A 72,089-nucleotide genomic window follows, 5' to 3' on the forward strand; every position below is an offset into this window, starting at 1 on the left:
AGGTAAATCACGTGGTTCCACGCGTCCAAGCTTGTTACCATTGTTCTAGTTCTTCCACTCTCAATACACTACGCCGTCCTAAGTTTTTTTTCCTGGTTCCATGGCTTTACAACGCCGTAAACCACATGCACACGCCATGAAAAGGCTATAATACGGCCTTTTGACGCCTATTAAATGCCTTACACGTAAATCACGGGGTTCAACGCGTTCAAGCTTGTTACCATTGGTCTAGTTCTTCCACTCTCAATGCACTAGGACGTCCTAAGTTGTTTTCCCTGGCTCCATGTCTTTACAACGCCGTAAAACACATGCACACGTCAAGAAAAGGCTATAATAGGTCCTTTTCACGCCTATTAAATGCCTTACACGTAAATTGCGTGGTTCTGCGTGCCTGCGCAGGTTACCATTGGTCTAGTCCTTTCACTCTCAATACACTACGACGTCCTAAGTTATTTTCCCTGGCTTCATGGCTTTGGAACGCCGTCAATTACATGCACACACATCTATAACCAGCAATATGGCATTTTGCCGCCTAATAAAAGCCTTACACGTAAGTTAGACGGTTCCACGCGTCCATACCGGTTACCATTGGTCTAGTCCTTCCATTCTTAATAGACTAAAACGTCCTGAGTTGTTATTCCTGGTTCCATGGCTTCAGAACGCCGTAATCCACATGCACACGCCATGAAAAGGCTATAATACGGCCATTTGCCGCCTATTAATGGCCTTGCACGTAAATCGCGTAGTTCCGCGTGACTGCGCAGGTTACTATTTGTCTAGTTCTTCCACTCTCAATGCACTAGGACGTCCTAAGCTGTTTTCCCTGGCTCCATGTCTTTACAACGCCGTAAAACACATGCACACGCCATGAAAAGGCTATAATACTGCCTTTTGACGCCTATCAAAGGCCTTACACTTAAATTACGTGGTTCCACGCGTCCAAGCTTGCTCTCATTGGTCTATTCCTTCCATTCTCAATGGACTAGACCGTCCTAAGTTGTTTTCCCTGGTTCCATGGATTCAGAACGCCGTAATCCACATGCACACGCCATGAAAAGGCTATAATACGGCCTTTTGACGCCTATTAAATGCCTTACACGTAAATCACGGGGTTCCACGCGTCAAAGCTTGTTACCATTGGTCTAGTTCTTCCACTCTCAATACACTACGCCGTCCTAAGTTGTTTTCCCTGTTTCCATGGCTTTACAACGCCGTAAACCACATGCACACGCCATGAAAAGGCTATAATACGGCCTTTTGACGCCTATTAAATGCCTTACACGTAAATTGCGTGGTTCCGCGTGGCTGCGCAGGTTACCATTGGTCTACTCCTTCAACTCTCAATACACTACGCCGTCCTAAGTTGTTTTTCCTGGTTCCATGGCTTTACAACGGCGTAAACCACATGCACACGCCATGAAAAGGCTATAATACGGCCTTTTGACGCCTATTAAATGCCTTACACGTAAATCACAGGGTTCCACGCGTCCAAGCTTGTTACCATTGGTCTAGTTCTTCCACTGTCAATACACTACGCCGTCCTAAGTTGTTTTCCCTGGCTCCATGGCTTTACAACGCCGTAATCCACATGCACACGCCATAAAAAAGCTATAATACAGCCTCTGGACGCCTAATAAAGGTAAATCACGTGGTTCCACGCGTCCAAGCTTGTTACCATTGGTCTAGTTCTTCCACTCTCAATACACTACGCCGTCCTAAGTTGTTTTTCCTGGTTCCATGGCTTTACAACGCCGTAAACCACATGCACACGCCATGAAAAGGCTATAATACGGCCTTTTGACGCCTATTAAATGCCTTACACGTAAATCACGGGGTTCAACGCGTCCAAGCTTGTTACCATTGGTCTAGTTCTTCCACTCTCAATGCACTAGGACGTCCTAAGTTGTTTTCCCTGGCTCCATGTCTTTACAACGCCGTAAAACACATGCACACGCCAAGAAAAGGCTATAATAGGTCCTTTTGACGCCTATTAAATGCCTTACACGCAAATTGCGTGGTTCTGCGTGCCTGCGCAGGTTACCATTGGTCTAGTCCTTCCATTCTCAATAGACTAAAACGTCCTAAGTTATTTTCCCCAGCGACAAGGCTGTACAACGCCGTCAACTACGTGCACATGCGTCTAAAAGCTGCAATACGGCCTATTGCCGCCCATTAAATGCCTTACACGTAATCGTGTGGTTTCGCGTGCCTGCGCAGGTTACCATTGGTCTAGTCCTTCCACCCTCAATACACTAGAACGTCCTAAGTTGTTATTCCTGGTTCCATGGATCCAGAACGCCGTAATCCACATGCACACGCCATGAAAAGGCTATAATACGGCCTTTTGACGCCTATTAAATGCCTTACACGTAAATCACGGGGTTCCACGCGTCAAAGCTTGTTACCATTGGTCTAGTTCTTCCACTCTCAATACACTACGCCGTCCTAAGTTGTTTTCCCTGTTTCCATGGCTTTACAACGCCGTAAACCACATGCACACGCCATGAAAAGGCTATAATACGGCCTTTTGACGCCTATTAAATGCCTTACACGTAAATCACGGGGTTCAACGCGTCCAAGCTTGTTACCATTGGTCTAGTTCTTCCACTCTCAATGCACTAGGACGTCCTAAGTTGTTTTCCCTGGCTCCATGTCTTTACAACGCCGTAAAACACATGCACACGCCAAGAAAAGGCTATAATAGGTCCTTTTGACGCCTATTAAATGCCTTACACGTAAATTGCGTGGTTCTGCGTGCCTGCGCAGGTTACCATTGGTCTAGTCCTTCCATTCTCAATAGACTAAAACGTCCTAAGTTATTTTCCCCAGCGACAAGGCTGTACAACGCCGTCAACTACGTGCACATGCGTCTAAAAGCTGCAATACGGCCTATTGCCGCCCATTAAATGCCTTACACGTAATCGTGTGGTTTCGCGTGCCTGCGCAGGTTACCATTGGTCTAGTCCTTCCACCCTCAATACACTAGAACGTCCTAAGTTGTTATTCCTGGTTCCATGGCTTCAGAACGCCGTAATCCACATGCACACGCCATGAAAAGGCTATAATACGGCCATTTGCCGCCTATTAATGGCCTTGCACGTAAATCGCGTAGTTCCGCGTGACTGCGCAGGTTACTATTGGTCTAGTTCTTCCACTCTCAATGCACTAGGACGTCCTAAGCTGTTTTCCCTGGCTCCATGTCTTTACAACGCCGTAAAACACATGCACACGCCATGAAAAGGCTATAATACGGCATTTTGACGCCTATCAAAGGCCTTACACTTAAATTACGTGGTTCCACGCTTCCAAGCTTGCTCTCATTGGTCTATTCCTTCAATTCTCAATGGACTAGACCGTCCTAAGTTGTTTTCCCTGTTTCCATGGCTTTACAACGCCGTGAACCACATGCACACGCCATGAAAAGGCCATAATACGGCCTTTTGACGCCTATTAAATACCTTACACGTAAATTGCGTGGTTCCGCGTGGCTGCGCAGGTTACCATTGGTCTACTCCATCCACTCTCAATACACTACGCCGTCCTAAGTTGTTTTTCCTGGTTCCATGGCTTTACAACGGCGTAAACCACATGCACACGCCATGAAAAGGCTATAATACGGCCTTTTGACGCCTAATAAAGGTAAATCACGTGGTTCCACGCGTCCAAGCTTGTTACCATTGGTCTAGTTCTTCCACTCTCAATACACTACGCCGTCCTAAGTTGTTTTTCCTGGTTCAATGGCTTTAGAACGCCGTAAACCACATGGACACGCCATGAAAAGGCTATAATACGGCCTTTTGACGCCTAATAAACTTAAATCACGTGGTTCCACGCGTCCAAGCTTGTTACCATTGGTCTAGTTCTTCCACTCCCAATACACTACGCCGTCCTAAGTTGTTTTTCCTGGTTCCATGGCTTTGCAACGCCGTAAACCACGTGCACACGCCATGAAAAGGCTATAATACGGCCTTTTGACGCCCATTAAATGCCTTACACGTAAATCACGGGGTTCCACGCGTCCAAGCTTGTTACCATTGGTCTAGTTCTTCCACTCTCAATACACTACGCCGTCCTAAGTTGTTTTCCCTGGTTCCATGGCTTTATAACGCCGTAAAGCACATGCACACGCCATGAAAAGGCTATAATACGGCCTTTTGGCGCCTATTAAATGCCATACACGTACATCGCGTGGTTCTGCGTCACTGCACAGGTTACCATTGGTCTAGTCCTTCCACTGTCAATGCACTACGACATCCTAAGTTGTTTTCTCTGGCTCCATAGCTTTGGAACGCCGTCAACTACATGCACACGCCTTTGAAGAGCTATAATACCGCCTTTGCCGCCTAATAAAGTCCTTACACGTAAATCACGTTGGTCTGCGTGCCTGCGCAGGTTACCATTGGTCTAGTCCTTCCACTCTCAATACACGAGAGCGTCCTAAGTTGTTTTTCCTGGTTCCATGGCTTCAGAACGCTGTAATCCACATGCACACGCCATGAAAAGGCTATAATACGGCCTTTTGACGCTTAATAAAGACCTTACACGTAATCGTGTGGTTTCGCGTGCCTGCACAGGTTACCATTGGTCTAGTCTTTCCACTCTCAATACACTAGAACGTCCTAAGTTGTTATTCCTAGTTCCATGGCTTTACAACGCCGTAAACCACATGCACACGCCATGAAAAGGCTATAATACGGCCTTTTGACGCTTATTAAATGCCATACAGGTACATCGCGTGGTTCTGCGTCACTGCACAGGTTACCATTCATCTAGTCCTTCCAATGTCAATGCACTACGACGTATTAAGTTGTTTTCTCTGGCTCCATCGCTTTGGAACGCCGTCAACTACATGCACACGCCATTGAAAAGCAATAATACCGCCTTTGCCGCCTATTAAAGTCCTTACACGTAAATCACGTTGGTCTGCGTGCCTGCGCAGGTTACCATTGGTCTAGTCTTTCCACTCTCAATACACGAGAGCGTCCTAAGTTGTTTTTCCTGGTTCCATGGCTTTACAACGGCGTAAACCACATGCACACGCCATGAAAAGGCTATAATACGGCCTTTTGACGCCTATTAAATGCCTTACACGTAAATTGCGTGGTTCTGCGTGCCTGCGCAGGTTACCATTGGTCTAGTCCTTCCACTCTCAATACACTACGACGTCCTAAGTTATTTTCCCTGGCTCCATGGCTTTGGAACGCCGTCAATTACATGCAAACACGTCTAAAAGCTGCAATACGGCCTATTGCCGCCCATTAAATGCCTTACACGTAATCGTGTGGTTTCGCGTGCCTGCGCAGGTTACCATTGGTCTAGTCCTTCCACCCTCAATACACTAGAACGTCCTAAGTTGTTATTCCTGGTTCCATGGCTTCAGAACGCCGTAATCCACATGCACACGCCATGAAAAGGCTATAATACGGCCATTTGCCGCCTATTAAAGGCCTTACACGTAAATCGCGTGCTTCCGCGTGACTGCGCAGGTTACTATTGGTCTAGTTCTTCCACTCTCAATGCACTAGGACGTCCTAAGTTGTTTTCCCTGGCTCCATGTCTTTACAACGCCGTAACACATATGCACACGCCATGAAAAGGCTATAATACGGCCTTTTAAGGCCTATCAAAGGCCTTACACTTAAATTACGTGGTTCCACGCTTCCAAGCTTGTTCTCATTGGTCTAGTTCTTCCACTCTCAATACACTACGCCGTCCTAAGTTGGTTTCCTGGTTCCATGGCTTTACAACGGCGTAAACCACATGCACACGCCATGAAAAGGCTATAATACGGCCTTTTGACGCCTATTAAATGCCTTACACGTAAATCACAGGGTTCCACGCGTCCAAGCTTGTTACCATTGGTCTAGTTCTTCCACTCTCAATACACTACGCCGTCCTAAGTTGTTTTCCCTGGCTCCATGGCTTTACAACGCCGTAATCCACATGCACACGCCATGAAAAGGCTATAATACAGCCTCTGGACGCCTAATAAAGGTAAATCACGTGGTTCCACGAGTCCAAGCTTGTTACCATTGTTCTAGTTCTTCCACTCTCAGTACACTACGCCGTCCTAAGTTGTTTTTCCTGGTTCCATGGCTTTACAACGGCGTAAACCACATGCACACGCCATGAAAAGGCTATAATACGGCCTTTTGACGCCTATTAAATGCCTTACACGTAAATTGCGTGGTTCTGCGTGCCTGCGCAGGTTACCATTGGTCTAGTCCTTCCACTCTCAATACACTACGACGTCCTAAGTTATTTTCCCTGGCTCCATGGCTTTGGAACGCCGTCAATTACATGCAAACACGTCTAAAAGCTGCAATACGGCCTATTGCCGCCCATTAAATGCCTTACACGTAATCGTGTGGTTTCGCGTGCCTGCGCAGGTTACCATTGGTCTAGTCCTTCCACCCTCAATACACTAGAACGTCCTAAGTTGTTATTCCTGGTTCCATGGCTTCAGAACGCCGTAATCCACATGCACACGCCATGAAAAGGCTATAATACGGCCATTTGCCGCCTATTAAAGGCCTTACACGTAAATCGCGTGCTTCCGCGTGACTGCGCAGGTTACTATTGGTCTAGTTCTTCCACTCTCAATGCACTAGGACGTCCTAAGTTGTTTTCCCTGGCTCCATGTCTTTACAACGCCGTAACACACATGCACACGCCATGAAAAGGCTATAATACGGCCTTTTAAGGCCTATCAAAGGCCTTACACTTAAATTACGTGGTTCCACGCTTCCAAGCTTGTTCTCATTGGTCTAGTTCTTCCACTCTCAATACACTACGCCGTCCTAAGTTGGTTTCCTGGTTCCATGGCTTTACAACGGCGTAAACCACATGCACACGCCATGAAAAGGCTATAATACGGCCTTTTGACGCCTATTAAATGCCTTACACGTAAATAACAGGGTTCCACGCGTCCAAGCTTGTTACCATTGGTCTAGTTCTTCCACTCTCAATACACTACGCCGTCCTAAGATGTTTTCTCTGGCTCCATGGCTTTACAACGCCGTAATCCACATGCACACGCCATGAAAAGGCTATAATACAGCGTCTGGACGCCTAATAAAGGTAAATCACGTGGTTCCACGCGTCCAAGCTTGTTACCATTGTTCTAGTTCTTCCACTCTCAATACACTACGCCGTCCTAAGTTGTTTTTCCTGGTTCCATGGCTTTACAACGGCGTAAACCACATGCACACGCCATGAAAAGGCTATAATACGGCCTTTTGACGCCTATTAAATGCCTTACACGTAAATTGCGTGGTTCTGCGTGCCTGCGCAGGTTACCATTGGTCTAGTCCTTCCACTCTCAATACACTACGACGTCCTAAGTTATTTTCCCTGGCTCCATGGCTTTGGAACGCCGTCAATTACTTGCAAACACGTCTAAAAGCTGCAATACGGCCTATTGCCGCCCATTAAATGCCTTACACGTAATCGTGTGGTTTCGCGTGCCTGCGCAGGTTACCATTGGTCTAGTCCTTCCACCCTCAATACACTAGAACGTCCTAAGTTGTTATTCCTGGTTCCATGGCTTCAGAACGCCGTAATCCACATGCACACGCCATGAAAAGGCTATAATACGGCCATTTGCCGCCTATTAAAGGCCTTACACGTAAATTGCGTGGTTCCGCGTGACTGCGCAGGTTACTATTGGTCTAGTTCTTCCACTCTCAATGCACTAGGACGTCCTAAGTTGTTTTCCCTGGCTGCATGCCTTTACAACGCCGTAAAACACATGCACATGCCATGAAAAGGCTATAATACGGCCTCTGGACGCCTAATGAAGGCCTTACACGTAAATCACAAGGTTCCACGCGTCCAAGCTTGTTACCATTGGTCTAGTTCTTCCACTCTCGATACACTACGCCGTACTAAGTTGTTTTTTCTGGTTCCATGGCTTTACAACGCCGTAAACCACATGTACACGCCATGAAAAGGCTATAATACGGCCTTTTGACGCCTATTAAATGCCTTACACGTAATCGTGTGGTTTCGCGTGCCTGCGCAGGTTACCATTGGTCTAGTCCTTCCACTCTCAATACACTAGAACGTCCTAAGTTGTTTTTTCTGGTTCCATGGCTTTACAACGCCGTAAACCACATGCACACGCCATGAAAAGGCTATAATACGGCCTTTTGACGCCTATTAAAAGCCTTACACGTAAATCACGGGGTTCCTCGCGTCCAAACTTGTTACCATTGGTCTAGTTCTTCCACTCTCAATACACTACGCCGTCCTAAGTTGTTTTCCCTGGCTCCATGGCTTTACAACGCCGTAATCCACATGCACACGCCATGAAAAGGCTATAATACGGCCTCTGGACGCCTAATAAAGGCCTTACACGTAAATCACAAGGTTCCACGCGTCCAAGCTTGTTACCATTGGTCTAGTTCTTCCACTCTCGATACACTACGCCGTCCTAAGTTGTTTTTTCTGGTTCCATGGCTTTACAACGCCGTAAACCACATGTACACGCCATGAAAAGGCTATAATACGGCCTTTTGACGCCTATTAAATGCCTTACACGTAATCGTGTGGTTTCGCGTGCCTGCGCAGGTTACCATTGGTCTAGTCCTTCCACTCTCAATACACTAGAACGTCCTAAGTTGTTTTCCCTGGCTGCATGCCTTTACAACGCCGTAAAACACATGCACACGCCATGAAAAGGCTATAATACGGCCTTTTGACGCCTATTAAATGCCATACACGTACATCGCGTGGTTCTGCGTCACTGCACAGGTTACCATTGGTCTAGTCCTTCCACTGTCAATGCACTACGACATCCTAAGTTGTTTTCTCTGGCTCCATAGCTTTGGAACGCCGTCAACTACATGCACACGCCTTTGAAGAGCTATAATACCGCCTTTGCCGCCTAATAAAGTCCTTACACGTAAATCACGTTGGTCTGCGTGCCTGCGCAGGTTACCATTGGTCTAGTCCTTCCACTCTCAATACACGAGAGCGTCCTAAGTTGTTTTTCCTGGTTCCATGGCTTCAGAACGCTGTAATCCACATGCACACGCCATGAAAAGGCTATAATACGGCCTCTGGACGCCTAATAAAGGCCTTACACGTAAATCACAAGGTTCCACGCGTCCAAGCTTGTTACCATTGGTCTAGTTCTTCCACTCTCGATACACTACGCCGTCCTAAGTTGTTTTTTCTGGTTCCATGGCTTTACAACGCCGTAAACCACATGTACACGCCATGAAAAGGCTATAATACGGCCTTTTGACGCCTATTAAATGCCTTACACGTAATCGTGTGGTTTCGCGTGCCTGCGCAGGTTACCATTGGTCTAGTCCTTCCACTCTCAATGCACTACGCCGTCCTAAGTTGGTTTCCTGGTTCCATGGCTTTACAACGGCGTAAACCACATGCACACGCCATGAAAAGGCTATAATACGGCCTTTTGACGCCTATTAAATGCCTTACACGTAAATCACAGGGTTCCACGCGTCCAAGCTTGTTACCATTGGTCTAGTTCTTCCACTCTCAATACACTACGCCGTCCTAAGTTGTTTTCCCTGGCTCCATGGCTTTACAACGCCGTAATCCACATGCACACGCCATGAAAAGGCTATAATACAGCCTCTGGACGCCTAATAAAGGTAAATCACGTGGTTCCACGCGTCCAAGCTTGTTACCATTGTTCTAGTTCTTCCACTCTCAATACACTACGCCGTCCTAAGTTGTTTTTCCTGGTTCCATGGCTTTACAACGCCGTAAACCACATGCACACGCCATGAAAAGGCTATAATACGGCCTTTTGACGCCTATTAAATGCCTTACACGTAAATCACGGGGTTCAACGCGTCCAAGCTTGTTACCATTGGTCTAGTTCTTCCACTCTCAATGCACTAGGACGTCCTAAGTTGTTTTCCCTAGCTCCATGTCTTTACAACGCCGTAAAACACATGCACACGGCAAGAAAAGGCTATAATAGGTTCTTTTGACGCCTATTAAATGCCTTACACGTAAATTGCGTGGTTCTGCGTGCCTGCGCAGGTTACCATTGGTCTAGTCCTTCCACTCTCAATACACTACGACGTCCTAAGATATTTTTCCTGGCTCCATGGCTTTGGAACGCCGTCAGTTACATGCACACACGTCTATAACCAGCAATTTGGCATTTTGCCGCCTAATAAAAGCCTTACACGTAAGTTAGACGGTTCCACGCGTCCATACCGGTTACCATTGGTCTAGTCCTTCCATTCTCAATAGACTAAAACGTCCTAAGTTGTTATTCCTGGTTCCATGGCTTCAGAACGCCGTAATCCACATGCACACGCCATGAAAAGGCTATAATACGGCCATTTGCCGCCTATTAATGGCCTTGCACGTAAATCGCGTAGTTCCGCGTGACTGCGCAGGTTACTATTGGTCTAGTTCTTCCACTCTCAATGCACTAGGACGTCCTAAGCTGTTTTCCCTGGTTCCATGGCTTTACAACGGCGTAAACCACATGCACACGCCATGAAAAGGCTATAATACGGCCTTTTGGCGCCTATTAAATGCCATACACGTACATCGCGCGGTTCTGCGTCACTGCACAGGTTACCATTGGTCCTTCCATTGTCAATGCACTACGACGTCCTAAGTTGTTTTCTCTGGCTCCATAGCTTTACAACGCCGTAAACCACATGCACACGCCATGAAAAGGCTATAATACGGCCTTTTAACGCCTAATAAAAGTAAATCACGTGGTTCCACGCGTCCAAGCTTGTTACCATTGGTCTAGTTCTTCCACTCTCAATACACTACGCCGTCTTAAGTTGTTTTTCCTGGATCCATGGCTTTAGAACGCCGTAAACCACATGGACACGCCATGAAAAGGCTATAATACGGCCTTTTGACGCCTAATAAAGGTAAATCACGTGGTTCCACGCGTCCAAGCTTGTTACCATTGGTCTAGTTCTTCCACTCCCAATACACTACGCCGTCCTAAGTTGTTTTTCCTGGGTCCATGGCTTTACAACGCCGTAAACCACGTGCACACGCCATGAAAAGGCTATAATACGGCCTTTTGACGCCCATTAAATGCCTTACACGTAAATCACGGGGTTCCACGCGTCCAAGCTTGTTACCATTGGTCTAGTTCTTCCACTCTCAATACACTACGCCGTCCTAAGTTGTTTTCCCTGGCTCCATGGCTTTACAACGCCGTAAAACACATGCACACGGCAAGAAAAGGCTATAATAGGTTCTTTTGACGCCTTTTAAATGCCTTACACGTAAATTGCGTGGTTCTGCGTGCCTGCGCAGGTTACCATTGGTCTAGTCCTTCCACTCTCAATACACTACGACGTCCTAAGATATTTTCCCTGGCTCCATGGCTTTGGAACGCCGTCAGTTACATGCACACACGTCTATAACCAGCAATATGGCATTTTGCCGCCTAATAAAAGCCTTACACGTAAGTTGGACGGTTCCACGCGTCCATACCGATTACCATTGGTCTAGTCCTTCCATTCTCAATAGACTAAAACGTCCTAAGTTGTTATTCCTGGTTCCATGGCTGCAGAACGCCGTAATCCACATGCACACGCCATGAAAAGGCTATAATACGGCCATTTGCCGCCTATTAATGGCCTTGCACGTAAATCGCGTAGTTCCGCGTGACTGCGCAGGTTACTATTGGTCTAGTTCTTCCACTCTCAATGCACTAGGACGTCCTAAGCTGTTTTCCCTGGCTCCATGTCTTTACAACGCCGTAAAACACATGCACACGCCATGAAAAGGCTATAATACGGCCTTTTGACGCCTATTAAATGCCTTACACGTAAATTGCGTGGTTCCGCGTGGCTGCGCAGGTTACCATTGGTCTACTCTTTCCACTCTCAATACACTACGCCGTCCTAAGTTAATTTTCCTGGTTCCATGGCTTTACAACGGCGTAAACCACATGCACACGCCATGAAAAGGCTATAATACGGCCTTTTGACGCCTATTAAATGCCATACACGTACATCGCGCGGTTCTGCGTCACTGCACAGGTTACCATTGGTCTAGTCCTTCCACTGTCAATGCACTACGACGTCCTAAGTTGTTTTCTCTGGCTCCATAGCTTTACAACGCCGTAAACCACATGCACACGCCATGAAAAGGCTATAATACGGCCTTTTGACGCCTAATAAAGGTAAATCACGTGGTTCCACGCGTCCAAGCTTGTTACCATTGGTCTAGTTCTTCCACTCTCAATACACTACGCCGTCTTAAGTTGTTTTTCCTGGATCCATGGCTTTAGAACGCCGTAAACCACATGGACACGCCATGAAAAGGCTATAATACGGCCTTTTGACGCCTAATAAAGGTAAATCACGTGGTTCCACGCGTCCAAGCTTGTTACCATTGGTCTAGTTCTTCCACTCCCAATACACTACGCCGTCCTAAGTTGTTTTTCCTGGGTCCATGGCTTTACAACGCCGTAAACCACGTGCACACGCCATGAAAAGGCTATAATACGGCCTTTTGACGCCCATTAAATGCCTTACACGTAAATCACGGGGTTCCACGCGTCCAAGCTTGTTACCATTGGTCTAGTTCTTCCACTCTCAATACACTACGCCGTCCTAAGTTGTTTTCCCTGGCTCCATGGCTTTACAACGCCGTAATCCACATGCACACGCCATGAAAAGGCTATAATACGGCCTCTGGACGCCTAATGAAGGCCTTACACGTAAATCACAAGGTTCCACGCGTCCAAGCTTGTTACCATTGGTCTAGTTCTTCCACTCTCGATACACTACGCCGTCCTAAGTTGTTTTTTCTGGTTCCATGGCTTTACAACGCCGTAAACCACATGTACACGCCATGAAAAGGCTATAATACGGCCTTTTGACGCCTATTAAATGCCTTACACGTAATCGTGTGGTTTCGCGTGCCTGCGCAGGTTACCATTGGTCTAGTCCTTCCACTCTCAATACACTAGAACGTCCTAAGTTGTTTTTCCTGGTTCCATGGCTTTACAACGCCGTAAACCACATGCACACGCTATGAAAAGGCTATAATACGGCCTTTTGACGCCTATTAAATGCCTTACACGTAAATCACGGGGTTCCTCGCGTCCAAACTTGTTACCATTGGTCTAGTTCTTCCACTCTCAATACACTACGCCGTCCTAAGTTGTTTTCCCTGGCTCCATGGCTTTACAACGCCGTAATCCACATGCACACGCCATGAAAAGGCTATAATACGGCCTCTGGACGCCTAATAAAGGCCTTACACGCAAATCACAAGGTTCCACGCGTCCAAGCTTGTTACCATTATTCTAGTTCTTCCACTCTCAATACACTACGCCGTCCTAAGTTGTTTTCCCTGGTTCCATGGCTTTATAACGCCGTAAAGCACATGCACACGCCATGAAAAGGCTATAATACGGCCTTTTGACGCCTATTAAATGCCATACACGTACATCGCGTGGTTCTGCGTCACTGCACAGGTTACCATTGGTCCAGTCCTTCCACTGTCAATGCACTACGACATCCTAAGTTGTTTTCTCTGGCTCCATAGCTTTGGAACGCCGTTAACTACATGCACACGCCTTTGAAGAGCTATAATACCGCCTTTGCCGCCTAATAAAGTCCTTACACGTAAATCACGTTGGTCTGCGTGCCTGCGCAGGTTACCATTGGTCTACTCCTTCCACTCTCAATACACGAGAGCGTCCTAAGTTGTTTTTCCTGGTTCCATGGCTTCAGAACGCTGTAATCCACATGCACACGCCATGAAAAGGCTATAATACGGCCTTTTGACGCCTATTAAATGCCATACACGTACATCGCGTGGTTCTGCGTCAATGCAAAGCTTACCATTGGTCTAGTCCTTCCACTGTCAATGCACTACGACGTCCTAAGTTGTTTTCTCTGGCTCCATAGCTTTGGAACGCCGTCAACTACATGCACACGCCATTGAAAAGCAATAATACCGCCTTTGCCGCCTAACAAAGACCTTACACGTAAATCACGTTGGTCTGCGTCACTGCACGGGTTACCATTGGTCTAGTTCTTCCACTCTCAATGCACTAGGACGTCCTAAGTTGTTTTCCCTGGCTCCATGTCTTTACAACGCCGTGAAACACATGCACACGCCATGAAAAGGCTATAATACGGCCTCTGGACGCCTAATGAAGGCCTTACACGTAAATCACAAGGTTCCACGCGTCCAAGCTTGTTACCATTGGTCTAGTTCTTCCACTCTCGATACACTACTCCGTCCTAAGTTGTTTTTTCTGGTTCCATGGCTTTACAACGCCGTAAACCACATGTACACGCCATGAAAAGGCTATAATACGGCCTTTTGACGCCTATTAAATGCCTTACACGTAATCGTGTGGTTTCGCGTGCCTGCGCAGGTTACCATTGGTCTAGTCCTTCCACTCTCAATACACTAGAACGTCCTAAGTTGTTTTTCCTGGTTCCATGGCTTTACAACGCCGTAAACCACATGCACACGCCATGAAAAGGCTATAATACGGCCTTTTGACGCCTATTAAATGCCTTACACGTAAATCACGGGGTTCGTCGCGTCCAAACTTGTTACCATTGGTCTAGTTCTTCCACTCTCAATACACTACGCCGTCCTAAGTTGTTTTCCCTGGCTCCATGGCTTTACAACGCCGTAATCCACATGCACACGCCATGAAAAGGCTATAATACGGCCTCTGGACGCCTAATAAAGGCCTTACACATAAATCACAAGGTTCCACGCATCCAAGCTTGTTACCATTGGTCTAGTTCTTCCACTCTCGATACACTACGCCGTCCTAAGTTGTTTTTTCTGGTTCCATGGCTTTACAACGCCGTAAACCACATGTACACGCCATGAAAAGGCTATAATACGGCCTTTTGACGCCTATTAAATGCCTTACACGTAATCGTGTGGTTTCGCGTGCCTGCGCAGGTTACCATTGGTCTAGTCCTTCCACTCTCAATGCACTAGAACGTCCTAAGTTGTTTTTCCTGGTTCCATGGCTTTACAACGCCGTAAACCACATGCACACGCCATGAAAAGGCTATGATACGGCCTTTGGACGCGTAATAAAGGCCTTACACGTAAATCACGTGGTTCCACGCGTCCAAGCTTGTTACCATTATTCTAGTTCTTCCACTCTCAATACACTACGCCGTCCTAAGTTGTTTTCCCTGGTTCCATGGCTTTATAACGCCGTAAAGCACATGCACACGCCATGAAAAGGCTATAATACGGCCTTTTGACGCCTATTAAATGCCATACACGTACATCGCGTGGTTCTGCGTCAATGCAAAGCTTAAAATTGGTCTAGTCCTTCCACTGTCAATGCACTACGACGTCCTAAGTTGTTTTCTCTGGCTCCATAGCTTTGGAACGCCGTCAACTACATGCACACGCCATTGAAAAGCAATAATACCGCCTTTGCCGCCTAACAAAGACCTTACACGTAAATCACGTTGGTCTGCGTCACTGCACGGGTTACCATTGGTCTAGTTCTTCCACTCTCAATGCACTAGGACGTCCTAAGTTGTTTTCCCTGGCTCCATGTCTTTACAACGCCGTGAAACACATGCACACGCCATGAAAAGGCTATAATACGTCCTTTGGACGCCTAATAAAGGCCTTACACGTAAATCACGTGGTTCCACGCGTCCAAGCTTGCTCTCATTGGTCTATTCCTTCCATTTTCAATGGACTAGAACGTCCTAAGTTGTTTTCCCTGGTTCGATGGCTTTAGAACGCCGTAAACCACATGCACACGTCATAAAAAGGCTTTAATGCGTCCTTTTGCGGCCTATTAAAGGCTTTACACGTAAATCACGTGGTTCCACGCGTCCAAACTTGTTACCATTGGCGTAGTCCTTCCACTCTCAATACACTACGACGTCCTAAGTTGTTCTTCCTGTCTCCATGCCTTGGGAACGCCGTAAACTACATGCAAAGGACTCTAAAGGCTGTGATACGGCCTTTTGCGGCCTATTAAAGGCCTTACACGTAAATTACGTCGTTCCACGCGACCATGACGATTACGATTGGTCTAGTCCTTCCATTCTCAATGGACTAGAACGCCCTAAGTTGTTTTCCCCAGCGCCAAGGCTGTACAACGCCGTCAACTACGTGCACATGCGTCTGAAGGCTGCAATACGGCCTTTTGCCGCCTATTAAAGGCCTTACACGTAAATCACGTGGTTCCACGCGTCCAAGCTTGTTACCATTGGTCTAGTTCTTCCACTCTCAATACACTACGCCGTCCTAAGTTGTTTTCCCTGGTTCCATGGCTTTAGAACGCCGTAAATCACATGGACACGCCATGAAAAGGCTATAATACGGCCTTTTGACGCTTAATAAAGACCTTACAGGTACATCACGGGGTTCCACGCGTTCAAGCTTGTTACCATTGGTCTAGTTCTTCCACTCTCAACACACTAGAACGTCCTAAGTTGTTTTCCCTGGTTCCATAGCTTTACAACGCCGTAAACCACATGCACACACCATGAAAAGGCTATAATACGGACTTTTGATGCCTATTAAATGCCTTACACGTAATCGTGTGGTTTCGCGTGCCTGCGCAGGTTACCATTGGTCTAGTCTTTCCACTCTCAATACACTAGAACGTCCTAAGTAGTTATTCCTGGTTCCATGGCTTTACAACGCCGTAAACCACATGCACACGCCATGAAAAGGCTATAATACGGCCTTTTGACGCTTATTAAATGCCATACACGTACATCGCGTGGTTCTGCGTCACTGCACAGGTTACCATTGGTCTAGTCCTTCCACTGTCAATGCACTACGACGTCCTAAGTTGTTTTCTCTGGCTCCATCGCTTTGGAACGCCGTCAACTACATGCACACGCCATTCAAAAGTAATAATACCGCCTTTGCCGCCTATTAAAGTCCTTACACGTAAATCACGTTGGTCTGCGTGCCTGTGCAGGTTACCATTGGTCTAGTCTTTTCACTCTCAATACACGAGAGCGTCCTAAGTTGTTTTTCCTGGTTCCATGGCTTTACAACGCCGTAAACCACATGCACACGCCATGAAAAGGCTATAATAGGTCCTTTTGACGCCTATTAAATGCCTTACACGTAAATTGCGTGGTTCTGCGTGCCTGCGCAGGTTACCATTGGTCTAGTCCTTCCACTCTCAATACACTACGACGTCGTAAGTTATTTTCCCTGGCTCCATGGCTTTGGAACGCCGTCAATTACATGCAAACACGTCTAAAAGCTGCAATACGGCCTATTGCCGCCCATTAAATGCCTTACACGTAATCGTGTGGTTTCGCGTGCCTGCGCAGGTTACCATTGGTCTAGTCCTTCCACCCTCAATACACTAGAACGTCCTAAGTTGTTATTCCTGGTTCCATGGCTTCAGAACGCCGTAATCCACATGCACAAGCCATGAAAAGGCTATAATACGGCCATTTGCCGCCTAATAAAGGCCTTACACGTAAATCGCGTGGTTCTGCGTGACTGCGCAGGTTACTATTGGTCTAGTTCTTCCACTCTCAATGCCCTAGGACGTCCTAAGTTGTTTTCCCTGGCTCCATGTCTTTACAACGCCGTAACACACATGCTCACGCCATGAAAAGGCTATAATACGGCCTTTTAAGGCCTATCAAAGGCCTTACACTTAAATTACGTGGTTCCACGCTTCCAAGCTTGTTCTCATTGGTCCAGTTCTTCCACTCTCAATACACTACGCCGTCCTAAGTTGGTTTCCTGGTTCCATGGCTTTACAACGGCGTAAACCACATGCACACGCCATGAAAAGGCTATAATACGGCCTTTTGACGCCTATTAAATGCCTTACACGTAAATCACAGGGTTCCACGCGTCCAAGCTTGTTACCATTGGTCTAGTTCTTCCACTCTCAATACACTACGCCGTCCTAAGTTGTTTTCCCTGGCTCCATGGCTTTACAACGCCGTAATCCACATGCACACGCCATGAAAAGGCTATAATACAGCCTCTGGACGCCTAATAAAGGTAAATCACGTGGTTCCACGCGTCCAAGCTTGCTACCATTGTTCTAGTTCTTCCACTCTCAATACACTACGCCGTCCTAAGTTGTTTTTCCTGGTTCCATGGCTTTACAACGGCGTAAACCACATGCACACGCCATGAAAAGGCTATAATACGGCCTTTTGACGCCTATTAAATGCCTTACACGTAAATTGCGTGGTTCTGCGTGCCTGCGCAGGTTACCATTGGTCTAGTCCTTCCACTCTCAATACACTACGACGTCCTAAGTTATTTTCCCTGGCTCCATGGCTTTGGAACGCCGTCAATTACATGCAAACACGTCTAAAAGCTGCAATACGGCCTATTGCCGCCCATTAAATGCCTTACACGTAATCGTGTGGTTTTGCGTGCCTGCGCAGGTTACCATTGGTCTAGTCCTTCCACCCTCAATACAATAGAACGTCCTAAGTTGTTATTCCTGGTTCCATGGCTTCAGAACGCCGTAATCCACATGCACATGCCATGAAAAGGCTATAATACGGCCATTTGCCGCCTATTAAAGGCCTTACACGTAAATCGCGTGGTTCCGCGTGACTGCGCAGGTTACTATTGGTCTAGTTCTTCCACTCTCAATGCACTAGGACGTCCTAAGTTGTTTTCCCTGGCTCCATGTCTTTACAACGCCGTAAAACACATGCACACGCCATGAAAAGGCTATAATACAGCCTCTGGACGCCTAATAAAGGTAAATCACGTGGTTCCACGCGTCCAAGCTTGTTACCATTGTTCTAGTTCTTCCACTCTCAATACACTACGCCGTCCTAAGTTGTTTTTCCTGGTTCCATGGCTTTAAAACGCCGTAAACCACATGCACACGCCATGAAAAGGCTATAATACGGCCTTTTGACGCCTATTAAATACCTTACACTTAAATTACGTGGTTCCACGCTTCCAAGCTTGTTCTCATTGGTCCAGTTCTTCCACTCTCAATACACTACGCCGTCCTAAGTTGGTTTCCTGGTTCCATGGCTTTACAACGGCGTAAACCACATGCACACGCCATGAAAAGGCTATAATACGGCCTTTTGACGCCTATTAAATGCCTTACACGTAAATCACAGGGTTCCACGCGTCCAAGCTTGTTACCATTGGTCTAGTTCTTCCACTCTCAATACACTACGCCGTCCTAAGTTGTTTTCCCTGGCTCCATGGCTTTACAACGCCGTAATCCACATGCACACGCCATGAAAAGGCTATAATACAGCCTCTGGACGCCTAATAAAGGTAAATCACGTGGTTCCACGCGTCCAAGCTTGCTACCATTGTTCTAGTTCTTCCACTCTCAATACACTACGCCGTCCTAAGTTGTTTTTCCTGGTTCCATGGCTTTACAACGGCGTAAACCACATGCACACGCCATGAAAAGGCTATAATACGGCCTTTTGACGCCTATTAAATGCCTTACACGTAAATTGCGTGGTTCTGCGTGCCTGCGCAGGTTACCATTGGTCTAGTCCTTCCACTCTCAATACACTACGACGTCCTAAGTTATTTTCCCTGGCTCCATGGCTTTGGAACGCCGTCAATTACATGCAAACACGTCTAAAAGCTGCAATACGGCCTATTGCCGCCCATTAAATGCCTTACACGTAATCGTGTGGTTTTGCGTGCCTGCGCAGGTTACCATTGGTCTAGTCCTTCCACCCTCAATACAATAGAACGTCCTAAGTTGTTATTCCTGGTTCCATGGCTTCAGAACGCCGTAATCCACATGCACATGCCATGAAAAGGCTATAATACGGCCATTTGCCGCCTATTAAAGGCCTTACACGTAAATCGCGTGGTTCCGCGTGACTGCGCAGGTTACTATTGGTCTAGTTCTTCCACTCTCAATGCACTAGGACGTCCTAAGTTGTTTTCCCTGGCTCCATGTCTTTACAACGCCGTAAAACACATGCACACGCCATGAAAAGGCTATAATACAGCCTCTGGACGCCTAATAAAGGTAAATCACGTGGTTCCACGCGTCCAAGCTTGTTACCATTGTTCTAGTTCTTCCACTCTCAATACACTACGCCGTCCTAAGTTGTTTTTCCTGGTTCCATGGCTTTACAACGCCGTAAACCACATGCACACGCCATGAAAAGGCTATAATACGGCCTTTTGACGCCTATTAAATACCTTACACTTAAATTACGTGGTTCCACGCTTCCAAGCTTGTTCTCATTGGTCTAGTTCTTCCACTCTCAATACACTACGCCGTCCTAAGTTGGTTTCCTGGTTCCATGGCTTTACAACGGCGTAAACCACATGCACACGCCATGAAAAGGCTATAATACGGCCTTTTGACGCCTATTAAATGCCATACACGTACATCGCGCGGTTCTGCGTCACTGCACAGGTTACCATTGGTCTAGTCCTTCCACTGTCAATGCACTACGACGTCCTAAGTTGTTTTCTCTGGCTCCATAGCTTTACAACGCCGTAAACCACATGCACACGCCATGAAAAGGCTATAATACGGCCTTTTGACGCCTAATAAAGGTAAATCACGTGGTTCCACGCGTCCAAGCTTGTTACCATTGGTCTAGTTCTTCCACTCTCAATACACTACGCCGTCTTAAGTTGTTTTTCCTGGATCCATGGCTTTAGAACGCCGTAAACCACATGGACACGCCATGAAAAGGCTATAATACGGCCTTTTGACGCCTAATAAAGGTAAATCACGTGGTTCCACGCGTCCAAGCTTGTTACCATTGGTCTAGTTCTTCCACTCCCAATACACTACGCCGTCCTAAGTTGTTTTTCCTGGGTCCATGGCTTTACAACGCCGTAAACCACGTGCACACGCCATGAAAAGGCTATAATACGGCCTTTTGACGCCCATTAAATGCCTTACACGTAAATCACGGGGTTCCACGCGTCCAAGCTTGTTACCATTGGTCTAGTTCTTCCACTCTCAATACACTACGCCGTCCTAAGTTGTTTTCCCTGGCTCCATGGCTTTACAACGCCGTAATCCACATGCACACGCCATGAAAAGGCTATAATACGGCCTCTGGACGCCTAATGAAGGCCTTACACGTAAATCACAAGGTTCCACGCGTCCAAGCTTGTTACCATTGGTCTAGTTCTTCCACTCTCGATACACTACGCCGTCCTAAGTTGTTTTTTCTGGTTCCATGGCTTTACAACGCCGTAAACCACATGTACACGCCATGAAAAGGCTATAATACGGCCTTTTGACGCCTATTAAATGCCTTACACGTAATCGTGTGGTTTCGCGTGCCTGCGCAGGTTACCATTGGTCTAGTCCTTCCACTCTCAATACACTAGAACGTCCTAAGTTGTTTTTCCTGGTTCCATGGCTTTACAACGCCGTAAACCACATGCACACGCTATGAAAAGGCTATAATACGGCCTTTTGACGCCTATTAAATGCCTTACACGTAAATCACGGGGTTCCTCGCGTCCAAACTTGTTACCATTGGTCTAGTTCTTCCACTCTCAATACACTACGCCGTCCTAAGTTGTTTTCCCTGGCTCCATGGCTTTACAACGCCGTAATCCACATGCACACGCCATGAAAAGGCTATAATACGGCCTCTGGACGCCTAATAAATGCCTTACACGCAAATCACAAGGTTCCACGCGTCCAAGCTTGTTACCATTATTCTAGTTCTTCCACTCTCAATACACTACGCCGTCCTAAGTTGTTTTCCCTGGTTCCATGGCTTTATAACGCCGTAAAGCACATGCACACGCCATGAAAAGGCTATAATACGGCCTTTTGACGCCTATTAAATGCCATACACGTACATCGCGTGGTTCTGCGTCACTGCACAGGTTACCATTGGTCTAGTCCTTCCACTGTCAATGCACTACGACATCCTAAGTTGTTTTCTCTGGCTCCATAGCTTTGGAACGCCGTCAACTACATGCACACGCCTTTGAAGAGCTATAATACCGCCTTTGCCGCCTAATAAAGTCCTTACACGTAAATCACGTTGGTCTGCGTGCCTGCGCAGGTTACCATTGGTCTAGTCCTTCCACTCTCAATACACGAGAGCGTCCTAAGTTGTTTTTCCTGGTTCCATGGCTTCAGAACGCTGTAATCCACATGCACACGCCATGAAAAGGCTATAATACGGCCTTTTGACGCCTATTAAATGCCATACACGTACATCGCGTGGTTCTGCGTCAATGCAAAGCTTACCATTGGTCTAGTCCTTCCACTGTCAATGCACTACGACGTCCTAAGTTGTTTTCTCTGGCTCCATAGCTTTGGAACGCCGTCAACTACATGCACACGCCATTGAAAAGCAATAATACCGCCTTTGCCGCCTAACAAAGACCTTACACGTAAATCACGTTGGTCTGCGTCACTGCACGGGTTACCATTGGTCTAGTTCTTCCACTCTCAATGCACTAGGACGTCCTAAGTTGTTTTCCCTGGCTCCATGTCTTTACAACGCCGTGAAACACATGCACACGCCATGAAAAGGCTATAATACGGCCTCTGGACGCCTAATGAAGGCCTTACACGTAAATCACGTGGTTCCACGCGTCCAAGCTTGTTACCATTGGTCTAGTTCTTCCACTCTCGATACACTACGCCGTCCTAAGTTGTTTTTTCTGGTTCCATGGCTTTACAACGCCGTAAACCACATGTACACGCCATGAAAAGGCTATAATACGGCCTTTTGACGCCTATTAAATGCCTTACACGTAATCGTGTGGTTTCGCGTGCCTGCGCAGGTTACCATTGGTCTAGTCCTTCCACTCTCAATACACTAGAACGTCCTAAGTTGTTTTTCCTGGTTCCATGGCTTTACAACGCCGTAAACCACATGCACACGCCATGAAAAGGCTATAATACGGCCTTTTGACGCCTATTAAATGCCTTACACGTAAATCACGGGGTTCGTCGCGTCCAAACTTGTTACCATTGGTCTAGTTCTTCCACTCTCAATACACTACGCCGTCCTAAGTTGTTTTCCCTGGCTCCATGGCTTTACAACGCCGTAATCCACATGCACACGCCATGAAAAGGCTATAATACGGCCTCTGGACGCCTAATAAAGGCCTTACACATAAATCACAAGGTTCCACGCATCCAAGCTTGTTACCATTGGTCTAGTTCTTCCACTCTCGATACACTACGCCGTCCTAAGTTGTTTTCCCTGGCTCCATGGCTTTACAACGCCGTAATCCACATGCACACGCCATGAAAAGGCTATAATACGGCCTCTGGACGCCTAATAAATGCCTTACACGCAAATCACAAGGTTCCACGCGTCCAAGCTTGTTACCATTATTCTAGTTCTTCCACTCTCAATACACTACGCCGTCCTAAGTTGTTTTCCCTGGTTCCATGGCTTTATAACGCCGTAAAGCACATGCACACGCCATGAAAAGGCTATAATACGGCCTTTTGACGCCTATTAAATGCCATACACGTACATCGCGTGGTTCTGCGTCACTGCACAGGTTACCATTGGTCTAGTCCTTCCACTGTCAATGCACTACGACATCCTAAGTTGTTTTCTCTGGCTCCATAGCTTTGGAACGCCGTCAACTACATGCACACGCCTTTGAAGAGCTATAATACCGCCTTTGCCGCCTAATAAAGTCCTTACACGTAAATCACGTTGGTCTGCGTGCCTGCGCAGGTTACCATTGGTCTAGTCCTTCCACTCTCAATACACGAGAGCGTCCTAAGTTGTTTTTCCTGGTTCCATGGCTTCAGAACGCTGTAATCCACATGCACACGCCATGAAAAGGCTATAATACGGCCTTTTGACGCCTATTAAATGCCATACACGTACATCGCGTGGTTCTGCGTCAATGCAAAGCTTACCATTGGTCTAGTCCTTCCACTGTCAATGCACTACGACGTCCTAAGTTGTTTTCTCTGGCTCCATAGCTTTGGAACGCCGTCAACTACATGCACACGCCATTGAAAAGCAATAATACCGCCTTTGCCGCCTAACAAAGACCTTACACGTAAATCACGTTGGTCTGCGTCACTGCACGGGTTACCATTGGTCTAGTTCTTCCACTCTCAATGCACTAGGACGTCCTAAGTTGTTTTCCCTGGCTCCATGTCTTTACAACGCCGTGAAACACATGCACACGCCATGAAAAGGCTATAATACGGCCTCTGGACGCCTAATGAAGGCCTTACACGTAAATCACGTGGTTCCACGCGTCCAAGCTTGTTACCATTGGTCTAGTTCTTCCACTCTCGATACACTACGCCGTCCTAAGTTGTTTTTTCTGGTTCCATGGCTTTACAACGCCGTAAACCACATGTACACGCCATGAAAAGGCTATAATACGGCCTTTTGACGCCTATTAAATGCCTTACACGTAATCGTGTGGTTTCGCGTGCCTGCGCAGGTTACCATTGGTCTAGTCCTTCCACTCTCAATACACTAGAACGTCCTAAGTTGTTTTTCCTGGTTCCATGGCTTTACAACGCCGTAAACCACATGCACACGCCATGAAAAGGCTATAATACGGCCTTTTGACGCCTATTAAATGCCTTACACGTAAATCACGGGGTTCGTCGCGTCCAAACTTGTTACCATTGGTCTAGTTCTTCCACTCTCAATACACTACGCCGTCCTAAGTTGTTTTCCCTGGCTCCATGGCTTTGAAACGCCGTAATCCACATGCACACGCCATGAAAAGGCTATAATACGGCCTCTGGAAGCCTAATAAAGGCCTTACACATAAATCACAAGGTTCCACGCATCCAAGCTTGTTACCATTGGTCTAGTTCTTCCACTCTCGATACACTACGCCGTCCTAAGTTGTTTTTTCTGGTTCCATGGCTTTACAACGCCGTAAACCACATGTACACGCCATGAAAAGGCTATAATACGGCCTTTTGACGCCTATTAAATGCCTTACACGTAATCGTGTGGTTTCGCGTGCCTGCGCAGGTTACCATTGGTCTAGTCCTTCCACTCTCAATGCACTAGAACGTCCTAAGTTGTTTTTCCTGGTTCCATGGCTTTACAACGCCGTAAACCACATGCACACGCCATGAAAAGGCTATGATACGGCCTTTGGACGCGTAATAAAGGCCTTACACGTAAATCACGTGGTTCCACGCGTCCAAGCTTGTTACCATTATTCTAGTTCTTCCACTCTCAATACACTACGCCGTCCTAAGTTGTTTTCCCTGGTTCCATGGCTTTATAACGCCGTAAAGCACATGCACACGCCATGAAAAGGCTATAATACGGCCTTTTGACGCCTATTAAATGCCATACACGTACATCGCGTGGTTCTGCGTCAATGCAAAGCTTAAAATTGGTCTAGTCCTTCCACTGTCAATGCACTACGACGTCCTAAGTTGTTTTCTCTGGCTCCATAGCTTTGGAACGCCGTCAACTACATGCACACGCCATTGAAAAGCAATAATACCGCCTTTGCCGCCTAACAAAGACCTTACACGTAAATCACGTTGGTCTGCGTCACTGCACGGGTTACCATTGGTCTAGTTCTTCCATTTTCAATGGACTAGAACGTCCTAAGTTGTTTTCCCTGGTTCGATGGCTTTAGAACGCCGTAAACCACATGCACACGTCATAAAAAGGCTTTAATGCGTCCTTTTGCGGCCTATTAAAGGCTTTACACGTAAATCACGTGGTTCCACGCGTCCAAACTTGTTACCATTGGCGTAGTCCTTCCACTCTCAATACACTACGACGTCCTAAGTTGTTCTTCCTGTCTCCATGCCTTGGGAACGCCGTAAACTACATGCAAAGGACTCTAAAGGCTGTGATACGGCCTTTTGCGGCCTATTAAAGGCCTTACACGTAAATTACGTCGTTCCACGCGACCATGACGATTACGATTGGTCTAGTCCTTCCATTCTCAATGGACTAGAACGCCCTAAGTTGTTTTCCCCAGCGCCAAGGCTGTACAACGCCGTCAACTACGTGCACATGCGTCTGAAGGCTGCAATACGGCCTTTTGCCGCCTATTAAAGGCCTTACACGTAAATCACGTGGTTCCACGCGTCCAAGCTTGTTACCATTGGTCTAGTTCTTCCACTCTCAATACACTACGCCGTCCTAAGTTGTTTTCCCTGGTTCCATGGCTTTAGAACGCCGTAAATCACATGGACACGCCATGAAAAGGCTATAATACGGCCTTTTGACGCTTAATAAAGACCTTACAGGTACATCACGGGGTTCCACGCGTTCAAGCTTGTTAACATTGGTCTAGTTCTTCCACTCTCAACACACTAGAACGTCCTAAGTTGTTTTCCCTGGTTCCATAGCTTTACAACGCCGTAAACCACATGCACACACCATGAAAAGGCTATAATACGGACTTTTGATGCCTATTAAATGCCTTACACGTAATCGTGTGGTTTCGCGTGCCTGCGCAGGTTACCATTGGTCTAGTCTTTCCACTCTCAATACACTAGAACGTCCTAAGTTGTTATTCCTGGTTCCATGGCTTTACAACGCCGTAAACCACATGCACACGCCATGAAAAGGCTATAATACGGCCTTTTGACGCTTATTAAATGCCATACACGTACATCGCGTGGTTCTGCGTCACTGCACAGGTTACCATTGGTCTAGTCCTTCCACTGTCAATGCACTACGACGTCCTAAGTTGTTTTCTCTGGCTCCATCGCTTTGGAACGCCGTCAACTACATGCACACGCCATTCAAAAGTAATAATACCGCCTTTGCCGCCTATTAAAGTCCTTACACGTAAATCACGTTGGTCTGCGTGCCTGTGCAGGTTACCATTGGTCTAGTCTTTTCACTCTCAATACACGAGAGCGTCCTAAGTTGTTTTTCCTGGTTCCATGGCTTTACAACGCCGTAAACCACATGCACACGCCATGAAAAGGCTATAATAGGTCCTTTTGACGCCTATTAAATGCCTTACACGTAAATTGCGTGGTTCTGCGTGCCTGCGCAGGTTACCATTGGTCTAGTCCTTCCACTCTCAATACACTACGACGTCCTAAGTTATTTTCCCTGGCTCCATGGCTTTGGAACGCCGTCAATTACATGCAAACACGTCTAAAAGCTGCAATACGGCCTATTGCCGCCCATTAAATGCCTTACACGTAATCGTGTGGTTTCGCGTGCCTGCGCAGGTTACCATTGGTCTAGTCCTTCCACCCTCAATACACTAGAACGTCCTAAGTTGTTATTCCTGGTTCCATGGCTTCAGAACGCCGTAATCCACATGCACAAGCCATGAAAAGGCTATAATACGGCCATTTGCCGCCTAATAAAGGCCTTACACGTAAATCGCGTGGTTCTGCGTGACTGCGCAGGTTACTATTGGTCTAGTTCTTCCACTCTCAATGCCCTAGGACGTCCTAAGTTGTTTTCCCTGGCTCCATGTCTTTACAACGCCGTAACACACATGCTCACGCCATGAAAAGGCTATAATACGGCCTTTTAAGGCCTATCAAAGGCCTTACACTTAAATTACGTGGTTCCACGCTTCCAAGCTTGTTCTCATTGGTCCAGTTCTTCCACTCTCAATACACTACGCCGTCCTAAGTTGGTTTCCTGGTTCCATGGCTTTACAACGGCGTAAACCACATGCACACGCCATGAAAAGGCTATAATACGGCCTTTTGACGCCTATTAAATGCCTTACACGTAAATCACAGGGTTCCACGCGTCCAAGCTTGTTACCATTGGTCTAGTTCTTCCACTCTCAATACACTACGCCGTCCTAAGTTGTTTTCCCTGGCTCCATGGCTTTACAACGCCGTAATCCACATGCACACGCCATGAAAAGGCTATAATACAGCCTCTGGACGCCTAATAAAGGTAAATCACGTGGTTCCACGCGTCCAAGCTTGCTACCATTGTTCTAGTTCTTCCACTCTCAATACACTACGCCGTCCTAAGTTGTTTTTCCTGGTTCCATGGCTTTACAACGGCGTAAACCACATGCACACGCCATGAAAAGGCTATAATACGGCCTTTTGACGCCTATTAAATGCCTTACACGTAAATTGCGTGGTTCTGCGTGCCTGCGCAGGTTACCATTGGTCTAGTCCTTCCACTCTCAATACACTACGACGTCCTAAGTTATTTTCCCTGGCTCCATGGCTTTGGAACGCCGTCAATTACATGCAAACACGTCTAAAAGCTGCAATACGGCCTATTGCCGCCCATTAAATGCCTTACACGTAATCGTGTGGTTTTGCGTGCCTGCGCAGGTTACCATTGGTCTAGTCCTTCCACCCTCAATACAATAGAACGTCCTAAGTTGTTATTCCTGGTTCCATGGCTTCAGAACGCCGTAATCCACATGCACATGCCATGAAAAGGCTATAATACGGCCATTTGCCGCCTATTAAAGGCCTTACACGTAAATCGCGTGGTTCCGCGTGACTGCGCAGGTTACTATTGGTCTAGTTCTTCCACTCTCAATGCACTAGGACGTCCTAAGTTGTTTTCCCTGGCTCCATGTCTTTACAACGCCGTAAAACACATGCACACGCCATGAAAAGGCTATAATACAGCCTCTGGACGCCTAATAAAGGTAAATCACGTGGTTCCACGCGTCCAAGCTTGTTACCATTGTTCTAGTTCTTCCACTCTCAATACACTACGCCGTCCTAAGTTGTTTTTCCTGGTTCCATGGCTTTACAACGCCGTAAACCACATGCACACGCCATGAAAAGGCTATAATACGGCCTTTTGACGCCTATTAAATACCTTACACTTAAATTACGTGGTTCCACGCTTCCAAGCTTGTTCTCATTGGTCTAGTTCTTCCACTCTCAATACACTACGCCGTCCTAAGTTGGTTTCCTGGTTCCATGTCTTTACAACGGCGTAAACCACATGCACACGCCATGAAAAGGCTATAATACGGCCTTTTGACGCCTATTAAATGCCTTACACGTAAATCACAGGGTTCCACGCGTCCAAGCTTGTTACCATTGGTCTAGTTCTTCCACTCTCAATACACTACGCCGTCCTAAGTTGTTTTCCCTGGCTCCATGGCTTTACAACGCCGTAAACCACGTGCACACGCCATGAAAAGGCTATAATACGGCCTTTTGACGCCCATTAAATGCCTTACACGTAAATCACGGGGTTCCACGCGTCCAAGCTTGTTACCATTTGTCTAGTTCTTCCACTCTCAATACACTACGCCGTCCTAAGTTGTTTTCCATGGCTCCATGGCTTTACAACGCCGTAATCCACATGCACACGCCATGAAAAGGCTATAATACGGCCTCTGGACGCCTAATGAAGGCCTTACACGTAAATCACAAGGTTCCACGCGTCCAAGCTTGTTACCATTGGTCTAGTTCTTCCACTCTCGATACACTACGCCGTCCTAAGTTGTTTTTTCTGGTTCCATGGCTTTACAACGCCGTAAACCACATGTACACGCCATGAAAAGGCTATAATACGGCCTTTTGACGCCTTTTAAATGCCTTACACGTAATCGTGTGGTTTCGCGTGCCTGCGCAGGTTACCATTGGTCTAGTCCTTCCACTCTCAATACACTAGAACGTCCTAAGTTATTTTTCCTGGTTCCATGGCTTTACAACGCCGTAAACCACATGCACACGCCATAAAAAGGCTATAATACGGCCTTTTGACGCCTATTAAATGCCTTACACGTAAATCACGGGGTTCCACGCGTCCAAACTTGTTACCATTGGTCTAGTTCTTCCACTCTCAATACACTACGCCGTCCTAAGTTGTTTTCCCTGGCTCCATGGCTTTACAACGCCGTAATCCACATGCACACGCCATGAAAAGGCTATAATACGGCCTCTGGACGCCTAATAAAGGCCTTACACGTAAATCACAAGGTTCCACGCGTCCAAGCTTGTTACCATTGGTCTAGTTCTTCCACTCTCGATACACTACGCCGTCCTAAGTTGTTTTTTCTGGTTCCATGGCTTTACAACGCCGTAAACCACATGTACACGCCATGAAAAGGCTATAATACGGCCTTTTGACGCCTATTAAATGCCTTACACGTAATCGTGTGGTTTCGCGTGCCTGCACAGGTTATTATTGGTCTAGTCCTTCCACTCTCAATACACTACGACGTCCTAAGTTATTTTCCCTGGCTCCATGGCTTTGGAACGCCGTCAATTACATGCAAACACGTCTAAAAGCTTCAATACGGCCTATTGCCGCCCATTAAATGCCTTACACGTAATCGTGTGGTTTCGCGTGCCTGCGCAGGTTACCATTGGTCTAGTCCTTCCACCCTCAATACAATAGAACGTCCTAAGTTGTTATTCCTGGTTCCATGGCTTCAGAACGCCGTAATCCACATGCACACGCCATGAAAAGGCTATAATACGGCCATTTGCCGCCTATTAAAGGCCTTACACGTAAATCGCGTGGTTCCGCGTGACTGCGCAGGTTACTATTGGTCTAGTTCTTCCACTCTCAATGCACTAGGACGTCCTAAGTTGTTTTCCCTGACTCCATGTCTTTACAACGCCGTAAAACACATGCACACGCCATGAAAAGGCTATAATACAGCCTCTGGACGCCTAATAAAGGTAAATCACGTGGTTCCATGCGTCCAAGCTTGTTACCATTGTTCTAGTTCTTCCACTCTCAATACACTACGCCGTCCTAAGTTGTTTTTCCTGGTTCCATGGCTTTACAACGCCGTAAACCACATGCACACGCCATGAAAAGGCTATAATACGGCCTTTTGACGCCTATTAAATGCCTTACACTTAAATTACGTGGTTCCACGCTTCCAAGCTTGTTCTCATTGGTCTAGTTCTTCCACTCTCAATACACTACGCCGTCCTAAGTTGGTTTCCTGGTTCCATGGCTTTACAACGGCGTAAACCACATGCACACGCCATGAAAAGGCTATAATACGGCCTTTTGACGCCTATTAAATGCCTTACACGTAAATCACAGGGTTTCACGCGTCCAAGCTTGTTACCATTGGTCTAGTTCTTCCACTCTCAATACACTACGCCGTCCTAAGTTGTTTTCCCTGGCTCCATGGCTTTACAACGCCGTAAACCACGTGCACACGCCATGAAAAGGCTATAATACGGCCTTTTGACGCCCATTAAATGCCTTACACGTAAATCACGGGGTTCCACGCGTCCAAGCTTGTTACCATTGGTCTAGTTCTTCCACTCTCAATACACTACGCCGTCCTAAGTTGTTTTCCCTGGCTCCATGGCTTTACAACGCCGTAATCCACATGCACACGCCATGAAAAGGCTATGATACGGCCTTTGGACGCGTAATAAAGGCCTTACCCGTAAATCACGTGGTTCCACGCGTCCAAGCTTGTTACCATTATTCTAGTTCTTCCACTCTCAATACACTACGCCGTCCTAAGTTGTTTTCCCTGGTTCCATGGCTTTATAACGCCGTAAAGCACATGCACACGCCATGAAAAGGCTATAATACGGCCTTTTGACGCCTATTAAATGCCATACACGTACATCGCGTGGTTCTGCGTCACTGCACAGGTTACCATTGGTCTAGTCCTTCCACTGTCAATGCACTACGACATCCTAAGTTGTTTTCTCTGGCTCCATAGCTTTGGAACGCCGTCAACTACATGCACACGCCTTTGAAAAGCAATAATACCGCCTTTGCCGCCTAACAAAGACCTTACACATAAATCACGTTGGTCTGCATCACTGCACGGGTTACCATTGGTCTAGTTCTTCCACTCTCAATGCACTAGGACGTCCTAAGTTGTTTTCCCTGGCTCCATGTCTTTACAACGCCGTGAAACACATGCACACGCCATGAAAAGGCTATAATACGTCCTTTGGACGCCTAATAAAGGCCTTACACGTAAATCACGTGGTTCCACGCGTCCAAGCTTGCTCTCATTGGTCTATTCCTTCCATTCTCAATGGACTAGAACGTCCTAAGTTGTTTTCCCTGGTTCGATGGCTTTAGAACGCTGTAAACCACATGCACACGTCATAAAAAGGCTTTAATGCGTCCTTTTGCGGCCTATTAAAGGCTTTACACGTAAATCACGTGGTTCCACGCGTCCAAACTTGTTACCATTGGCGTAGTCCTTCCACTCTCAATACACTACGACGTCCTAAGTTGTTCTTCCTGTCTCCATGCCTTGGGAACGCCGTAAACTACATGCAAAGGACTCTAAGGGCTGTAATACGGCCTTTTGCGGCCTATTAAAGGCCTTACACGTAAATTACGTCGTTCCACGCGACCATGACGATTACGATTGGTCTAGTCCTTCCATTCTCAATGGACTAGAACGCCCTAAGTTGTTTTCCCCAGCGCCAAGGCTGTACAACGCCGTCAACTACGTGCACATGCGTCTGAAGGCTGCAATACGGCCTTTTGCCGCCTATTAAAGGCCTTACACGTAAATCAGGTGGGTCCGCGTGCCTGCGCAGGTTACCATTGATCTAGTCCTTCCACTGTCAATGGACTAGAACGTCCTAAGTTGTTATTCCCGGTTCCATGGCTTTAGAAAGCCTTAATCCACATGCACACGCCATGAAAAGGCTTTAATACGGCCTTTTGACGCCTAATAAAGGTAAATCACGTGGTTCCACGCGTCCAAGCTTGTTACCATTGGTCTAGTTCTTCCACTCTCAATACACTGCGCCATCCTAAGTTGTTTTCCCTGGTTCCATGGCTTTAGAACGCCGTAAATCACATGGACACGCCATGAAAAGGCTATAATACGGCCTTTTGACGCTTAATAAAGACCTTACAGGTACATCACGGGGTTCCACGCGTTCAAGCTTGTTACCATTGGTCTAGTTCTTCCACTCTCAATACACTAGAACGTCCTAAGTTGTTTTCCCTGGTTCCATGGCTTTACAACGCCGTAAACCACATGCACACGCCATGAAAAGGCTATAATACGGCCTTTTGACGCTTATTAAATGCCATACACGTACATCGCGTGGTTCTGCGTCACTGCACAGGTTACCATTGGTCTAGTCCTTCCACTGTCAATGCACTACGACGTCCTAAGTTGTTTTCTCTGGTTCCATCGCTTTGGAACGCCGTCAACTACATGCACACGCCATTGAAAAGCAATAATACCGCCTTTGCCGCCTATTAAAGTCCTTACACGTAAATCACGTTGGTCTGCGTGCCTGTGCAGGCTACCATTGGTCTAGTCTTTCCACTCTCAATACACGAGAGCGTCCTAAGTTGTTTTTCCTGGTTCCATGGCTTTACAACGCCGTAAACCACATGCACACGCCATGAAAAGGCTATAATAGGTCCTTTTGACGCCTATTAAATGCCTTACACGTAAATTGCGTGGTTCTGCGTGCCTGCGCAGGTTACCATTGGTCTAGTCCTTCCACTCTCAATACACTACGACGTCCTAAGTTATTTTCCCTGGCTCCATGGCTTTGGAACGCCGTCAATTACATGCAAACACGTCTAAAAGCTGCAATACGGCCTATTGCCGCCCATTAAATGCCTTACACGTAATCGTGTGGTTTCGCGTGCCTGCGCAGGTTACCATTGGTCTAGTCCTTCCACCCTCAATACACTAGAACGTCCTAAGTTGTTATTCCTGGTTCCATGGCTTCAGAACGCCGTAATCCACATGCACACGCCATGAAAAGGCTATAATACGGCCATTTGCCGCCTATTAAAGGCCTTACACGTAAATCGCGTGGTTCCGCGTGACTGCGCAGGTTACTATTGGTCTAGTTCTTCCACTCTCAATGCACTAGGACGTCCTAAGTTGTTTTCCCTGGCTCCATGTCTTTACAACGCCGTAACACACATGCACACGCCATGAAAAGGCTATAATACGGCCTTTTAAGGCCTATCAAAGGCCTTACACTTAAATTACGTGGTTCCACGCTTCCAAGCTTGTTCTCATTGGTCTAGTTCTTCCACTCTCAATACACTACGCCGTACTAAGTTGGTTTCCTGGTTCCATGGCTTTACAACGGCGTAAACCACATGCACACGCCATGAAAAGGCTATAATACGGCCTTTTGACGCCCATTAAATGCCTTACACGTAAATCACAGGGTTCCACGCGTCCAAGCTTGTTACCATTGGTCTAGTTCTTCCACTCTCAATACACTACGCCGTCCTAAGTTGTTTTCCCTGGCTCCATGGCTTTACAACGCCGTAATCCACATGCACACGCCATGAAAAGGCTATAATACAGCCTCTGGACGCCTAATAAAGGTAAATCACGTGGTTCCACGCGTCCAAGCTTGTTACCATTGTTCTAGTTCTTCCACTCTCAATACACTACGCCGTCCTAAGTTGTTTTTCCTGGTTCCATGGCTTTACAACGGCGTAAACCACATGCACACGCCATGAAAAGGCTATAATACGGCCTTTTGACGCCTATTAAATGCCTTACACGTAAATTGCGTGGTTTCGCGTGCCTGCGCAGGTTACCATTGGTCTAGTCTTTCCACTCTCAATACACTAGAACGTCCTAAGTTGTTATTCCTGGTTCCATGGCTTTACAACGCCGTAAACCACATGCACACGCCATGAAAAGGCTATAATACGGCCTTTTGACGCTTATTAAATGCCATACACGTACATCGCGTGGTTCTGCGTCACTGCACAGGTTACCATTGGTCTAGTCCTTCCACTGTCAATGCACTACGACGTCCTAAGTTGTTTTCTCTGGCTCCATCGCTTTGGAACGCCGTCAACTACATGCACACGCCATTCAAAAGTAATAATACCGCCTTTGCCGCCTATTAAAGTCCTTACACGTAAATCACGTTGGTCTGCGTGCCTGTGCAGGTTACCATTGGTCTAGTCTTTTCACTCTCAATACACGAGAGCGTCCTAAGTTGTTTTTCCTGGTTCCATGGCTTTACAACGCCGTAAACCACATGCACACGCCATGAAAAGGCTATAATAGGTCCTTTTGACGCCTATTAAATGCCTTACACGTAAATTGCGTGGTTCTGCGTGCCTGCGCAGGTTACCATTGGTCTAGTCCTTCCACTCTCAATACACTACGACGTCCTAAGTTATTTTCCCTGGCTCCATGGCTTTGGAACGCCGTCAATTACATGCAAACACGTCTAAAAGCTGCAATACGGCCTATTGCCGCCCATTAAATGCCTTACACGTAATCGTGTGGTTTCGCGTGCCTGCGCAGGTTACCATTGGTCTAGTCCTTCCACCCTCAATACACTAGAACGTCCTAAGTTGTTATTCCTGGTTCCATGGCTTCAGAACGCCGTAATCCACATGCACAAGCCATGAAAAGGCTATAATACGGCCTTTTAAGGCCTATCAAAGGCCTTACACTTAAATTACGTGGTTCCACGCTTCCAAGCTTGTTCTCATTGGTCCAGTTCTTCCACTCTCAATACACTACGCCGTCCTAAGTTGGTTTCCTGGTTCCATGGCTTTACAACGGCGTAAACCACATGCACACGCCATGAAAAGGCTATAATACGGCCTTTTGACGCCTATTAAATGCCTTACACGTAAATCACAGGGTTCCACGCGTCCAAGCTTGTTACCATTGGTCTAGTTCTTCCACTCTCAATACACTACGCCGTCCTAAGTTGTTTTCCCTGGCTCCATGGCTTTACAACGCCGTAATCCACATGCACACGCCATGAAAAGGCTATAATACAGCCTCTGGACGCCTAATAAAGGTAAATCACGTGGTTCCACGCGTCCAAGCTTGCTACCATTGTTCTAGTTCTTCCACTCTCAATACACTACGCCGTCCTAAGTTGTTTTTCCTGGTTCCATGGCTTTACAACGGCGTAAACCACATGCACACGCCATGAAAAGGCTATAATACGGCCTTTTGACGCCTATTAAATGCCTTACACGTAAATTGCGTGGTTCTGCGTGCCTGCGCAGGTTACCATTGGTCTAGTCCTTCCACTCTCAATACACTACGACGTCCTAAGTTATTTTCCCTGGCTCCATGGCTTTGGAACGCCGTCAATTACATGCAAACACGTCTAAAAGCTGCAATACGGCCTATTGCCGCCCATTAAATGCCTTACACGTAATCGTGTGGTTTTGCGTGCCTGCGCAGGTTACCATTGGTCTAGTCCTTCCACCCTCAATACAATAGAACGTCCTAAGTTGTTATTCCTGGTTCCATGGCTTCAGAACGCCGTAATCCACATGCACATGCCATGAAAAGGCTATAATACGGCCATTTGCCGCCTATTAAAGGCCTTACACGTAAATCGCGTGGTTCCGCGTGACTGCGCAGGTTACTATTGGTCTAGTTCTTCCACTCTCAATGCACTAGGACGTCCTAAGTTGTTTTCCCTGGCTCCATGTCTTTACAACGCCGTAAAACACATGCACACGCCATGAAAAGGCTATAATACAGCCTCTGGACGCCTAATAAAGGTAAATCACGTGGTTCCACGCGTCCAAGCTTGTTACCATTGTTCTAGTTCTTCCACTCTCAATACACTACGCCGTCCTAAGTTGTTTTTCCTGGTTCCATGGCTTTACAACGCCGTAAACCACATGCACACGCCATGAAAAGGCTATAATACGGCCTTTTGACGCCTATTAAATACCTTACACTTAAATTACGTGGTTCCACGCTTCCAAGCTTGTTCTCATTGGTCTAGTTCTTCCACTCTCAATACACTACGCCGTCCTAAGTTGGTTTCCTGGTTCCATGGCTTTACAACGGCGTAAACCACATGCACACGCCATGAAAAGGCTATAATACGGCCTTTTGACGCCTATTAAATGCCTTACACGTAAATCACAGGGTTCCACGCGTCCAAGCTTGTTACCATTGGTCTAGTTCTTCCACTCTCAATACACTACGCCGTCCTAAGTTGTTTTCCCTGGCTCCATGGCTTTACAACGCCGTAAACCACGTGCACACGCCATGAAAAGGCTATAATACGGCCTTTTGACGCCCATTAAATGCCTTACACGTAAATCACGGGGTTCCACGCGTCCAAGCTTGTTACCATTTGTCTAGTTCTTCCACTCTCAATACACTACGCCGTCCTAAGTTGTTTTCCATGGCTCCATGGCTTTACAACGCCGTAATCCACATGCACACGCCATGAAAAGGCTATAATACGGCCTCTGGACGCCTAATGAAGGCCTTACACGTAAATCACAAGGTTCCACGCGTCCAAGCTTGTTACCATTGGTCTAGTTCTTCCACTCTCGATACACTACGCCGTCCTAAGTTGTTTTTTCTGGTTCCATGGCTTTACAACGCCGTAAACCACATGTACACGCCATGAAAAGGCTATAATACGGCCTTTTGACGCCTTTTAAATGCCTTACACGTAATCGTGTGGTTTCGCGTGCCTGCGCAGGTTACCATTGGTCTAGTCCTTCCACTCTCAATACACTAGAACGTCCTAAGTTGTTTTTCCTGGTTCCATGGCTTTACAACGCCGTAAACCACATGCACACGCCATAAAAAGGCTATAATACGGCCTTTTGACGCCTATTAAATGCCTTACACGTAAATCACGGGGTTCCACGCGTCCAAACTTGTTACCATTGGTCTAGTTCTTCCACTCTCAGTACACTACGCCGTCCTAAGTTGTTTTCCCTGGCTCCATGGCTTTACAACGCCGTAATCCACATGCACACGCCATGAAAAGGCTATAATACGGCCTCTGGACGCCTAATAAAGGCCTTACACGTAAATCACAAGGTTCCACGCGTCCAAGCTTGTTACCATTGGTCTAGTTCTTCCACTCTCGATACACTACGCCGTCCTAAGTTGTTTTTTCTGGTTCCATGGCTTTACAACGCCGTAAACCACATGTACACGCCATGAAAAGGCTATAATACGGCCTTTTGACGCCTATTAAATGCCTTACACGTAATCGTGTGGTTTCGCGTGCCTGCACAGGTTATTATTGGTCTAGTCCTTCCACTCTCAATACACTACGACGTCCTAAGTTATTTTCCCTGGCTCCATGGCTTTGGAACGCCGTCAATTACATGCAAACACGTCTAAAAGCTTCAATACGGCCTATTGCCGCCCATTAAATGCCTTACACGTAATCGTGTGGTTTTGCGTGCCTGCGCAGGTTACCATTGGTCTAGTCCTTCCACCCTCAATACAATAGAACGTCCTAAGTTGTTATTCCTGGTTCCATGGCTTCAGAACGCCGTAATCCACATGCACACGCCATGAAAAGGCTATAATACGGCCATTTGCCGCCTATTAAAGGCCTTACACGTAAATCGCGTGGTTCCGCGTGACTGCGCAGGTTACTATTGGTCTAGTTCTTCCACTCTCAATGCACTAGGACGTCCTAAGTTGTTTTCCCTGACTCCATGTCTTTACAACGCCGTAAAACACATGCACACGCCATGAAAAGGCTATAATACAGCCTCTGGACGCCTAATAAAGGTAAATCACGTGGTTCCATGCGTCCAAGCTTGTTACCATTGTTCTAGTTCTTCCACTCTCAATACACTACGCCGTCCTAAGTTGTTTTTCCTGGTTCCATGGCTTTACAACGCCGTAAACCACATGCACACGCCATGAAAAGGCTATAATACGGCCTTTTGACGCCTATTAAATGCCTTACACTTAAATTACGTGGTTCCACGCTTCCAAGCTTGTTCTCATTGGTCTAGTTCTTCCACTCTCAATACACTACGCCGTCCTAAGTTGGTTTCCTGGTTCCATGGCTTTACAACGGCGTAAACCACATGCACACGCCATGAAAAGGCTATAATACGGCCTTTTGACGCCTATTAAATGCCTTACACGTAAATCACAGGGTTTCACGCGTCCAAGCTTGTTACCATTGGTCTAGTTCTTCCACTCTCAATACACTACGCCGTCCTAAGTTGTTTTCCCTGGCTCCATGGCTTTACAACGCCGTAAACCACGTGCACACGCCATGAAAAGGCTATAATACGGCCTTTTGACGCCCATTAAATGCCTTACACGTAAATCACGGGGTTCCACGCGTCCAAGCTTGTTACCATTGGTCTAGTTCTTCCACTCTCAATACACTACGCCGTCCTAAGTTGTTTTCCCTGGCTCCATGGCTTTACAACGCCGTAATCCACATGCACACGCCATGAAAAGGCTATGATACGGCCTTTGGACGCCTATTAAATGCCATACACGTACATCGCGTGGTTCTGCGTCACTGCACAGGTTACCATTGGTCTAGTCCTTCCACTGTCAATGCACTACGACATCCTAAGTTGTTTTCTCTGGCTCCATAGCTTTGGAACGCCGTCAACTACATGCACACGCCTTTGAAAAGCAATAATACCGCCTTTGCCGCCTAACAAAGACCTTACACATAAATCACGTTGGTCTGCATCACTGCACGGGTTACCATTGGTCTAGTTCTTCCACTCTCAATGCACTAGGACGTCCTAAGTTGTTTTCCCTGGCTCCATGTCTTTACAACGCCGTGAAACACATGCACACGCCATGAAAAGGCTATAATACGTCCTTTGGACGCCTAATAAAGGCCTTACACATAAATCACGTGGTTCCACGCGTCCAAGCTTGCTCTCATTGGTCTATTCCTTCCATTCTCAATGGACTAGAACGTCCTAAGTTGTTTTCCCTGGTTCGATGGCTTTAGAACGCTGTAAACCACATGCACACGTCATAAAAAGGCTTTAATGCGTCCTTTTGCGGCCTATTAAAGGCTTTACACGTAAATCACGTGGTTCCACGCGTCCAAACTTGTTACCATTGGCGTAGTCCTTCCACTCTCAATACACTACGACGTCCTAAGTTGTTCTTCCTGTCTCCATGCCTTGGGAACGCCGTAAACTACATGCAAAGGACTCTAAGGGCTGTAATACGGCCTTTTGCGGCCTATTAAAGGCCTTACACGTAAATTACGTCGTTCCACGCGACCATGACGATTACGATTGGTCTAGTCCTTCCATTCTCAATGGACTAGAACGCCCTAAGTTGTTTTCCCCAGCGCCAAGGCTGTACAACGCCGTCAACTACGTGCACATGCGTCTGAAGGCTGCAATACGGCCTTTTGCCGCCTATTAAAGGCCTTACACGTAAATCAGGTGGGTCCGCGTGCCTGCGCAGGTTACCATTGATCTAGTCCTTCCACTGTCAATGGACTAGAACGTCCTAAGTTGTTATTCCCGGTTCCATGGCTTTAGAAAGCCTTAATCCACATGCACACGCCATGAAAAGGCTTTAATACGGCCTTTTGACGCCTAATAAAGGTAAATCACGTGGTTCCACGCGTCCAAGCTTGTTACCATTGGTCTAGTTCTTCCACTCTCAATACACTGCGCCATCCTAAGTTGTTTTCCCTGGTTCCATGGCTTTAGAACGCCGTAAATCACATGGACACGCCATGAAAAGGCTATAATACGGCCTTTTGACGCTTAATAAAGACCTTACAGGTACATCACGGGGTTCCACGCGTTCAAGCTTGTTACCATTGGTCTAGTTCTTCCACTCTCAATACACTAGAACGTCCTAAGTTGTTTTCCCTGGTTCCATGGCTTTACAACGCCGTAAACCACATGCACACGCCATGAAAAGGCTATAATACGGCCTTTTGACGCTTATTAAATGCCATACACGTACATCGCGTGGTTCTGCGTCACTGCACAGGTTACCATTGGTCTAGTCCTTCCACTGTCAATGCACTACGACGTCCTAAGTTGTTTTCTCTGGTTCCATCGCTTTGGAACGCCGTCAACTACATGCACACGCCATTGAAAAGCAATAATACCGCCTTTGCCGCCTATTAAAGTCCTTACACGTAAATCACGTTGGTCTGCGTGCCTGTGCAGGCTACCATTGGTCTAGTCTTTCCACTCTCAATACACGAGAGCGTCCTAAGTTGTTTTTCCTGGTTCCATGGCTTTACAACGCCGTAAACCACATGCACACGCCATGAAAAGGCTATAATAGGTCCTTTTGACGCCTATTAAATGCCTTACACGTAAATTGCGTGGTTCTGCGTGCCTGCGCAGGTTACCATTGGTCTAGTCCTTCCACTCTCAATACACTACGACGTCCTAAGTTATTTTCCCTGGCTCCATGGCTTTGGAACGCCGTCAATTACATGCAAACACGTCTAAAAGCTGCAATACGGCCTATTGCCGCCCATTAAATGCCTTACACGTAATCGTGTGGTTTCGCGTGCCTGCGCAGGTTACCATTGGTCTAGTCCTTCCACCCTCAATACACTAGAACGTCCTAAGTTGTTATTCCTGGTTCCATGGCTTCAGAACGCCGTAATCCACATGCACACGCCATGAAAAGGCTATAATACGGCCATTTGCCGCCTATTAAAGGCCTTACACGTAAATCGCGTGGTTCCGCGTGACTGCGCAGGTTACTATTGGTCTAGTTCTTCCACTCTCAATGCACTAGGACGTCCTAAGTTGTTTTCCCTGGCTCCATGTCTTTACAACGCCGTAACACACATGCACACGCCATGAAAAGGCTATAATACGGCCTTTTAAGGCCTATCAAAGGCCTTACACTTAAATTACGTGGTTCCACGCTTCCAAGCTTGTTCTCATTGGTCTAGTTCTTCCACTCTCAATACACTACGCCGTACTAAGTTGGTTTCCTGGTTCCATGGCTTTACAACGGCGTAAACCACATGCACACGCCATGAAAAGGCTATAATACGGCCTTTTGACGCCCATTAAATGCCTTACACGTAAATCACAGGGTTCCACGCGTCCAAGCTTGTTACCATTGGTCTAGTTCTTCCACTCTCAATACACTACGCCGTCCTAAGTTGTTTTCCCTGGCTCCATGGCTTTACAACGCCGTAATCCACATGCACACGCCATGAAAAGGCTATAATACAGCCTCTGGACGCCTAATAAAGGTAAATCACGTGGTTCCACGCGTCCAAGCTTGTTACCATTGTTCTAGTTCTTCCACTCTCAATACACTACGCCGTCCTAAGTTGTTTTTCCTGGTTCCATGGCTTTACAACGGCGTAAACCACATGCACACGCCATGAAAAGGCTATAATACGGCCTTTTGACGCCTATTAAATGCCTTACACGTAAATTGCGTGGTTCTGCGTGCCTGCACAGGTTACCATTGGTCTAGTCCTTCCACTCTCAATACACTACGACGTCCTAAGTTATTTTCCCTGGCTCCATGGCTTTGGAACGCCGTCAATTACATGCAAACACGTCTAAAAGCTGCAATACGGCCTATTGCCGACCATTAAATGCCTTACACGTAATCGTGTGGTTTCACGTGCCTGCGCAGGTTACCATTGGTCTAGTCCTTCCACCTTCAATACACTAGGACGTCCTAAGTTGTTTTCCCTGGCTCCATGTCTTTACAACGCCGTAAAACACATGCACACGCCATGAAAAGGCTATAATACAGCCTCTGGACGCCTAATAAAGGTAAATCACGTGGTTCCACGCGTCCAAGCTTGTTACCATTGTTCTACTTCTTCCACTCTCAATACACTACGCCGTCCTAAGTTGTTTTTCCTGGTTCCATGGCTTTACAACGCCGTAAACCACATGCACACGCCATGAAAAGGCTATAATACGGCCTTTTGACGCCTATTAAATGCCTTACACGTAAATCACAGGGTTCAACGCGTCCAAGCTTGTTACCATTGGTCTAGTTCTTCCACTCTCAATGCACTAGGACGTCCTAAGTTGTTTTCCCTGGCTCCATGTCTTTACAACGCCGTAAAACACATGCACACGCCAAGAAAAGGCTATAATAGGTCCTTTTGACGCCTATTAAATGCCTTACACGTAAATTGCGTCGTTCTGCGTGCCTGCGCAGGTTACCATTGGTCTAGTCCTTCCACTCTCAATACACTACGACGTCCTAAGTTATTTTCCCTGGCTCCATGGCTTTGGAACGCCGTCAATTACATGCAAACACGTCTAAAAGCTGCAATACGGCCTATTGCCGCCCATTAAATGCCTTACACGTAATCGTGTGGTTTGGCGTGCCTGCGCAGGTTACCATTGGTCTAGTCCTTCCATTCTCAATAGACTAAAGCGTCCTAAGTTGTTATTCCTGGTTCCATGGCTTCAGAACGCCGTAATCCACATGCACACGCCATGAAAAGGCTATAATACGGCCATTTGCCGCCTATTAATGGCCTTGCACGTAAATCGCGTAGTTCCGCGTGACTGCGCAGGTTACTATTGGTCTAGTTCTTCCACTCTCAATGCACTAGGACGTCCTAAGCTGTTTTCCCTGGCTCCATGTCTTTACAACGCCGTAAAACACATGCACACGCCATGAAAAGGCTATAATACGGCCTTTTGACGCCTATCAAAGGCCTTACACTTAAATTACGTGGTTCCACGCGTCCAAGCTTGCTCTCATTGGTCTATTCCTTCCATTCTCAATGGACTAGACCGTCCTAAGTTGTTTTCCCTGGTTCCATGGATTCAGAACGCCGTAATCCACATGCACACGCCATGAAAAGGCTATAATACGGCCTTTTAACGCCTATTAAATGCCTTACACGTAAATCACAGGGTTCAACGCGTCCAAGCTTGTTACCATTGTTCTAGTTCTTCCACTCTCAATGCACTAGGACGTCCTAAGTTGTTTTCCCTGGCTCCATGTCTTTACAACGCCGTAAAACACATGCACACGCCAAGAAAAGGCTATAATAGGTCCTTTTGACGCCTATTAAATGCCTTACACGTAAATTGCGTCGTTCTGCGTGCCTGCGCAGGTTACCATTGGTCTAGTCCTTCCACTCTCAATACACTACGACGTCCTAAGTTATTTTCCCTGGCTCCATGGCTTTGGAACGCCGTCAATTACATGCAAACACGTCTAAAAGCTGCAATACGGCCTATTGCCGCCCATTAAATGCCTTACACGTAATCGTGTGGTTTGGCGTCCAAGCTTGCTCTCATTGGTCTATTCCTTCCATTCTCAATGGACTAGACCGTCCTAAGTTGTTTTCCCTGGTTCCATGGATTCAGAACGCCGTAATCCACATGCACACGCCATGAAAAGGCTATAATACGGCCTTTTAACGCCTATTAAATGCCTTACACGTAAATCACGGGGTTCCACGCGTCAAAGCTTGTTACCATTGGTCTAGTTCTTCCACTCTCAATACACTACGCCGTCCTAAGTTGTTTTCCCTGTTTCCATGGCTTTACAACGCCGTAAACCACATGCACACGCCATGAAAAGGCTATAATACGGCCTTTTGACGCCTATTAAATGCCTTACACGTAAATTGCGTGGTTCCGCGTGGCTGTGCAGGTTACCATTGGTCTACTCCTTCCACTCTCAATACACTACGCCGTCCTAAGTTGTTTTTCCTGGTTCCATGGCTTTACAACGGCGTAAACCACATGCACACGCCATGAAAAGGCTATAATACGGCCTTTTGACGCCTATTAAATGCCATACACGTACATCGCGCGGTTCTGCGTCACTGCACAGGTTACCATTGGTCTAGTCCTTCCACTGTCAATGCACTACGACGTCCTAAGTTGTTTTCTCTGGCTCCATAGCTTTACAACGCCGTAAACCACATGCACACGCCATGAAAAGGCTATAATACGGCCTTTTGAAGCCTAATAAAGGTAAATCACGTGGTTCCACGCGTCCAAGCTTGTTACCATTGGTCTAGTTCTTCCACTCCCAATACACTACGCCGTCCTAAGTTGTTTTTCCTGGGTCCATGGCTTTACAACGCCGTAAACCACGTGCACACGCCATGAAAAGGCTATAATACGGCCTTTTGACGCCCATTAAATGCCTTACACGTAAATCACGGGGTTCCACGCGTCCAAGCTTGTTACCATTGGTCTAGTTCTTCCACTCTCAATACACTACGCCGTCCTAAGTTGTTTTCCCTGGCTCCATGGCTTTACAACGCCGTAATCCACATGCACACGCCATGAAAAGGCTATAATACGGCCTCTGGACGCCTAATGAAGGCCTTACACGTAAATCACAAGGTTCCACGCGTCCAAGCTTGTTCTCATTGGTCTAGTTCTTCCACTCTCAATACACTACGCCGTCCTAAGTTGGTTTCCTGGTTCCATGGCTTTACAACGGCGTAAACCACATGCACACGCCATGAAAAGGCTATAATACGGCCTTTTGACGCCTATTAAATGCCTTACACGTAAATTGCGTCGTTCTGCGTGCCTGCGCAGGTTACCATTGGTCTAGTCCTTCCACTGTCAATGCACTACGACGTCCTAAGTTGTTTTCTCTGGCTCCATAGCTTTACAACGCTGTAAACCACATGCAGACGCCATGAAAAGGCTATAATACGGCCTTTTGACGCCTAATAAAGGCCTTACAGGTAAATCACGTGATTCCACGCGTCCAAGCTTGTTACCATTGGTCTAGTTCTTCCACTCTCAATACACTACGCCGTCCTAAGTTGTTTTTCCTGGTTCCATGGCTTTAGAACGCCGTAAACCACATGGATACGCCATGAAAAGGCTATAATACGGCCTTTTGACGCCAATAAAGGTAAATCACGTGGTTCCACGCGTCCAAGCTTGTTACCATTGGTCTAGTTCTTCCACTCTCAATACACTACGCCGTCCTAAGTTGTTTTCTCTGGCTCAATAGCTTTGGAACGCCGTCAACTACATGCACACGCCATTGAAAAGCAATAATACCGCCTTTGCCGCCTATTAAAGTCCTTACACGTAAATCACGTTGGTCTGCGTGCCTGCGCAGGTTACCATTGGTCTAGTCTTTCCACTCTCAATACACGAGAGCGTCCTAAGTTGTTTTTCCTGGTTCCATGGCTTTACAACGCCGTAAACCACATGCACACGCCATGAAAAGGCTATAATACGGCCTTTTGACGCCTAATAAAGGTAAATCACGTGGTTCCACGCGTCCAAGCTTGTTACCATTGGTCTAGTTCTTCCACTCTCAATACACTACGCCGTCCTAAGTTGTTTTTCCTGGTTCCATGGCTTTACAACGCCGTAAACCACATGCACACGCCATTGAAAGGCTATAATACGGCCTTTTAACGCCTATTAAATGCCTTACACGTAATCGTGTGGTTTCGCGTGCCTGCGCAGGTTACCATTGGTCTAGTCCTTCCACTCTCAATACACTAGAACGTCCTAAGTTGTTATTCCTGGTTCAATGGCTTTAGAAAGCCGTAATCCACATGCACACGCCATAAAAAGGCTATAATACGGCCTTTTGACGCCTAATAAAGGCCTTACAGGTAAATCACGTGGTTCCACCCGTCCAAGCTTGTAACCATTAGTCTAGTTCTTTCACTCTCAATACACGAGAGCGTCCTAAGTTGTTTTTCCTGGTTCCATGGCTTTACAACGCTGTAAACCACATGAACACGCCATGAAAAGGCTATAATACGGACTTTTGATGCCTATTAAATGCCTTACACGTAAATCGCGTGGTTCCGCGTGCCTGCGCAGGTTACCATTGGTCTACTCCTTCCACTCTCAATACACTACGCCGTCCTAAGTTGTTTTTCCTGGTTCCATGGCTTTACAACGCCGTAAACCACATGCACACGCCATGAAAAAGCTATAATACGGCCTTTTGACGCCTATTAAATGCCATACACGTACATCGCGTGGTTCTGCGTCAATGCAAAAGTTACCATTGGTCTAGTCCTTCCACTGTCAATGCACTACGACGTCCTAAGTTGTTTTCTCTGGCTCCATAGCTTTGGAACGCCGTCAACTACATGCACACGCCATTGAAAAGCAATAATACCGCCTTTGCCGCCTAATAAAGTCCTTACACGTAAATCACGTTGGTCTGCGTGTCTGCGCAGGTTACCATTGGTCTAGTTCTTCCACTCTCAATGCACTAGGACGTCCTAAGTTGTTTTCCCTGGCTCCATGTCTTTACAACGCCGTAAAACACATGCACACGCCATGAAAAGGCTATAATACGGCCTTTTGACGCCTAATAAAGGTAAATCACGTGTTTCCACGCGTCAAAACTTGTTACCATTGGTCTAGTTCTTCCACTGTCAATACACTACGCCGTCGTAAGTTGTTTTCCCTGGTTCCATGGCTTTACAACGCCGTAAACCACATGCACACGCCATGAAAAGGCTATAATACGGCCTATTGCCGCCCATTAAATGCCTTACACGTAATCGTGTGGTTTCGCGTGCCTGCGCAGGTTACCATTGGTCTAGTCCTTCCACCCTCAATACACTAGAACGTCCTAAGTTGTTATTCCTGGTTCCATGGCTTCAGAACGCCGTAATCCACATGCACACGCCATGAAAAGGCTATAATACGGCCTTTTGACGCCTAATAAAGGTAAATCACGTGGTTCCACGCGTCCAAGCTTGTTACCATTGGTCTAGTTCTTCCACTCTCAATACACTAGAACGTCCTAAGTTGTTATTCCTGGTTGCATGGCTTCAGAACGCTGTAATCCACATGCACACGCCATGAAAAGGCTGCAATACGGCATTTTGCCACCTATTAAAGGCCTTACACGTAAATCAGGTGGGTCAGCGTGCCTGCGCAGGTTACCAATGATCTAGTACTTCCACTGTCAATGGACTAGAACGTCCTAAGTTGTTATTCCTGGTTCCATGGCTTTAGAAAGCCGTAAACCACATGCACACGCCATGAAAAGGCTATAATACGGACTTTTGATGCCTATTAAATGCCTTACACGTAAATCGCGTGGTTCGCGTGCCTGCGCAGGTTACCATTGGTCTACTCCTTCCACTCTCAATACACTACGCCGTCCTAAGTCGTTTTTCCTGGTTCCATGGCTTTACAACGCCGTAAACCACATGCACACGCCATGAAAAAGCTATAATACGGCCTTTTGACGCCTATTAAATGCCATACACGTACATCGCGTGGTTCTGCGTCAATGCAAAGGTTACAATTGGTCTAGTCCTTCCACTGTCAATGCACTACGACGTCCTAAGTTGTTTTCTCTGGCTCCATAGCTTTGGAACGCCGTCAACTACATGCACACGCCATTGAAAAGCAATAATACCGCCTTTGCCGCCTAATAAAGTCCTTACACGTAAATCACGTTGGTCTGCGTGTCTGCGCAGGTTACCATTGGTCTAGTTCTTCCACTCTCAATGCACTAGGACGTCCTAAGTTGCTTTCCCTGGCTCCATGTCTTTACAACGCCGTAAAACACATGCACACGCCATGAAAAGGATATAATACGGCCTTTTGACGCCTAATAAAGGTAAATCACGTGTTTCCACGCGTCAAAACTTGTTACCATTGGTCTAGTTCTTCCACTGTCAATACACTACGCCGTCGTAAGTTATTTTCCCTGGTTCCATGGCTTTACAACGCCGTAAACCACATGCACACGCCATGAAAAGGCTATAATACGGCCTTTTGACGCCTATTAAATGCCTTACACGTAATCGTGTGGTTTCGCGTGCCTGCGCAGTTTACCATTGGTCTAGTCCTTCCACTCTCAATACACTAGAATGTCCTAAGTTGTTTTCTCTGGTTCCATGTGTTTAGAACGCCGTAAACCACATGCACACGCCATTGAAAGGCCATAATACGGCCATTTCCCGCCTATTAAATGCCTTACACGTAAATCGCGTGTTTCCGCGTGACTGCGCAGGTTACTATTGGTCTAGTTCTTCCACTCTCAATGCACTACGCCGTCCTAAGTTGTTTTTCCTGGTTCTATGGCTTTACAACGCCGTAAACCACATGCACACGCCAAGAAAAGGCTATACGGCCTTTTGACGCTTAATAAAGACCTTACAGGTACATCACGGGGTTCCAAGCGTCCAAGCTTGTTACCATTGGTCTAGTTCTTCCACTCTCAATACACTACGCCCTCCTAAGTTGTTTTCCCTGGTTCCATGGCTTTACAACGCCGTAAACCACATGCACACGCCATGAAAAGGCTATAATACGGACTTTTGATGCCTATTAAATGCCTTACATGTAATTGTGTGGTTTCGCGTGCCTGCGCAGGTTACCATTGGTCTAGTCTTTCCACTCTCAATACACTAGAACGTCCTAAGTTGTTATTCCTGGTTCCATGGCTTTACAACGCCGTAAACCACATGCACACGCCATGAAAAGGCTATAATACGGCCTTTGATGCCTATTAAATGCCATACACGTACATCGCGTGGTTCTGCGTCACTGCACAGGTTACCATTGGTCTAGTCCTTCCACTCTCAATACACTACGACGTCCTAAGTTATTTTCCCTGGCTCCATGGCTTTGGAACGCCGTCAATTACATGCACACACGTCTAAAAGCTGCAATACGGCCTATTGCCGCCCATTAAATGCCTTACACGTAATCGTGTGGTTTCGCGTGCCTGCGCAGGTTACCATTGGTCTAGTCCTTCCACCCTCAATACATTAGAACGTCCTAAGTTGTTATTCCTGGTTCCATGGCTTCAGAACGCCGTAATCCACATGCACACGCCATGAAAAGGCTATAATACGGCCATTTGCCGCCTATTAAAGGCCTTACACGTAAATCGCGTGGTTCCGCGTGACTGCGCAGGTTACTATTGGTCTAGTTCTTCCACTCTCAATGCACTAGGACGTCCTAAGTTGTTTTCCCTGGCTCCATGTCTTTACAACGCCGTAAAACACATGCACACGCCATGAAAAGGCTATAATACGGCCTTTTGACGCCTAATAAAGGTAAATCACGTGTTTCCACGCGTCAAAACTTGTTACCATTGGTCTAGTTCTTCCACTGTCAATACACTTCGCCGTCGTAAGTTGTTTTCCCTGGTTCCATGGCTTTACAACGCCGTAAACGACATGCACACGCCATGAAAAGGCTATAATACGGCCTATTGCCGCCCATTAAATGCCTTACACGTAATCGTGTGGTTTCGCGTGCCTGCGCAGGTTACCATTGGTCTAGTCCTTCCACCCTCAATACACTAGAACGTCCTAAGTTGTTATTCCTGGTTCCATGGCTTCAGAACGCCGTAATCCACATGCACACGCCATGAAAAGGCTATAATACGGCCATTTGCCGCCTATTAAAGGCCTTACACGTAAATCGCGTGGTTCCGCGTGACTGCGCAGGTTACTATTGGTCTAGTTCTTCCACTCTCAATGCACTACGACGTCCTAAGTTGTTTTCCCTGGCTCCATGTCTTTACAACGCCGTAAAACACATGCACACGCCATTGAAAAGCAATAATACGGCCTTTTGACGCCTAATAAAGGTAAATCACGTGGTTCCACGCGTCCAAGCTTGTTACCATTGGTCTAGTTCTTCCACTCTCAATACACTACGCCGTCCTAAGTTGTCTTTCCTGGTTCCATGGCTTTAGAACGCCGTAAACCACATGGACACGCCATGAAAAGGCTGCAATACGGCCTTTTGCCACCTATTAAAGGCCTTACACGTAAATCAGGTGGGTCAGCGTGCCTGCGCAGGTTACCAATGATCTAGTACTTCCACTGTCAATGGACTAGAACGTCCTAAGTTGTTTTTCCTGGTTCCATGGCTTTAGAAAGCCGTAAACCACATGCACACGCCATGAAAAGGCTATAATACGGACTTTTGATGCCTATTAAATGCCTTACACGTAAATTGCGTGGTTCCGCGTGCCTGCGCAGGTTACCATTGGTCTACTCCTTCCACTCTCAATACACTACGCCGTCCTAAGTCGTTTTTCCTGGTTCCATGGCTTTACAACGCCGTAAACCACATGCACACGCCATGAAAAAGCTATAATACGGCCTTTTGACGCCTATTAAATGCCATACACGTACATCGCGTGGTTCTGCGTCAATGCAAAGGTTACAATTGGTCTAGTCCTTCCACTGTCAATGCACTACGACGTCCTAAGTTGTTTTCTCTGGCTCCATAGCTTTGGAACGCCGTCAACTACATGCACACGCCATTGAAAAGCAATAATACCGCCTTTGCCGCCTAATAAAGTCCTTACACGTAAATCACGTTGGTCTGCGTGTCTGCGCAGGTTACCATTGGTCTAGTTCTTCCACTCTCAATGCACTAGGACGTCCTAAGTTGCTTTCCCTGGCTCCATGTCTTTACAACGCCGTAAAACACATGCACACGCCATGAAAAGGATATAATACGGCCTTTTGACGCCTAATAAAGGTAAATCACGTGTTTCCACGCGTCAAAACTTGTTACCATTGGTCTAGTTCTTCCACTGTCAATACACTACGCCGTCGTAAGTTGTTTTCCCTGGTTCCATGGCTTTACAACGCCGTAAACCACATGCACACGCCATGAAAAGGCTATAATACGGCCTTTTGACGCCTATTAAATGCCTTACACGTAATCGTGTGGTTTCGCGTGCCTGCGCAGTTTACCATTGGTCTAGTCCTTCCACTCTCAATACACTAGAATGTCCTAAGTTGTTTTCTCTGGTTCCATGTGTTTAGACCGCCGTAAACCACATGCACACGCCATTGAAAGGCCATAATACGGCCATTTCCCGCCTATTAAATGCCTTACACGTAAATCGCGTGTTTCCGCGTGACTGCGCAGGTTACTATTGGTCTAGTTCTTCCACTCTCAATGCACTACGCCGTCCTAAGTTGTTTTTCCTGGTTCTATGGCTTTACAACGCCGTAAACCACATGCACACGCCAAGAAAAGGCTATACGGCCTTTTGACGCTTAATAAAGACCTTACAGGTACATCACGGGGTTCCAAGCGTCCAAGCTTGTTACCATTGGTCTAGTTCTTCCACTCTCAATACACTACGCCCTCCTAAGTTGTTTTCCCTGGTTCCATGGCTTTACAACGCCGTAAACCACATGCACACGCCATGAAAAGGCTATAATACGGACTTTTGATGCCTATTAAATGCCTTACATGTAATTGTGTGGTTTCGCGTGCCTGCGCAGGTTACCATTGGTCTAGTCTTTCCACTCTCAATACACTAGAACGTCCTAAGTTGTTATTCCTGGTTCCATGGCTTTACAACGCCGTAAACCACATGCACACGCCATGAAAAGGCTATAATACGGCCTTTGATGCCTATTAAATGCCATACACGTACATCGCGTGGTTCTGCGTCACTGCACAGGTTACCATTGGTCTAGTCCTTCCACTCTCAATACACTACGACGTCCTAAGTTATTTTCCCTGGCTCCATGGCTTTGGAACGCCGTCAATTACATGCACACACGTCTAAAAGCTGCAATACGGCCTATTGCCGCCCATTAAATGCCTTACACGTAATCGTGTGGTTTCGCGTGCCTGCGCAGGTTACCATTGGTCTAGTCCTTCCACCCTCAATACATTAGAACGTCCTAAGTTGTTATTCCTGGTTCCATGGCTTCAGAACGCCGTAATCCACATGCACACGCCATGAAAAGGCTATAATACGGCCATTTGCCGCCTATTAAAGGCCTTACACGTAAATCGCGTGGTTCCGCGTGACTGCGCAGGTTACTATTGGTCTAGTTCTTCCACTCTCAATGCACTAGGACGTCCTAAGTTGTTTTCCCTGGCTCCATGTCTTTACAACGCCGTAAAACACATGCACACGCCATGAAAAGGCTATAATACGGCCTTTTGACGCCTAATAAAGGTAAATCACGTGTTTCCACGCGTCAAAACTTGTTACCATTGGTCTAGTTCTTCCACTGTCAATACACTTCGCCGTCGTAAGTTGTTTTCCCTGGTTCCATGGCTTTACAACGCCGTAAACGACATGCACACGCCATGAAAAGGCTATAATACGGCCTATTGCCGCCCATTAAATGCCTTACACGTAATCGTGTGGTTTCGCGTGCCAGCGCAGGTTACCATTGGTCTAGTCCTTCCACCCTCAATACACTAGAACGTCCTAAGTTGTTATTCCTGGTTCCATGGCTTCAGAACGCCGTAATCCACATGCACACGCCATGAAAAGGCTATAATACGGCCATTTGCCGCCTATTAAAGGCCTTACACGTAAATCGCGTGGTTCCGCGTGACTGCGCAGGTTACTATTGGTCTAGTTCTTCCACTCTCAATGCACTAGGACGTCCTAAGTTGTTTTCCCTGGCTCCATGTCTTTACAACGCCGTAAAACACATGCACACGCCATTGAAAAGCAATAATACGGCCTTTTGACGCCTAATAAAGGTAAATCACGTGGTTCCACGCGTCCAAGCTTGTTACCATTGGTCTAGTTCTTCCACTCTCAATACACTACGCCGTCCTAAGTTGTCTTTCCTGGTTCCATGGCTTTAGAACGCCGTAAACCACATGGACACGCCATGAAAAGGCTGCAATACGGCCTTTTGCCACCTATTAAAGGCCTTACACGTAAATCAGGTGGGTCAGCGTGCCTGCGCAGGTTACCAATGATCTAGTACTTCCACTGTCAATGGACTAGAACGTCCTAAGTTGTTTTTCCTGGTTTCATGGCTTTACAACGACGTAAACCACATGCACACGCCATGAAAAAGCTATAATACGGCCTTTTGACGCCTATTAAATGCCATACACGTACATCGCGTGGTTCTGCGTCAATGCAAAGGTTACAATTGGTCTAGTACTTCCACTGTCAATGCACTACGACGTCCTAAGTTGTTTTCTCTGGCTCCATAGCTTTGGAACGCCCTCAACTACATGCACACGCCATTGAAAAGCAATATAACCGCCTTTGCCGCCTAATAAAGTCCTTACACGTAAATCACGTTGGTCTGCGTGCCTGCGCAGGTTACCATTGGTCTAGTCTTTCCACTCGCAATACACGAGAGCGTCCTAAGTTGTTTTCCTGGTTCCGTGACTTTACAACGCCGTAAACCACATGCACACGCCATGAAAAGGCTATAATACGGCCTTTTGACGCCTAATAAAGGTAAATCACGTGGTTCCACGCGTCCAAGCTTGTTACCATTGGTCTAGTTCTTCCACTCTCAATACACTACGCCGTCCTAAGTTGTTTTTCCTGGTTCCATGGCTTTAGAACGCCGTAAACCACATGGACACGCCATGAAAAGGCTATAATACGGCCTTTTGACGCCTATTTAATGCCTTACACGTAATCGTGTGGTTTCGCGTGCCTGCGCAGGTTACCATTGGTCTAGTTCTTTCACTCTCAATACACTGGAACGTCCTAAGTTGTTATTCCTGGTTGCATGGCTTCAGAACGCTGTAATCCACATGCACACGCCATGAAAAGGCTGCAATACGGCCTTTTGCCACCTATTAAAGGCCTTACACGTAAATCAGGTGGGTCAGCGTGCCTGCGCAGGTTACCAATGATCTAGTACTTCCACTGTCAATGGACTAGAACGTCCTAAGTTGTTATTCCTGGTTCCATGGCTTTAGAAAGCCGTACACCACATGCACACGCCATGAAAAGGCTATAATACGGACTTTTGATGCCTATTAAATGCCTTACACGTAAATCGCGTGGTTTTGCGTGCCTGCGCAGGTTACCATTGGTCTACTCCTTCCACTCTCAATACACTACGCCGTCCTAAGTTGTTTTCCCTGGCTCCATGTCTTTACAACGCCGTAAACCACATGCACACGCCATGAAAAGGCTATAATACGGACTTTTGATGCCTATTAAATGCCTTACACGTAAATCGCGTGGTTCCGCGTGCCTGCGCAGGTTACCATTGGTCTACTCCTTCCACTCTCAATACACTACGCCGTCCTAAGTTGTTTTTCCTGGTTTCATGGCTTTACAACGCCGTAAACCACATGCACACGCCATGAAAAAGCTATAATACGGCCTTTTGACGCCTATTAAATGCCATACACGTACATCGCGTGGTTCTGCGTCAATGCAAAGGTTACAATTGGTCTAGTCCTTCCACTGTCAATGCACTACGACGTCCTAAGTTGTTTTCTCTGGCTCCATAGCTTTGGAACGCCCTCAACTACATGCACACGCCATTGAAAAGCAATATAACCGCCTTTGCCGCCTAATAAAGTCCTTACACGTAAATCACGTTGGTCTGCGTGCCTGCGCAGGTTACCATTGGTCTAGTCTTTCCACTCGCAATACACGAGAGCGTCCTAAGTTGTTTTCCTGGTTCCGTGACTTTACAACGCCGTAAACCACATGCACACGCCATGAAAAGGCTATAATACGGCCTTTTGACGCCTAATAAAGGTAAATCACGTGGTTCCACGCGTCCAAGCTTGTTACCATTGGTCTAGTTCTTCCACTCTCAATACACTACGCCGTCCTAAGTTGTTTTTCCTGGTTCCATGGCTTTAGAACGCCGTAAACCACATGGACACGCCATGAAAAGGCTATAATACGGCCTTTTGACGCCTATTTAATGCCTTACACGTAATCGTGTGGTTTCGCGTGCCTGCGCAGGTTACCATTGGTCTAGTTCTTTCACTCTCAATACACTGGAACGTCCTAAGTTGTTATTCCTGGTTGCATGGCTTCAGAACGCTGTAATCCACATGCACACGCCATGAAAAGGCTGCAATACGGCCTTTTGCCACCTATTAAAGGCCTTACACGTAAATCAGGTGGGTCAGCGTGCCTGCGCAGGTTACCAATGATCTAGTACTTCCACTGTCAATGGACTAGAACGTCCTAAGTTGTTATTCCTGGTTCCATGGCTTTAGAAAGCCGTAAACCACATGCACACGCCATGAAAAGGCTATAATACGGACTTTTGATGCCTATTAAATGCCTTACACGTAAATCGCGTGGTTTTGCGTGCCTGCGCAGGTTACCATTGGTCTACTCCTTCCACTCTCAATACACTACGCCGTCCTAAGTTGTTTTCCCTGGCTCCATGTCTTTACAACGCCGTAAACCACATGCACACGCCATGAAAAGGCTATAATACGGACTTTTGATGCCTATTAAATGCCTTACACGTAAATCGCGTGGTTCCGCGTGCCTGCGCAGGTTACCATTGGTCTACTCCTTCCACTCTCAATACACTACGCCGTCCTAAGTTGTTTTTCCTGGTTTCATGGCTTTACAACGCCGTAAACCACATGCACACGCCATGAAAAAGCTATAATACGGCCTTTTGACGCCTATTAAATGCCATACACGTACATCGCGTGGTTCTGCGTCAATGCAAAGGTTACAATTGGTCTAGTCCTTCCACTGTCAATGCACTACGACGTCCTAAGTTGTTTTCTCTGGCTCCATAGCTTTGGAACGCCGTCAACTACATGCACACGCCATTGAAAAGCAATAATACCGCCTTTGCCGCCTAATAAAGTCCTTACACGTAAATCACGTTGGTCTGCGTGTCTGCGCAGGTTACCATTGGTCTAGTTCTTCCACTCTCAATACACTTCGCCGTCGTAAGTTGTTTTCCCTGGTTCCATGGCTTTACAACGCCGTAAACGACATGCACACGCCATGAAAAGGCTATAATACGGCCTATTGCCGCCCATTAAATGCCTTACACGTAATCGTGTGGTTTCGCGTGCCAGCGCAGGTTACCATTGGTCTAGTCCTTCCACCCTCAATACACTAGAACGTCCTAAGTTGTTATTCCTGGTTCCATGGCTTCAGAACGCCGTAATCCACATGCACACGCCATGAAAAGGCTATAATACGGCCATTTGCCGCCTATTAAAGGCCTTACACGTAAATCGCGTGGTTCCGCGTGACTGCGCAGGTTACTATTGGTCTAGTTCTTCCACTCTCAATGCACTAGGACGTCCTAAGTTGTTTTCCCTGGCTCCATGTCTTTACAACGCCGTAAAACACATGCACACGCCATTGAAAAGCAATAATACGGCCTTTTGACGCCTAATAAAGGTAAATCACGTGGTTCCACGCGTCCAAGCTTGTTACCATTGGTCTAGTTCTTCCACTCTCAATACACTACGCCGTCCTAAGTTGTCTTTCCTGGTTCCATGGCTTTAGAACGCCGTAAACCACATGGACACGCCATGAAAAGGCTGCAATACGGCCTTTTGCCACCTATTAAAGGCCTTACACGTAAATCAGGTGGGTCAGCGTGCCTGCGCAGGTTACCAATGATCTAGTACTTCCACTGTCAATGGACTAGAACGTCCTAAGTTGTTTTTCCTGGTTTCATGGCTTTACAACGACGTAAACCACATGCACACGCCATGAAAAAGCTATAATACGGCCTTTTGACGCCTATTAAATGCCATACACGTACATCGCGTGGTTCTGCGTCAATGCAAAGGTTACAATTGGTCTAGTACTTCCACTGTCAATGCACTACGACGTCCTAAGTTGTTTTCTCTGGCTCCATAGCTTTGGAACGCCCTCAACTACATGCACACGCCATTGAAAAGCAATATAACCGCCTTTGCCGCCTAATAAAGTCCTTACACGTAAATCACGTTGGTCTGCGTGCCTGCGCAGGTTACCATTGGTCTAGTCTTTCCACTCGCAATACACGAGAGCGTCCTAAGTTGTTTTCCTGGTTCCGTGACTTTACAACGCCGTAAACCACATGCACACGCCATGAAAAGGCTATAATACGGCCTTTTGACGCCTAATAAAGGTAAATCACGTGGTTCCACGCGTCCAAGCTTGTTACCATTGGTCTAGTTCTTCCACTCTCAATACACTACGCCGTCCTAAGTTGTTTTTCCTGGTTCCATGGCTTTAGAACGCCGTAAACCACATGGACACGCCATGAAAAGGCTATAATACGGCCTTTTGACGCCTATTTAATGCCTTACACGTAATCGTGTGGTTTCGCGTGCCTGCGCAGGTTACCATTGGTCTAGTTCTTTCACTCTCAATACACTGGAACGTCCTAAGTTGTTATTCCTGGTTGCATGGCTTCAGAACGCTGTAATCCACATGCACACGCCATGAAAAGGCTGCAATACGGCCTTTTGCCACCTATTAAAGGCCTTACACGTAAATCAGGTGGGTCAGCGTGCCTGCGCAGGTTACCAATGATCTAGTACTTCCACTGTCAATGGACTAGAACGTCCTAAGTTGTTATTCCTGGTTCCATGGCTTTAGAAAGCCGTACACCACATGCACACGCCATGAAAAGGCTATAATACGGACTTTTGATGCCTATTAAATGCCTTACACGTAAATCGCGTGGTTTTGCGTGCCTGCGCAGGTTACCATTGGTCTACTCCTTCCACTCTCAATACACTACGCCGTCCTAAGTTGTTTTCCCTGGCTCCATGTCTTTACAACGCCGTAAACCACATGCACACGCCATGAAAAGGCTATAATACGGACTTTTGATGCCTATTAAATGCCTTACACGTAAATCGCGTGGTTCCGCGTGCCTGCGCAGGTTACCATTGGTCTACTCCTTCCACTCTCAATACACTACGCCGTCCTAAGTTGTTTTTCCTGGTTTCATGGCTTTACAACGCCGTAAACCACATGCACACGCCATGAAAAAGCTATAATACGGCCTTTTGACGCCTATTAAATGCCATACACGTACATCGCGTGGTTCTGCGTCAATGCAAAGGTTACAATTGGTCTAGTCCTTCCACTGTCAATGCACTACGACGTCCTAAGTTGTTTTCTCTGGCTCCATAGCTTTGGAACGCCCTCAACTACATGCACACGCCATTGAAAAGCAATATAACCGCCTTTGCCGCCTAATAAAGTCCTTACACGTAAATCACGTTGGTCTGCGTGCCTGCGCAGGTTACCATTGGTCTAGTCTTTCCACTCGCAATACACGAGAGCGTCCTAAGTTGTTTTCCTGGTTCCGTGACTTTACAACGCCGTAAACCACATGCACACGCCATGAAAAGGCTATAATACGGCCTTTTGACGCCTAATAAAGGTAAATCACGTGGTTCCACGCGTCCAAGCTTGTTACCATTGGTCTAGTTCTTCCACTCTCAATACACTACGCCGTCCTAAGTTGTTTTTCCTGGTTCCATGGCTTTAGAACGCCGTAAACCACATGGACACGCCATGAAAAGGCTATAATACGGCCTTTTGACGCCTATTTAATGCCTTACACGTAATCGTGTGGTTTCGCGTGCCTGCGCAGGTTACCATTGGTCTAGTTCTTTCACTCTCAATACACTGGAACGTCCTAAGTTGTTATTCCTGGTTGCATGGCTTCAGAACGCTGTAATCCACATGCACACGCCATGAAAAGGCTGCAATACGGCCTTTTGCCACCTATTAAAGGCCTTACACGTAAATCAGGTGGGTCAGCGTGCCTGCGCAGGTTACCAATGATCTAGTACTTCCACTGTCAATGGACTAGAACGTCCTAAGTTGTTATTCCTGGTTCCATGGCTTTAGAAAGCCGTAAACCACATGCACACGCCATGAAAAGGCTATAATACGGACTTTTGATGCCTATTAAATGCCTTACACGTAAATCGCGTGGTTTTGCGTGCCTGCGCAGGTTACCATTGGTCTACTCCTTCCACTCTCAATACACTACGCCGTCCTAAGTTGTTTTCCCTGGCTCCATGTCTTTACAACGCCGTAAACCACATGCACACGCCATGAAAAGGCTATAATACGGACTTTTGATGCCTATTAAATGCCTTACACGTAAATCGCGTGGTTCCGCGTGCCTGCGCAGGTTACCATTGGTCTACTCCTTCCACTCTCAATACACTACGCCGTCCTAAGTTGTTTTTCCTGGTTTCATGGCTTTACAACGCCGTAAACCACATGCACACGCCATGAAAAAGCTATAATACGGCCTTTTGACGCCTATTAAATGCCATACACGTACATCGCGTGGTTCTGCGTCAATGCAAAGGTTACAATTGGTCTAGTCCTTCCACTGTCAATGCACTACGACGTCCTAAGTTGTTTTCTCTGGCTCCATAGCTTTGGAACGCCGTCAACTACATGCACACGCCATTGAAAAGCAATAATACCGCCTTTGCCGCCTAATAAAGTCCTTACACGTAAATCACGTTGGTCTGCGTGTCTGCGCAGGTTACCATTGGTCTAGTTCTTCCACTCTCAATGCACTACGCCGTCCTAAGTTGTTTTTCCTGGTTCTATGGCTTTACAACGCCGTAAACCACATGCACACGCCAAGAAAAGGCTATAATACGGCCTTTTGACGCTTAATAAAGACCTTACAGGTACATCACGGGGTTCCAAGCGTCCAAGCTTGTTACCATTGGTCTAGTTCTTCCACTCTCAATACACTACGCCCTCCTAAGTTGTTTTCCCTGGTTCCATGGCCTTACAACGCCGTAAACCACATGCACACGCCATGAAAAGGCTATAATACGGACTTTTGATGCCTATTAAATGCCTTACACGTAAGCGTGTGGTTTCGCGTGCCTGCGCAGGTTACCATTGGTCTAGTCCTTCCACCCTCAATACACTAGAACGTCCTAAGTTGTTATTCCTGGTTGCATGGCTTCAGAACGCTGTAATCCACATGCACACGCCATGAATAGGCTGCAATACGGCATTTTGCCACCTATTAAAGGCCTTACACGTAAATCAGGTGGGTCAGCGTGCCTGCGCAGGTTACCAATGATCTAGTACTTCCACTGTCAATGGACTAGAACGTCCTAAGTTGTTATTCCTGGTTCCATGGCTTTAGAAAGCCGTAAACCACATGCACACGCCATGAAAAGGCTATAATACGGACTTTTGATGCCTATTAAATGCCTTACACGTAAATCGCGTGGTTCCGCGTGCCTGCGCAGGTTACCATTGGTCTACTCCTTCCACTCTCAATACACTACGCCGTCCTAAGTCGTTTTTCCTGGTTCCATGGCTTTACAACGCCGTAAACCACATGCACACGCCATGAAAAAGCTATAATACGGCCTTTTGACGCCTATTAAATGCCATACACGTACATCGCGTGGTTCTGCGTCAATGCAAAGGTTACAATTGGTCTAGTCCTTCCACTGTCAATGCACTACGACGTCCTAAGTTGTTTTCTCTGGCTCCATAGCTTTGGAACGCCGTCAACTACATGCACACGCCATTGAAAAGCAATAATACCGGCTTTGCCGCCTAATAAAGTCCTTACACGTAAATCACGTTGGTCTGCGTGCCTGCGCAGGTTACCATTGGTCTAGTCTTTCCACTCGCAATACACGAGAGCGTCCTAAGTTGTTTTCCTGGTTCCGTGACTTTACAACGCCGTAAACCACATGCACACGCCATGAAAAGGCTATAATACGGCCTTTTGACGCCTAATAAAGGTAAATCACGTGGTTCCACGCGTCCAAGCTTGTTACCATTGGTCTAGTTCTTCCACTCTCAATACACTACGCCGTCCTAAGTTGTTTTTCCTGGTTCCATGGCTTTAGAACGCCGTAAACCACATGGACACGCCATGAAAAGGCTATAATACGGCCTTTTGACGCCTATTTAATGCCTTACACGTAATCGTGTGGTTTTGCGTGCCTGCGCAGGTTACCATTGGTCTAGTTCTTTCACTCTCAATACACTGGAACGTCCTAAGTTGTTATTCCTGGTTGCATGGCTTCAGAACGCTGTAATCCACATGCACACGCCATGAAAAGGCTGCAATACGGCCTTTTGCCACCTATTAAAGGCCTTACACGTAAATCAGGTGGGTCAGCGTGCCTGCGCAGGTTACCAATGATCTAGTACTTCCACTGTCAATGGACTAGAACGTCCTAAGTTGTTATTCCTGGTTCCATGGCTTTAGAAAGCCGTAAACCACATGCACACGCCATGAAAAGGCTATAATACGGACTTTTGATGCCTATTAAATGCCTTACACGTAAATCGCGTGGTTTTGCGTGCCTGCGCAGGTTACCATTGGTCTACTCCTTCCACTCTCAATACACTACGCCGTCCTAAGTTGTTTTCCCTGGCTCCATGTCTTTACAACGCCGTAAACCACATGCACACGCCATGAAAAGGCTATAATACGGACTTTTGATGCCTATTAAATGCCTTACACGTAAATCGCGTGGTTCCGCGTGCCTGCGCAGGTTACCATTGGTCTACTCCTTCCACTCTCAATACACTACGCCGTCCTAAGTTGTTTTTCCTGGTTTCATGGCTTTACAACGCCGTAAACCACATGCACACGCCATGAAAAAGCTATAATACGGCCTTTTGACGCCTATTAAATGCCATACACGTACATCGCGTGGTTCTGCGTCAATGCAAAGGTTACAATTGGTCTAGTCCTTCCACTGTCAATGCACTACGACGTCCTAAGTTGTTTTCTCTGGCTCCATAGCTTTGGAACGCCGTCAACTACATGCACACGCCATTGAAAAGCAATAATACCGCCTTTGCCGCCTAATAAAGTCCTTACACGTAAATCACGTTGGTCTGCGTGTCTGCGCAGGTTACCATTGGTCTAGTTCTTCCACTCTCAATGCACTACGCCGTCCTAAGTTGTTTTTCCTGGTTCTATGGCTTTACAACGCCGTAAACCACATGCACACGCCAAGAAAAGGCTATAATACGGCCTTTTGACGCTTAATAAAGACCTTACAGGTACATCACGGGGTTCCAAGCGTCCAAGCTTGTTACCATTGGTCTAGTTCTTCCACTCTCAATACACTACGCCCTCCTAAGTTGTTTTCCCTGGTTCCATGGCCTTACAACGCCGTAAACCACATGCACACGCCATGAAAAGGCTATAATACGGACTTTTGATGCCTATTAAATGCCTTACACGTAAGCGTGTGGTTTCGCGTGCCTGCGCAGGTTACCATTGGTCTAGTCCTTCCACCCTCAATACACTAGAACGTCCTAAGTTGTTATTCCTGGTTGCATGGCTTCAGAACGCTGTAATCCACATGCACACGCCATGAATAGGCTGCAATACGGCATTTTTCCACCTATTAAAGGCCTTACACGTAAATCAGGTGGGTCAGCGTGCCTGCGCAGGTTACCAATGATCTAGTACTTCCACTGTCAATGGACTAGAACGTCCTAAGTTGTTATTCCTGGTTCCATGGCTTTAGAAAGCCGTAAACCACATGCACACGCCATGAAAAGGCTATAATACGGACTTTTGATGCCTATTAAATGCCTTACACGTAAATCGCGTGGTTCCGCGTGCCTGCGCAGGTTACCATTGGTCTACTCCTTCCACTCTCAATACACTACGCCGTCCTAAGTCGTTTTTCCTGGTTCCATGGCTTTACAACGCCGTAAACCACATGCACACGCCATGAAAAAGCTATAATACGGCCTTTTGACGCCTATTAAATGCCATACACGTACATCGCGTGGTTCTGCGTCAATGCAAAGGTTACAATTGGTCTAGTCCTTCCACTGTCAATGCACTACGACGTCCTAAGTTGTTTTCTCTGGCTCCATAGCTTTGGAACGCCGTCAACTACATGCACACGCCATTGAAAAGCAATAATACCGGCTTTGCCGCCTAATAAAGTCCTTACACGTAAATCACGTTGGTCTGCGTGTCTGCGCAGGTTACCATTGGTCTAGTTCTTCCACTCTCAATGCACTAGGACGTCCTAAGTTGCTTTCCCTGGCTCCATGTCTTTACAACGCCGTAAAACACATGCACACGCCATGAAAAGGATATAATACGGCCTTTTGACGCCTAATAAAGGTAAATCACGTGTTTCCACGCGTCAAAACTTGTTACCATTGGTCTAGTTCTTCCACTGTCAATACACTACGCCGTCGTAAGTTGTTTTCCCTGGTTCCATGGCTTTACAACGCCGTAAACCACATGCACACGCCATGAAAAGGCTATAACACGGCCTTTTGACGCCTATTAAATGCCTTACACGTAATCGTGTGGTTTCGCGTGCCTGCGCAGTTTACCATTGGTCTAGTCCTTCCACTCTCAATACACTAGAATGTCCTAAGTTGTTTTCTCTGGTTCCATGTGTTTAGAACGCCGTAAACCACATGCACACGCCATTGAAAGGCCATAATACGGCCATTTCCCGCCTATTAAATGCCTTACACGTAAATCGCGTGTTTCCGCGTGACTGCGCAGGTTACTATTGGTCTAGTTCTTCCACTCTCAATGCACTACGCCGTCCTAAGTTGTTTTTCCTGGTTCTATGGCTTTACAACGCCGTAAACCACATGCACACGCCAAGAAAAGGCTATAATACGGCCTTTTGACGCTTAATAAAGACCTTAAGGGTACATCACGGGGTTCCAAGCGTCCAAGCTTGTTACCATTGGTCTAGTTCTTCCACTCTCAATACACTACGCCCTCCTAAGTTGTTTTCCCTGGTTCCATGGCTTTACAACGCCGTAAACCACATGCACACGCCATGAAAAGGCTATAATACGGACTTTTGATGCCTATTAAATGCCTTACATGTAATTGTGTGGTTTCGCGTGCCTGCGCAGGTTACCATTGGTCTAGTCTTTCCACTCTCAATACACTAGAACGTCCTAAGTTGTTATTCCTGGTTCCATGGTTTTACAACGCCGTAAACCACATGCACACGCCATGAAAAGGCTATAATACGGCCTTTGACGCCTATTAAATGCCATACACGTACATCGCGTGGTTCTGCGTCACTGCACAGGTTACCATTGGTCTAGTCCTTCCACTCTCAATACACTACGACGTCCTAAGTTATTTTCCCTGGCTCCATGGCTTTGGAACGCCGTCAATTACATGCACACACGTCTAAAAGCTGCAATACGGCCTATTGCCGCCCATTAAATGCCTTACACGTAATCGTGTGGTTTCGCGTGCCTGCGCAGGTTACCATTGGTCTAGTCCTTCCACCCTCAATACATTAGAACGTCCTAAGTTGTTATTCCTGGTTCCATGGCTTCAGAACGCCGTAATCCACATGCACACGCCATGAAAAGGCTATAATACGGCCATTTGCCGCCTATTAAAGGCCTTACACGTAAATTGCGTGGTTCCGCGTGACTGCGCAGGTTACTATTGGTCTAGTTCTTCCACTCTCAATGCACTAGGACGTCCTAAGTTGTTTTCCCTGGCTCCATGTCTTTACAACGCCGTAAAACACATGCACACGCCATGAAAAGGCTATAATACGGCCTTTTGACGCCTAATAAAGGTAAATCACGTGTTTCCACGCGTCAAAACTTGTTACCATTGGTCTAGTTCTTCCACTGTCAATACACTTCGCCGTCGTAAGTTGTTTTCCCTGGTTCCATGGCTTTACAACGCCGTAAACGACATGCACACGCCATGAAAAGGCTATAATACGGCCTATTGCCGCCCATTAAATGCCTTACACGTAATCGTGTGGTTTCGCGTGCCTGCGCAGGTTACCATTGGTCTAGTCCTTCCACCCTCAATACACTAGAACGTCCTAAGTTGTTATTCCTGGTTCCATGGCTTCAGAACGCCGTAATCCACATGCACACGCCATGAAAAGGCTATAATACGGCCATTTGCCGCCTATTAAAGGCCTTACACGTAAATCGCGTGGTTCCGCGTCACTGCGCAGGTTACTATTGGTCTAGTTCTTCCACTCTCAATGCACTAGGACGTCCTAAGTTGTTTTCCCTGGCTCCATGTCTTTACAACGCCGTAAAACACATGCACACGCCATTGAAAAGCAATAATACCGCCTTTGCCGCCTAATAAAGTCCTTACACGTAAATCACGTTGGTCTGCGTGCCTGCGCAGGTTACCATTGGTCTAGTCTTTCCACTCGCAATACACGAGAGCGTCCTAAGTTGTTTTTCCTGGTTCCGTGACTTTACAACGCCGTAAACCACATGCACACGCCATGAAAAGGCTATAATACGGCCTTTTGACGCCTAATAAAGGTAAATCACGTGGTTCCACGCGTCCAAGCTTGTTACCATTGGTCTAGTTCTTCCACTCTCAATACACTACGCCGTCCTAAGTTGTCTTTCCTGGTTCCATGGCTTTAGAACGCCGTAAACCACATGGACACGCCATGAAAAGGCTGCAATACGGCCTTTTGCCACCTATTAAAGGCCTTACACGTAAATCAGGTGGGTCAGCGTGCCTGCGCAGGTTACCAATGATCTAGTACTTCCACTGTCAATGGACTAGAACGTCCTAAGTTGTTTTTCCTGGTTTCATGGCTTTACAACGCCGTAAACCACATGCACACGCCATGAAAAAGCTATAATACGGCCTTTTGACGCCTATTAAATGCCATACACGTACATCGCGTGGTTCTGCGTCAATGCAAAGGTTACAATTGGTCTAGTCCTTCCACTGTCAATGCACTACGACGTCCTAAGTTGTTTTCTCTGGCTCCATAGCTTTGGAACGCCCTCAACTACATGCACACGCCATTGAAAAGCAATATAACCGCCTTTGCCGCCTAATAAAGTCCTTACACGTAAATCACGTTGGTCTGCGTGCCTGCGCAGGTTACCATTGGTCTAGTCTTTCCACTCGCAATACACGAGAGCGTCCTAAGTTGTTTTCCTGGTTCCGTGACTTTACAACGCCGTAAACCACATGCACACGCCATGAAAAGGCTATAATACGGCCTTTTGACGCCTAATAAAGGTAAATCACGTGGTTCCACGCGTCCAAGCTTGTTACCATTGGTCTAGTTCTTCCACTCTCAATACACTACGCCGTCCTAAGTTGTTTTTCCTGGTTCCATGGCTTTAGAACGCCGTAAACCACATGGACACGCCATGAAAAGGCTATAATACGGCCTTTTGACGCCTATTTAATGCCTTACACGTAATCGTGTGGTTTCGCGTGCCTGCGCAGGTTACCATTGGTCTAGTTCTTTCACTCTCAATACACTGGAACGTCCTAAGTTGTTATTCCTGGTTGCATGGCTTCAGAACGCTGTAATCCACATGCACACGCCATGAAAAGGCTGCAATACGGCCTTTTGCCACCTATTAAAGGCCTTACACGTAAATCAGGTGGGTCAGCGTGCCTGCGCAGGTTACCAATGATCTAGTACTTCCACTGTCAATGGACTAGAACGTCCTAAGTTGTTATTCCTGGTTCCATGGCTTTAGAAAGCCGTAAACCACATGCACACGCCATGAAAAGGCTATAATACGGACTTTTGATGCCTATTAAATGCCTTACACGTAAATCGCGTGGTTCCGCGTGGCTGTGCAGGTTACCATTGGTCTACTCCTTCCACTCTCAATACACTACGCCGTCCTAAGTTGTTTTTCCTGGTTCCATGGCTTTACAACGGCGTAAACCACATGCACACGCCATGAAAAGGCTATAATACGGCCTTTTGACGCCTATTATATGCCATACACGTACATCGCGCGGTTCTGCGTCACTGCACAGGTTACCATTGGTCTAGTCCTTCCACTGTCAATGCACTACGACGTCCTAAGTTGTTTTCTCTGGCTCCATAGCTTTACAACGCCGTAAACCACATGCACACGCCATGAAAAGGCTATAATACGGCCTTTTGACGCCTAATAAAGGTAAATCACGTGGTTCCACGCGTCCAAGCTTGTTACCATTGGTCTAGTTCTTCCACTCCCAATACACTACGCCGTCCTAAGTTGTTTTTCCTGGGTCCATGGCTTTACAACGCCGTAAACCACGTGCACACGCCATGAAAAGGCTATAATACGGCCTTTTGACGCCCATTAAATGCCTTACACGTAAATCACGGAGTTCCACGCGTCCAAGCTTGTTACCATTGGTCTAGTTCTTCCACTCTCAATACACTACGCCGTCCTAAGTTGTTTTCCCTGGCTCCATGGCTTTACAACGCCGTAATCCACATGCACACGCCATGAAAAGGCTATAATACGGCCTCTGGACGCCTAATGAAGGCCTTACACGTAAATCACAAGGTTCCACGCGTCCAAGCTTGTTACCATTGGTCTAGTCCTAAGTTGTTCTTCCTGTGCGTCAAAAGGCCGTATTATAGCCTTTTCATGGCGTGTACATGTGGTTTACGGCGTTGTAAAGCCATGGAACCAGAAAAAACAACTTAGGACGGCGTAGTGTATCCATGCCTTGGGAACGCCGTAAACTACATGCAAAGGACTCTAAAGTCTGTAATACGGCCTTTTGCGGCCTATTAAAGGCCTTACACGTAAATTACGTCGTTCCACGCGTCCATGACGGATACGATTGGTCTAGTCCTTCCATTCTCAATGGACTAGAACGCCCTAAGTTGTTTTCCCCAGCGCCAAGGCTGTACAACGCCGTCAACTACGTGCACATGCGTCTGAAGGCTGCAATACGGCCTTTTGCCGCCTATTAAAGTCCTTACACGTAAATCACGTTGGTCTGCGTGCCTGCACAGGTTACCATTGGTCTAGTCCTTCCACTGTTAATGGACTAGAACGTCCTAAGTTGTTATTCCTGGTTCCATGGCTTTAGAAAGCCTTAATCCACATGCACACGCCATGAAAAGGCTATAATACGGCCTTTTGACGCCTAATAAAGGTAAATCACGTGGTTCCACGCGTCCAAGCTTGTTACCATTGGTCTAATTCTTCCACTCTCAATACACTACGCCGTCCTAAGTTGTTTTCCCTGGTTCCATGGCTTTAGAACGCCGTAAATCACATGGACACGCCATGAAAAGGCTATAATACGGCCTTTTGACGCATATTAAATGCCTTACACGTAATCGTGTGGTTTCGCGTGCCTGCGCAGGTTACCATTGGTCTAGTCCTTCCACTCTCAATACACTAGAACGTCCTAAGTTGTTATTCCTGGTTCCATGGCTTTAGAAAGCCTTAATCCACATGCACACGCCAAGAAAAGGCTATAATACGGCCTTTTGACGCTTAATAAAGACCTTACAGGTACATCACGGGGTTCCAAGCGTCCAAGCTTGTTACCATTGGTCTAGTTCTTCCACTCTCAATACACTACGCCCTCCTAAGTTGTTTTCCCTGGTTCCATGGCTTTACAACGCCGTAAACCACATGCACACGCCATGAAAAGGCTATAATACGGACTTTTGATGCCTATTAAATGCCTTACACGTAATCGTGTGGTTTCGCGTGCCTGCGCAGGTTACCATTGGTCTAGTCTTTCCACTCTCAATACACTAGAACGTCCTAAGTTGTTATTCCTGGTTCCATGGCTTTACAACGCCGTAAACCACATGCACACGCCATGAAAAAGGCTATAATACGGCCTTTGACGCCTATTAAATGCCATACACGTACATCGCGTGGTTCTGCGTCACTGCACAGGTTACCATTGGACTAGTCCTTCCACTGTCAAGGCACTACGACGTCCTAAGTTGTTTTCTCTGGCTCCATAGCTTTGGAACGCCGTCAACTACATGCACACGCCATTGAAAAGCAATAATACCGCCTTTGCCGCCTATTAAAGTCCTTACACGTAAATCACGTTGGTCTGCGTGCCTGCGCAGGTTACCATTGGTCTAGTCCTTCCACTCTCAATACACGAGAGCGTCCTAAGTTGTTCTTCCTGGTTCCATGGCTTTACAACGCCGTAAACCACATGCACACGCCATGAAAAGGCTATAATAGGTCCTTTTGACGCCCATTAAATGCCTTACACGTAATCGTGTGGTTTCGCGTGCCTGCGCAGGTTACCATTGGTCTAGTCCTTCCATCCTCAAAACGCTGTAATCCACATGCACACGCCATGAAAAGGCTATAATACGGCCATTTGCCGCCTATTAAAGGCCTTACACGTAAATCGCGTGGTTCCGCGTGACTGCGCAGGTTACTATTGGTCTAGTTCTTCCACTCTCAATGCACTAGGACGTCCTAAGTTGTTTTCCCTGGCTCCATGTCTTTACAACGCCGTAAAACACATGCACACGCCATGAAAAGGCTATAATACGGCCTTTTGACGCCTATCAAAGGCCTTACACTTAAATTACGTGGTTCCACGCTTCCAAGCTTGTTCTCATTGGTCTAGTTCTTCCACTCTCAATACACTACGCCGTCCTAAGTTGGTTTCCTGGTTCCATGGCTTTACAACGGCGTAAACCACATGCACACGCCATGAAAAGGCTATAATACGGCCTTTTGACGCCTATTAAATGCCATACACGTACATCGCGTGGTTCTGCGTCACTGCACAGGTTACCATTGGTCTAGTCCTTCCACTGTCAATGCACTACGACGTCCTAAGTTGTTTTCTCTGGCTCCATAGCTTTACAACGCCGTAAACCACATGCACACGCCAAGAAAAGGCTATAATACGGCCTTTTGACGCTTAATAAAGACCTTACAGGTACATCACGGGGTTCCAAGCGTCCAAGCTTGTTACCATTGGTCTAGTTCTTCCACTCTCAATACACTACGCCCTCCTAAGTTGTTTTCCCTGGTTCCATGGCTTTACAACGCCGTAAACCACATGCACACGCCATGAAAAGGCTATAATACGGACTTTTGATGCCTATTAAATGCCTTACACGTAATCGTGTGGTTTCGCGTGCCTGCGCAGGTTACCATTGGTCTAGTCCTTCCACCCTCAATACACTAGAACGTCCTAAGTTGTTATTCCTGGTTCCATGGCTTCAGAACGCCGTAATCCACATGCACACGCCATGAAAAGGCTATAATACGGCCATTTGCCGCCTATTAAAGGGTTTACACGTAAATCGCGTGGTTCCGCGTGACTGCGCAGGTTACTATTGGTCTAGTTCTTCCACTCTCAATGCACTAGGACGTCCTAAGTTGTTTTCCCTGGCTCCATGTCTTTACAACGCCGTAAAACACATACACACGCCATGAAAAGGCTATAATACGGCCTTTTGACGCCTAATAAAGGTAAATCACGTGTTTCCACGCGTCAAAACTTGTTACCATTGGTCTTGTTCTTCCACTGTCAATACACTTCGCCGTCGTAAGTTGTTTTCCCTGGTTCCATGGCTTTAGAACGCCGTAAACCACATGGACACGCCATGAAAAGGCTATAATACGGCCTATTGCCGCCCATTAAATGCCTTACACGTAATCGTGTGGTTTCGCGTGCCTGCGCAGGTTACCATTGGTCTAGTCCTTCCACCCTCAATACACTAGAACGTCCTAAGTTGTTATTCCTGGTTCCATGGCTTCAGAACGCCGTAATCCACATGCACACGCCATGAAAAGGCTATAATACGGCCTTTTGACGCCTATTAAATGCCTTACACGTAAATTGCGTGGTTCCGCGTGGCTGTGCAGGTTACCATTGGTCTACTCCTTCCACTCTCAATACACTACGCCGTCCGAAGTTGTTTTTCCTGGTTCCATGGCTTTACAACGGCGTAAACCACATGCACACGCCATGAAAAGGCTATAATACGGCCTTTTGACGCCTATTATATGCCATACACGTACATCGCGCGGTTCTGCGTCACTGCACAGGTTACCATTGGTCTAGTCCTTCCACTGTCAATGCACTACGACGTCCTAAGTTGTTTTCTCTGGCTCCATAGCTTTACAACGCCGTAAACCACATGCACACGCCATGAAAAGGCTATAATACGGCCTTTTGACGCCTAATAAAGGTAAATCACGTGGTTCCACGCGTCCAAGCTTGTTACCATTGGTCTAGTTCTTCCACTCCCAATACACTACGCCGTCCTAAGTTGTTTTTCCTGGGTCCATGGCTTTACAACGCCGTAAACCACGTGCACACGCCATGAAAAGGCTATAATACGGCCTTTTGACGCCCATTAAATGCCTTACACGTAAATCACGGGGTTCCACGCGTCCAAGCTTGTTACCATTGGTCTAGTTCTTCCACTCTCAATACACTACGCCGTCCTAAGTTGTTTTCCCTGGCTCCATGGCTTTACAACGCCGTAATCCACATGCACACGCCATGAAAAGGCTATAATACGGCCTCTGGACGCCTAATGAAGGCCTTACACGTAAATCACAAGGTTCCACGCGTCCAAGCTTGTTACCATTGGTCTAGTTCTTCCACTCTCGATACACTACGCCGTCCTAAGTTGTTTTTTCTGGTTCCATGGCTTTACAACGCCGTAAACCACATGTACACGCCATGAAAAGGCTATAATACGGCCTTTTGACGCCTATTAAATGCCTTACACGTAAATCACGGGGTTCCACGCGTCCAAACTTGTTACCATTGGTCTAGTTCTTCCACTCTCAATACAGTACGCCGTCCTAAGTTGTTTTCCCTGGCTCCATGGCTTTACAACGCCGTAATCCACATGCACACGCCATGAAAAGGCTATAATACGGCCTCTGGACGCCTAATAAAGGCCTTACACGTAAATCACAAGGTTCCACGCGTCCAAGCTTGTTACCATTGGTCTAGTTCTTCCACTCTCGATACACTACGCCGTCCTAAGTTGTTTTTTCTGGTTCCATGGCTTTACAACGCCGTAAACCACATGTACACGCCATGAAAAGGCTATAATACGGCCTTTTGACGCCCATTAAATGCCTTACACGTAATCGTGTGGTTTCGCGTGCCTGCGCAGGTTACCATTGGTCTAGTC

General features: G+C 46.9%; 1 long non-coding RNA gene across 1 annotated transcript; it reads right to left on the reverse strand.

Annotated features, from left to right (window-relative positions):
* Window positions 1-31,070: 31,070 nt before the first annotated feature.
* On the reverse strand, window positions 31,071-50,018 carry LOC130647199 (uncharacterized). Its single transcript, XR_008982814.1, has 2 exons — window positions 48,626-50,018; window positions 31,071-47,359 (listed from the first exon to the last, which is right to left on the reverse strand). It is a non-coding gene; the product is annotated as an uncharacterized LOC130647199 (long non-coding RNA).
* Between the last annotated feature and the right edge of the window lie 22,071 nt (window positions 50,019-72,089).

The sequence above is a fragment of the Hydractinia symbiolongicarpus genome, chromosome 6 (assembly GCF_029227915.1).
Source record: "Hydractinia symbiolongicarpus strain clone_291-10 chromosome 6, HSymV2.1, whole genome shotgun sequence".
NCBI lineage: Eukaryota > Metazoa > Cnidaria > Hydrozoa > Anthoathecata > Hydractiniidae > Hydractinia > Hydractinia symbiolongicarpus.